Raw genomic sequence first — 72,089 nt, 5'->3', positions numbered from 1 at the left:
CAATGTAGTAGTCATACTCATACATACTGATACAATTATAGCAAAAGAAAGGCTTTGTGGTTGAACAGCTTCTTGGTCAAGATCTTCCATTTGATATTGATCACTGATTGCTCAACTTGGGAGCGATGGTACATTTCTCCATTCTGATTTATATAATGGACAATTTTTGTCGGCAAGTGATTTTTAAACCTCATTACCTCATACCTAAGCAATGCCAACGAGAATTTAAAAAACTAAAAGCCACATTGTTTTCATGTGATTATTACAATTTACGTTTTTATTTTTCTATTTTTGGGTAAACTTGAGTTACTTGTTATGTGGTACCTGAAAAAAAAAACAGTAGTAGCATTTTGAGTGACATTTTTGCCATTTCGCACTATAATGATGGTGGCCTTAGTTTTATTTTATTTTATTTTTTTTGGGTGACATTCATAGCACTAGGTCTTAAATGAAAAAAAAAAAAAAAGGTCTTAAATGAAAAAGGGTTGTTTTTATTTTTTCTTCTAAGATTTAGAAAAAATAGAAATGTTATATTAGTAACATTTTTTCAACACTTTTATAATAAATTATAAATGATAAGTTGTTACGGCCTTATAGGTTATTATTGGTAGGTAAAAAAAGTAATTTCAATGATAAGTTCAAAATAGAACCAATAACAATTTATCATTTATAATTTGTTATAAATGTGATTCTCAAGAAAAAAAAAAATTGTGGCGAACGTGTTTTGATAACATGGTGGATCTTGTCATATAGCATTTCAAAAAAAAAAAAAAAGTCTTAAATTAAAAGAAAAGGAGCCTTTATTTATTTTTTAATGAATACGTGTCATATTGATTTGATTGTGTTTCATTCACCAAAAAATAAAAAATAAAAAATACAGATTGTGTTTGAACTATTTTTTGGGATGAGCGATTGTGTTTGAAGTTTGAACTAGTGTTTTTATCCATTTATGAACCGTTATCTGTTTTTATTTAAAAGAAAGGATAAGCAGAATTCTCAGGGAACAAACTCTGTTATAAATAAGTATTCCCGCCAATTTACATGTATGGTGATAAAATTTTCTTCTAAAACAAACAGCTTTTTCAGAAATGGTAAAGAGTAGTTCTGGTGCCACAACTCTGTGCACAACTTTGTGCACAACTCGGCCACGTGGCGAGTTATGGTTGGAGGAGGAGTGATGATGGGTCACCCCTCCACCAACCACAACTCGCCACGTGGCCGAGTTGTGCATAGAGTTGTGGCACTAGAATTTTCCAATGGTAAAGGATCTCATCTGATCTCAAAGATCGGTGGGTGTTTAAATTTTAAAAATTCTTAAACATATCAAGTAATGGAGTATATCTAGGATGGACTATATTTTGAATAGAAACAATGAAATACTCTTAGCTGTCTTCATTGATTTTGGACCACTCTGCCTCACGCCCTCACTATCTGTTTTTCACTTTTTTATATCAAATATCTTTTTGATTCTATAGTATCATCATTCATCTACCGTAATTAATGTACCCCATTGCAGGTTTCTTTGTCCATGTTTTTTCTATACAGTAATACCATAGTTTTTCAATTATTATTACTTGATTAGGAGCAAATGGATCTATCAATTAGTCCTTTTTTCTTGGTATGAAATTATTGAGTAATACGCGTTTTAGCTGAAAGCAGTGAGCTAGAGAGAGAGAGAGAGAGAGAGAGAGAGACTCTACAGAGGCATTAATGGCTCGGCCAAGATACGTGATTGAAAAAGCACAAAAAGGGTTCCTTTGTTTTCAATCAGTGCACTGAATACAAAGTGACTGTGATTACACTCAACAATCACATTTCATGAAAATCATGAAGCATCACTACCAATCAAATTAGTCTACTAGATTTCATTAAACCAGAACTTAGAGAGAAATAAAGATTTGATCTTGAATGGAGACACCCGTGACTGCCACTGCCAACAGTTCTTCTTCTTCTTCTGGGAATAGTAGTAGTAGTAGTATTAGTGAGAGTAGTGGCAATGGACTTCGAAGATTCGGGTTTCGAGTGGCAGTTTTGAATTTCGCACAGAGCCCATTAACATCCTTGTTTGAAAATTCAGGTTTACTAGGAGGCAGAAGATCAGTCATCATGTCTGATTCTCAGGAAACAGCTGATCAAATCGAGGACGAGGATGAAGAGGAGGAAGAGCTCTCTATCAGAATTGTTGGTGCAACAGAGTCAGAGGCAGAGTATTTCATGGGTCATTCAGAACCTGAACAATCTGCATCAGATGCCGGAAATGGGTCCCCGGATGATCATACTAATTCTGTAAGAAGAAGCAGCAGTAGCAGTGGTAGCAATAGCAGATATGATATTCAGCAGTTGGCCAAATGCGTTGAGGAGATCCTCCCTTATTCTTTGCTTCTTTTGGTCGTCTTCATTCGTCAGCATCTCAAAGGTATTTATTAATGTCTCACTTCTCTTTCAAATGACCATTATGATCTAATGTTGTGCATCAACTTCAGGTTTTGCTGTCGTTATTTCGATTGCTGCTGTCATGTTCAAATCCAATGATATTCTTAAAAAGCAGATTGCTCTTAAGGTTCTCTGTTATATGCATTCAGTTTATTACTCAGTTGTTCCTTCTTCTTCTTCTTCTTTTTTTTTTTTTTTTTTCTTTTTCTTTTTCTTGGTTTAAAGTTTTTGATTTGATGGTTCCACTTTCACAGGAGGAGAGGAAAACCTCTGTGGTTGTCAGCATCGCTCTGGTATTTATGCTTCAAGTGGTTCTTATTTATTTGTGGCTTCGAGATACTGATCTCCTATACGCCTTGGTTTTACTTCCCCCAAAAGCAGTACCTCCCTTTATGCACGCTATATTCATCATCACCGTGAATGGTATGTATCGTATGTAATTAAACGGATCACTTTTTTTATTGCTCTTTGACTAACAAATCTTAAATTTGCCTTTTAATCACTTGGCTATCTATATCTATGAAGATTTCTATAAACTTATGACTTGGTTATTCGTTTCTTATAATTCCGTGCTCCCTTGTAATAAACCAGGAAATTAGATGAAAATATATACTAATGGTACATTTAACCTTTTCTGCTATCATGATTTTGAATTGAGATTAAAAAACGGTCCCATATCATGTTCTGTTTGTTTCTAGCTGCTTTTCTTTCTTGAATGGTGGACATAAATCCTATACCCATATAATGATAGACCTTGGTATGCTTGTTATGTTATGTGTATCAGTGTATGATCTAGCTGGGTTTGAATAGACCTTCTCTTGAAAATTAGCTTATGTAATATTAATTGATACTTTCTTCAAGAATGGCGAACAAATATACCTCTACTTGTAGACATTTTGCGCATTGATCCATTCAACTGAATGCCATATATTACTGAGGTCTCAATAATGGTTGTCTTTTCAGACATTATGGTGCGGCAGGCAGCAATGGCCCTCAAATGTATGCTTTTGATATATTACAAGAATTGCAGAGGCCGTGACTACCGTAAACAGGTTACTTATGTTACATTTAGTCAGTGCTCTCCATGAACTACTTCTCAATTTTCTTCTTTAGATGTGTTAAATTCTAATGACTGTTGAAGGCCTCTGTTTTATCCAGGGTCAAATGCTAACTCTGGTTGAGTATACCTTGCTGCTGTACCGTGCCTTGTTGCCTACACCTGTTTGGTATCGCTTCTTTTTAAATAAAGGATATGGAAGCATTGTTTCTTCCTTAACAACAGGGTTGTATTTAACCCTCAAGTTTAAATCAATTATAGAGAAGGTATGATTTTCTTCAAATACGTAATCCCATCTATATGAACTCTCTCATGCTTTCTTCTGCTCTTCTTATAAGAACTCCTCAAAAGGCCACTGAATTTTGATAGTATTATCTTATATTATTACTTAATGATATGGAATTCAAGGTCTACCCCTTCTTTGCTGCATTGAAGGCCTTAAGGCGTAAGGAGATGCATTACGGCTCATATGCCACGGCAGAACAGGTCAGTTGGTCTATCTGCATTTCTCAATAAATAACACAATTGAGAAGAGATAATTATTAATAAAAGGTAAACATACGGTAATCTTCCAAATATGTTATTTCCTTTATATTGGAGTAATAATTTTAAGGGATCATTGCAACTACAGAGTATTCATTTTAGTTCAATCCTTAGTTTTTAAAACGGCAAAGAGTGGGGGGTGGGGGGCCTGAGATGATCTCATTTAAATTGCAAACAGATAATATCCTTCTCGTTCTTGTTCTTAGACAGGGACTTTAGTGGATATAATTCTCTCTCTCATTCACTTTAACTTATAAGATGACCACCATGGACAGTGCCTGGTGCCATGATTTTCTTATACTTCTTTCATTTGCTTCATAAGAGGTATTGACACGTTCTAAGTTGCCATTAATTTAACTGTAGGTCAATGCAGCAGGGGATCTCTGTGCTATCTGCCAGGAAAAGATGCATGCTCCAATTTTGCTTCGCTGTAAACACATATTCTGCGAAGAATGTGTATCAGAATGGTCATATTTTTAACTCCAGTTTCTCTATACAAATTAGGAATATAGTTTTTTTAATCCATACTTCTTACCATATTGCTGTTCTATGCGTTTAGATGTAATCATAATTTATCCCTTGATTGAATGTAGTATCTTAGCCACAGCACTAGTCATGAATATATACAGGATAAAGGCACAGTCATATAATGTGAATGTTATTGTTTATTAATTCTTTTTTTTTTTTGATAAGTGTTATTGTTTATTAATTGTACTTGGGTGGATTGCTTTTGAAGAGGGGGGGAGTTACTTTTTTTTTTTCTCTGTATCTGCTTGAGTTTTTTCACTTTGTTGTACACAATATACATGATTAAATACTGGATCACTTTTTTGAACCAGAAATAACTGCTTTGTGGTTTTATAGAACCTTAAATAATGAGAAATTCAGTGTCTAAAACCTTTTACATTTGTCTAGTTCTCAATAGGCTATATGTTTAATGTCTTATATTTGGAGGATTTGAGTCCTGGTTTCTATGCAATGGTTTCTTTTATAGTTTAGTGAAAATTTGTCCAAATCCTTATATTTTACTATTTTAAGATCAAGGTTCCGAAACCTGCATATCATAATGGTCTCTGGCTATGCAAAATCTATTTTCTTTAACTATCATTAGAGTAATTTGATTTTGGATGACTTATCAACATCATTTTTGGGTTGAATGACATGTTCTTATTGCACATCAATCTTATGGTGATGTTTTAACTAGTTTGTTGTCAACATCTTAAAGTTACATGTAGCCTTCAATGCTGATAAGTTTAGCCTTGAATTCTCTTGTTAATTGCTGTTATTCTATTTGTGCGTGCATTGTAGACTCGGAGCCTTTCAGTCGTTTACTTGTATTCCATCTGCTATACTCCCTCGTATCTTAGCAGTGGTGTTCAACAAACTGCTTGATGATAATTGGTTTACTATTTAACCGAAAATGAATATCCAATAGTGAAGCTACAGTTCCAATCACATCACTTACTACTAGTTTTTTCCACCTTCAAATGGTGGCTGCTTCACTGTAAAGTACCATGGAAAAAAAATGCTGTCTACTTGAAAAGAATTTATGTATGCATGTTTGTTGCTTGCTTGTGCTGTTGGGTACCAAACTTCATACAGATTGATTATACATGTTTGTTTTTGCTTGGGTTCTTACAGGGAGTTTATTTTACCGTGTTTTCAGGTTTGAGCGAGAAAGGACATGCCCATTGTGCAGGGTCTTGGTTAAAGCAGCAGATATCAAATCTTACGGTGATGGATCAACTAGTTTGTCTGTCCAGTTGTTTTAAGATCTACTTGCTAAAGAAGATAAAAGAAGTAAAGAATTGCTTTGGAAATGAAAGATCATTGCCATATATTATATTCTTGATGCGCTGCAGTAACTTATAATTCCATTCTTTCCACCACTGCTGTTAGTTGAGGAGAGGTACTAAAGGTGGCAGCATTCGTTCATAAGTTGTATCTATGAGGCGTATGTAATCCCCAGGCCAATTAATATATGTTAACCACAGAGACATTCTTGTTCATATATTATTAACTTTAGATATGTGTATAAGTAAAACGTCTCTCTCTGTCTCCAGGCAAAACATTCATCATTTATTCTCTATACTTGAATATGCAGATTCTATTTATATCTGATCTTTAACTCTGGAAATTGTGCACAAACTCTCGCTGATTGGAACAGTCCCAAGAATCTACAACCCAATTTGAAAGAAAGCACAGGATAAGCTTTCAGAAAGAACCACTGAAGTGACTATCATAGTTCATAGGTGACAAGCCTAAAAGCTAATAATAAAAGGAATAAAATTTACTTCTTATCAGCCAGGCAATGGGCAAGACTAATAATAATAATCATAATAATATATAAAAACAAGAAAATCATATTGTTACATTTCAAACCTTTGTTGAAACATGGAATACAAGAAATTCCCAATTAAAGAAAAGCATTTATAATATCTTTTGCAATCCTAATGGAGTTGTACAAGCTTGTTTATGTGGCATTTGGGAAGATGACCCCCTCAGCTCAGCATGGTCTTCCGTCACTTGCAGATAGCCCCAGGAGGTGGTTGTGGAGTCGGTGCTGAGGAAATAGAGTTAAGATTCGACCCTGAGGTTCCCAAGATGGGGTAGACTTCAGTGACCTGTTCAGTGCCCTCATCCAAGTATACAACATCCTGCATAGTGAGCTGGTGGTATTCAACAACCTCCCTTAGGAAGCGATTCTCACGTGCATAGACTGAGTTTTCATGGGCCAATCTGGCCTTCTCTGCCAGAAGTGTTTCAAGTTGAAGCCGTATCTGGAATAGAAATATAGGCATCAGAATTCAGAATTATTTGATGCACCAATAACAAAATGCTTCAACAGAATGTTGCCTACTAATAGAAATAACAACTAAAAATGGATTGCAAATGCAAACATGAGTTGTTTGAGCAACTAGTTTAACAATTGAGTTAAAAGGGAGTTAAATTTAGTTGCTCATGCCACAACCCAAGTTTCTGTTGTAATATTTCTTCCTTGCCTCACTCTGTTGTTTTGGGTGCAGGGAGTATGGATTTGGCTTCCTTTTAGTTTAATGGAACCTTTGTCTTAGGAAAAGAAAAGGTTAACAATCAAGTTACAGGGTTTCAAAGTGATGTACCACATTTACCCCCCCAAAAAATGAAAGTAATGTACTGCAAAAAGATTTAACCAAATTTTCCCTATGTGGAGGCAATCAAGAAAGCTACATATGTAAATATGTTATCCAAAAGAAAGGGGGGGCTAATCCTAGAATCTTGCTTGCAAAATGGGAAAGAACCACTGGTTTATCTCTCAATGAAATCAAATTATCCTGAGTTATGCATTTATAAGCCATTGGTAACATTTAAATCAATTGCTTCCTTTCTTCTTTCTATTATTATTTTCCCCAACAAACAGGTTTCAATGACTCCATCAACAATTATGGTTCGAAACATGTTAATACATAAAGCACTGCATTAAACTATAAAGGGAACAGTACAGCTTTAAGTACATAAAATGGTAGTGATATTACGCTTTTATTAAAAAAAAGGAAAGAGGGTAGTAGCATGCATCCGCCTCATCTATCATTTTCTTTGGAAAACACTGCCTAGAGATTTGGAAATTAAAATTTATTGCCTGATTATAATATAAATTTCAAGGTATGCATAAGTTTTTTGGTTAATCTTATACCAAGAAGTCATTAAATGATGACATGCGATCTTATTTTGTTGAGAATTTTGGGTTTTGAGCACTAATAGAGAACTTGACTGATGATGATAATTGTTGGTAAGAGAACAGCAACTTGTAATATCTAAAGCATAAGTGGTTCTTTAAAAATATAATTTAAATGGGGGGTGGTTGTGTATAATTTATCAAAAGAATCAAAACATAAGAGAAGAAAATAGTTTCAGATCATCATCTTCAAGATTGCCTCAATAAATTAAAAAATGTAAAAGGAAAAGGAAAGAAAATCCTAGAATAAAGGGGAAAAAATGCATACCAAATCATCATCTTCTGGGTTGCTTCCCCTTTCACGATTCTCTCGAAGAATTTTATTTTCTTCCTCCAGCTGAGCACATCGCTCCTTTGCAAAAGCCAGATCTGCTTTGACAGTCTTCAACTCCCGAAGAAGAAGCTTTGCTTTTGCAGCCATTGCCATAGCAACCTGTAATGAAAACCAAAGAGCAAATTAAGAATCTCAGTATAAATATTATGTTATAACATCAAGACAATTAGCATGCCCTTGTTATCCTGGAAATAATTTCATAAGTTCCAAAACTCTCCTCTAATCTATTTTCCTTCTCTCCTTTGCCACTTTAAAGTTACATACAGCTGATATGAATAAACTCAGTAGGACTTGTTGCATATCAATTGCCACTTTGGGTTACTCACTGTGAGACAAATAGGACTTGTTGCATATCAATTGAACAAATCAAAATTAACATGTCCGTACAAAAAGCCAATCTCTGGAGCTGCTTCTAGGGCCAGGGGAAAAAAAATGCACAAAATTTATAGCAACCAACAAACTCAAGTATTTCTATTGTATGAACCAGTGATACAAGGTTGCCACCTTACGTCGCGAGATGCCTTCAGTTGAAGTCCTTGGTCAGTTTGCATCTGGGGTTGCATCTGTGGTTGTTGCCATGCATTACTACGGTTTGGCACCTGATTCTGTGCCTCAGAACCGCCAGGCTTTTTCTTCATATGTTTGCGAGTTTCTTGAATGATGTCTGCAGTCCGACTTTCCACGATAGTAAGACCCTCCTGAAAATTGAAACAGCAGTAATTCAAATGATAGAATTGGTACAAAATCTGATTACTGAGCAGTTTACAGATATAAAGATAGATGTATAAGTGGAACAAGTGGAGAAATTTGCATAATGGTGAATGCTTGCCTAGAAAGAAAGAGAGAGAGAGATATTCATTATCACCAAACAAACATAGATTATACTTCATGCTTCAGAAAATGGCATAAACAGCAGGAAAATTTGCAACTACTATGGCCCTAAGGAATGAAACTAACCTCTAAGGCATTACCAATGGTGCCACCAATATAATTAAGAGAAGATGCAATGGCACCCAACCCCTTCTGTAGTGCAGGACCATCTGTGTTTTGACGTCTCTCATCTGAGTGATTTGAATTTTCATACTGCAAATAGGACAAACAAATACAAATAGCATCACACATTACAAGTCCGCAGACATACAGGGATCCAACCACAAAGTTCTGGGAAACTGCAATTTTCAATACATAGTGATTGGTAAAGTATGATGAACTAACATGGAATATAAGCTTTCCTAAGTTGAGCAGCTAATTACAGTTAAGTATAATCCTAAAATATTTTCACCATTTTGGACCATTTTCCTTCTAGATTTTTTTTTTTTTTTTTTTTTGGGACATACAAATACAATACTGAAAAGCTCACCTTGCCCATTGTGGGTGTAGCTGCAGACATGGGAGACCTTTTCCTTTCAGGCGTTTCAAAATGTTGGGGTTCAGTATCCTCATCAAGAATGGCTTTAGCTTTTCTAGCCAAAACACCCCAAAACCCATGTTTGGATTCATTCATACTTTTCATTGATGTATACTCATAAGGCTTGGAATCCTACATTTACAAATAACACAACACAATTGGCACACAAAAAAAAAAAACCCAAATAGCAAAACACCCACACACACACACACACAAAAGGGCAATAATGCTTTTGTAGAGCTCTCTGTGAGTTCAGAGTGATATGACACACCAACAACAACACAAACTAAACAAACGCATTTATATCAGTAGTGTTGTAAACAAAAGACAAGAGAAAAAGCACCTGGAGGGAGACTGGAGGAGAAGATCTGGTGGGGTTGGGAGAGCGAGAAGAGGAAGAGGAAGAGGAAGGAGAGAGAGGAGAAGAGTGGCCATAACCATAAGCAGAGGAGAGGGAAGAGTCACGGTGGGCCGAAGATGCTCTTATAGCCTTTGCCGCTAGAGATGCCGGAGATTGAGCCTGAGGCTGAGGCTGAGGCTGAGGCTGAAGCTGAGGCTTGTGAATTCTTTGATGATGTTGTGGTTGTTTTTGTGGTTCAGCATCAACAGCATCAATGTCCTCCTCCTCGTCCTCCAAAAAAATGGAAGAATGTCTTGATAACGAAGACGATGATGATGTTATTCCCTGTTGCTGTTGTTGTTGCTTCCTTCTATACGCCATTATACCTCTCAAAATCAAATCTTTTAACGTTACATGATTTGATTTTGAGAGGATTCATTCAAAAGGAAATTTCCCTTTGTTTTTCTTCTTCTCCCAAATACTAATACAGACAAAGACAGATAGATCTGAACTGGGATTCTAGTTTTATTGTTGTTGCTGTTGTTGTTGTGTTTTATTTTTTTTTGGCTCAAATTTATTGTCCTTCGTCGTCAACGCACTCTTTCCTATGTATGTATCCTTTTATCTAGTTCCTAGTTCCTAGTTCCGAGTCCCGAATTCTGGATTCGTTTTTTAGTTTTAACCCATTTTTTATTTATGTAAATACTACATGGTCTGGTCTGGTCTGGTCTGGTCTGGGACTAGTCGGTGCTTGCCATATTTTTTTTTTTTTTTTTTTTTTTTTTTTTATGTTTGATCCTTATTCCTTAGCCCATACCTCTACTCTTAGCTCCCACTACTAGTTAGTAAATTTTTTTTCTATATGGGCTTTGATGGCCTGTTTTTCTTTTTGCTAGGCTGGGTTTTCTCTTACACAATTTTAGGAATAGCTGTGCTGCTTTGTTAAAGCCCAATAACTTTGTCACTGGTAATGGCCCAGGGTTCACTAATACAACTACTCTCACTTTGTTTTGGTAAACTTCTGAATCAGAAGTTCTGATATATGCTCTTTTTGCATCCAATTTTATACTTGCCTACTAAGATAAGATGTTCACCAAAAAAGCTACCCCCACTTACATTAAAATCCTAACAATCCATAGTAAAATAAGTGAATCAGATTTTGTTGTTGTTATCAACAATTTTTAAATTGTTGATAACAACAAAATCTGATTCACTATACTCGAATTGTACTACTAAGCCTCCGTTTGGGTACTACGTTTTGCATCCACGTCTGGACACAAAATGCATTTCACCTTTTTTTTTTTTCTTTATGCCGTGATTGTTGACTAGAAAGGTGTGAACAGTGCACACCTCAGCAACTTTTCCCGCATCTTTTAATCAACTTTTCAGCAACTTTTTAGTCATGGGACACACAAACCTCACTTTTTAACAATTTTTTTTATTAAAAATGGGTCCCACGTACTATTTACACATTTAAAATTTTTTATTTTGCTACCTTGTTTTTTAGTTTTCAATTTTCAATTTTCAGCTGTATCCAAATGAACCCTAAATGCATTTGTTTAGTCATTGATAACATCACAAAATCCAATTTAAATTTAAATATATATATACTCAAATAGTACTACTACTAAATATATTTGTTTAATTATTGATAACATCACAAAATCAATCTATCCATTCAATGATAAATAGGCAAGATTTTAAAAATTACATGGCCGAATTAACCTAAATAAATCTAGAGAATTCTAATCCACTTCAAACCAACAAAATATTCTTTATTGTTGTGTTGATATTCAATGCTTCAAAAACATGTAAGTCACCTCTGGTAGCTGGGTTTGAAGAAACTAAGGTGAGTGCTCTTATTAATCTGGTGTCCAATTAATGATTGGGATATTGATCTGCTCAATGGCTTATTTGCACCTCTTGAACTTGAGTTGATATCAAGCATTCCTCTATGCGAGTTTACTCAGTCAAGTCTGGATATAATTTCCTTGCTAAGGAAAATTCCATAAATAATCGGGTACAAGGCAATCAGATGCAACATCAGGGTGTGTGGAAGGACATTTGGGGACTCACAGTATCTAACAAAGTGAGGAATGTCAAATGGAATTTAATAATTTATGCAGATGCAGAGTTCTAACCGAAGACAAGTGTGATCATTGTAAACAATCTTCTAAGGATGTGATGCATGCATTGTGGAATTGCCTTACTCTATCGCCTATTTGGAATTCAACCCCAGATTGGTTGTTTCGGCAATCCAGAATTTTTCCTAAGTTTAGTGATCTATTCCACTACGTCAATAGTGAAAGAAAAAAAATCTAGAACTATTTGCTATGTTGTTGTGGACAGTTTGGCACTGTAGAAACCATATCAGAACAACCTCTAAGGACTATCCTATCTCACAAGTCCTCCCTTTGGCCACTTTTAGCAGATTTTATTTGACACATTCCTTCTTCCCCAGGGTTCGATGGTTACCTTCTACAGCTCCCTTGGTTAAAGTTAATTTTGATGGAGCAATGTTCAGAGAGTCTAGAGAGGCAGGTCTGGGAGTTATTGTTTGTGACAGTCAAGGGAGGGCTTTAGCTTCCCTTTCCAAGAAAGTTATTCTTCCTCCCTCTATAGATGATGTTGAAGCTCTGGCAGTGGTGAAGGCCATTCACTTCGCTCAAGAACTCGGCTTCTCTTCTATTATTCTTGAGGGAGATTTAGAGGCTGTAATCAAGGGCTTTAAAAGTGAAAGAAGAGTCATCTGCCTCCTTCGGTCACCTCCTACTTTCTGCTAAATCCTCTATTATTGCTTTCAATAATATCTAACTTTGTAACTCATAATCTATCTAAACATGCAAGTAGAGGTGGAACTGTGTGTATCAATTGGGGGTGATGGCCCCCCAAACCAAATTTTTTCAAAAATGTTATAGAGTAGGTAAAACTAATATCTCAATTTAGTCTTTTCATGAGTTGGCCATCCCAGCACAAGATTTGGCCTCCCCAACTTGTTTTTGCCCCATAGTTTTTTACATATTTTTATCTTTTGCCTATTAGTTTTTCTCTATCTCTCTCTCAGCATATCAACCACCCATATTTTTACTAGCTTTTTAGTTAAGTTTTTCCCAAAATACTTTATAGTTTTTACCTTACAGTCACCCAAAACTGTTAATCACTTAGTACTCTCACATTCTCTTCAATTTCACTTCATTAAAGTTCTTCCTTAACAAATCTATCCTAAGAAAAAAAAAAACTTCCTTAACAAATAATTTTATAATACGAAAGTAAGTGAATTTTGAGAGGTACACAATTCTTGTTTTGCCTTTTCATTTCTATTATAGTTCAATCTTTATTTACTAATCTTGTGATTATGGTTTGTGATTTTTTTATTAAGTTAAATTTTTATATATTTAAGAGGTACAAAAGTGATCTTGAATTTATTTTTTCACTGTAGTAATCTAATTTGGTTTAATTTAGATTCAATTTATTTTATGCTTGCTAACAGTTATTTTGTTATATTTAATTTCTATTAATATTACTTGTTCTTGCAATGTAGTCTAGCCTAATTATATTTTATTTCTATGAATGGTATGGACTTGTAACTGTTTAAAGGAATAGGAAAAACTCAAGGGAAAAAAATGTCCTTAAAATGATCAATTGGTTGTTTGGTTTTATTGGTATTTTGGGTACTAAAAAGAATTACATTGATTAAAAATTTTTAACAAAAAATTTGCACTATTATACATACTTCCAAGTTAATTGAAACACTTTTCTTTTTCTTTTTTTGAAAAATAATGCATGATATATATATATATATATATATATAAAGGAAAGTTTATAGATATAAAAAATTCCATAGGTTGATATGACTAATTGCTAGTTAAAGGTATTAAAAAAAAAGAAAAAAAAAAGAAAAAAAAAGAAAAGGTGATGTTAGTAGTAGGCATGGGCCTAAAAGAGATATGATAAAAGCTAATATGATAACTTTGCCTCCCCCCTCCTAAAGTAAAATTCCTAACTTTAATTTGCCCCTGCATGCAAGTTATGTTAGAGGTTTATAAATGTGGATGGAGCATATTCCTCCACACCTTTATGATGTTTTCATTGTTGATTATGTCTAAGTTTTTAATACAAGTTTGAGGTATTTCTTCTCAAAAAAAAAACTTTTTTATGCTTATTTTTTCTTTTTGCATTTGTTGTTTAAATAATAAATTGAGAAAGTGGCAATAAAAAAAAATAGAAAGGGCTAGCCTTAACTCCATTATACTCTATAATAATTAATAAATACTTGTGTTGCATAAGCAGTACCCTTATGACAGATGACATTACTAAGATAGCTCTAGTACAATTTATCAGTGATTGAAGAAATCACTAAGTACATCTGCTATATCCTAAATAGACTAATTATAATTATGCTTCCTTGTAATCACTTATATAGCCAAGATTGGTTTAGTACGTATTTGATTGGTGTAGGACTCATATTAATTAGTAGATTCCTCCACAACTTATTCACAATCCAAATCTATTTATATCCACATAATTTGGGGCGGCTATTACTAATTGTTTAAGGCAACTTGAGCTTGGAAGGAAAGTAAAATCAAATAGAGAACAAATTAGATTTGGAGTGACAGGAAGATCGAATGCCATATAGGTGTGTGGTGGGTTGCATGATTGAGTTCAGGAAGTGAGTGAGAGCACATTGTTCAAAAGCGCTTAGACACTAAAAAGAAATTAGTGGTAATAAGGAGTCTTGATTTGCATAATCAAGTAGACAAGCACACTCATAGCATGTATATCTGGAGGGATTGATGCATTAATTAACTAGGGAATGGGTGAGAGACATATAATATACTCAAAGTGGAGAGATCCATGTAAGCATGTATATCAAGGCCTTGCGATGCGTGTGTAACTGTGTATGCCAAAGGCGAAAGTTCCAAGCATACGCATATGCCTTTGAGAGTATATTTGATGCATTGACCATTGAGTCACTTTTTTGATTGCCCCTACCAGTGGTTGACTGTTTGTTGCAACCACCAACCTTATCATTAAAGCTTCCCTACCATACAGAGAGAATTGGTGTTAGTTTTTTATTTTTATTTTTTGGGTTAAAGGTTAGAGTAGTAGAGGATTCAACTCCGGTATAATACCACTGGTAAGGATCCAGATGCTAGCAAAAGCTAATGTTTTTTTTTTTAATGGGAAGACTGAAAATTTTATTCATAGTTTGAAATAGAGGTTACATCTAGGATAAGTGCTTGCTCTAAAAATAAAGACTCTTTTCAATTCAAGTAGAAAAATCATCAATACTTAAAACATGTTTTGCTAATAAATGAGTTAGTCTATTACTTTGGCTATGAACATGAGAGAATTCAACCCGTCAAAAATCCCTATAAGAAACAAGCATACTTGACAAGCCACAGAAGAGGGAAAGGGATTTTTCATTTAAAGCTCGGTACAACAATCACCTTCAAGGTTAAACTTTTGGATACCGACATCCTTTGCAGATGGTAGGGTAGCTTCATAATGTTGATTAAGAAGAAAGGTTTGATTTCTACATAAGTTAATGTTGTTGAGGTAAAAGTTATCTGTAGGGTTTGGTTTTTAACCTTTTTTTCTTTTTTTCTTTTTATGAGTTAACATAGTTTATTAGTTAATTTTGTAGCTTTTAATTATTTTTTTGAATGTATAATTGTACTTTTATCCGCTCTCACTAAACAAACAAAGTAACAAAACTCTGATCTAAACGCACGCAAAAAAAGCAAGGTTTGATTCCTCTACGAGTGTCTTTGGGGCTAAGCTCAATCACAACAGCATGTCATAATTGACTTCCATTACCTAAAAAAAAAAATGTCAAGATAGACTTCTCAATGCTATAGACGACTATTATAAAAAAAAGCAAACACTATCGTACAAGAGATTCAAAAGCATCTGAATATATGTGTGGTAGAGAATAATGATGTTTAACGTGAAAATTGATTAATGCGACATGCATGAGTAGTACTAGTAATGCATATATTGACTTAGAATAAAGTGGTTTAACAACATTGTGGATTTACACGACTTTTTTATGTGTAAAAAAATTTGTGAAAATGAAATTAGAAAAATGGTAGGTAGAGAGTGAATTGGTGGTGGTGGCCACCTGTTTGGCTGTTTCCTAGACAAAGAAACATGGGTAGCTCTGACGGCGGTGGCAACTTCATCATTTTGATGTAAACTATATACGAAAAAGGTCCTCAGTCAATAGTAGATTGAAACATTGTGTTGGTGGCCGTATACGCACAGAGACACATACACATGCCTTTACCCTTTAGACATCAGACAATTAGATTCTTAGGAAACCCTGGAGGTGGTCTGCCAATTGAATAAGTGGACACATGTTTGCTTCATTTTTATTTATTTACTTTTTGTTGATCACTCATGTTTGCCTTTTGGTTTTGGCTTTGATTTTAAGTGAATGAAAATGTTAAGACATTACACACACATGTTTGCTTCATTCATAGAAAGCATAGCAAAATAATACCTTGAGGTAAGACACAATCATTCTAAGTTGGCTCTCTCATTCCTTTTTATGCCACAAAGGAAAAGCTTAGGTCAAAAATCTCAAAAGTTAGCTAAAGATTACACTATTATATATTACCTCCTTAACCTAATTTTAATGTTTTGTTTTGAAATGACATAATATTAAAAATAAAGGGATAATATGCATTCTTTTTTCTTTCAAAATGGCCAAAGGTTGCAAGACTTTTCAACATTTCTTCATCATTTCTTTGAATTAGTGAGAAATAACAAGGAAAAACGAAAGTATAAATGTTTTTACTTTTTGAAAGTGAGCACTTAGGGACTTTCCAAGAACCTTCGCGCAAAAACAAAAACAAAAAAAATCCAATAAAGAAAGCAATAGACTCAAAATGAGCATAGGAAGTGTTTTAAAGTGATAGAAGTAAAAAAGAAAAAAAAAATACTATCACTAAAATGAAATAAGTCCCATAAAATTAGCTTGCTCTGTCAATAAAAATTTAGATTTTGGTATATATTCTTTATATAAAAGTTGCCCTTTTTTCTTTTTTTATTATTTATTTTCATACCCTGTAAACAAATTAAAAGTGGAGCAAAAAAATGAAACCATAAAATAAAATAATAAATTTTTAAAGAGTTATAGTAGAAAGGTGAAACAAATCTTAGTTAAGCTCATTTTTGGATTAGATTATAAGCTAGCTTTTTTGCTTTTACATATAACTTTTTAAAACCTCATTTTATATTTTTTTTAAGTACAATTTAGCATACTTTCAACAAAAAGTTAAATAAGTTATTCCCAAACAAGAGAAATGCTATATCTATAATATTTTTACAATAAATTCTAAATGATAGGTTGCTATTGGTCATTATGGGTGGACAAAAAAGTAATTTAAGTTATAGATTCAAATTTGAACCAATAACAATTTACTATCTATAATTTTTTGTAAAAATATTGTAAATGCAGCACTTTTCTCCCAAAAAAAAATATAAAAAATTAAATAAAGTTTCCCACATGAAATGAGAAAACTAAAGAAAGGAATCCAGTGATTACAAAAATTCCTATACGATAATGTCATAAATAAATGAATTACGCTTTTAAAATATGGATAATTACATAATATATTAAAAAAAATTTGACATTGATTTAAAATTTGATATTGAAGTTATAATTACATCAATGTCCATAATAACTTTGACGTTAATATAGTTTAAACTGTTTTGTCAAAAAAAATAAGAGTATAAACCCCTTAGTAAGGTTTAGGTTATGTTTGGTAACAGTTTTTATTTTTTATTTTCAAAAACTTGTTTTTGGGAATATAAAGAAAAAAAAAATTTATTGTATTTTTTTAAATAAAAAACATGTTTGGTTAGTTGAAATTAAAAAAATAGTTTTTTGAAGAAAAAAATAGAAAATACTAAAATATGTTATTACTAGAATTTGAACTCTAATGCTAACTCATTAAATGATACAAATTCATTAAATTAAATACATGTTTTTATTGAATTTTAAAAATTAGAAACTAAAAATAGCATTTTGGATGCTTTCAGTTTACTTCACAAATTAAGTTTTGAAAATAGTTTTTATTTTCTGTCTATTTTGTGTTGTAAAACAAGTTTTTTAGTCTAAAAAATAGAAAATTATTTTTGAAAACAAAAAATAAGGGGAAAAATAGTTATCAAACATACCCTTAATTAGCTTCTTCTCAAAAAAAATAGTAAGGTTTAGCACATCAAAAAATTATATAAACATATAATATTCTTTCTCAATAAATAATTTTATATATATATATAATCGGTTTTAACTTGTAAGATAAATTCTTTTATTCTTTGTTCAGAAAACTGGTTCAAATTAGGCTAAAGATATTTACATAAAAGACTAGTATAAAATATGATCTTTCAAAAGCACATTCCCCAAAATTGTGCTTTTAAATTATAGGGTTTTCACTTGAATATTCTCATGAAAAAAAAGTTTCAAATTAAATTTTCACATACATCTTTTCTCCAAAATTACGCTTCATTTGATAGTATTAGAAGAAGAAAAAATTGCTCAAAGGAAAACTATCTCTTAACTTCCTTTATTTATCTTGGAATGAGATATATTTGTTTTCTGCTAAAAAATTGTGAGAAAATAATTTTATCTCACACAAAACTAAATAAGAGAAGTTAATAAATAGTTTTCAACTTATTTTAATGTTACTATCAAACATAAACAAATTAAATGAGATAGTTTTCTAAAAAATATTTTTTGAAAATTTATTAATTTTTCAGAATATATTAATGCTGAAACAAGAGAAAATTTATGGTTTTTGAGTTTCAAACTAAGATAAACTAATAAAAGAATCAAGTTTGAATGATTTTTTTTTTCAGCTTATATTGTAACCGAACTAAATTTATGGTTTTGTCAAACATTCCCTAAAACTAGCTAATAAAAACTCATTTAAGTTACACTTGTGGCTTATTTAGGCACTAAAAAAATCCCTCAGTATGAATTGCAAAATGGTATTTTGACACAAAAACCCATGAAATGGTTTATTAATGAGAAAAAAAAAAAAAAAACAGATACAATTTAATTAAAATATAATTCTTTTGTGGGTTTTATATATTTTATTTTATTATTCAATAGTTGAGATTTGAATCTTGGGTGTTTTCATTAAAATCTTTAGGTCTAAGAAGTGTTGAGTTTTTTTTTTTTGGGGAGAAAAAAGCCATTGTTGATGCTTTTGTTGATGCTTTTGTTTATGCTGATTTACCAGCTTCTTAATACAATTCAAGTGTCAACTAGTTTTTTTTTTTTTTTTTTGAGAATCAAACCGAGCACTTTTATTAATTAGCAGGAAAATCTGAAATGACAAATTGGTAAATGTGTGTGTCAACTAGTTGAGTATTAAGACACTTGACTTTTGTGAGTTTTCTTGTACGTTTTAAAATATTCACTTTACTTTCATATAAAGAGCTTTTTAATGCTCATATGAATTAAATTCCATAGATGAAGTTCTATTCATTTTCATTAATATGGACATATTAAATATTCAGTTGCAATTGCAATAACTTCAATTCGAGCATAGATATTAATTAAATATTTTTTAGGGAAATATTAATTTAATTTAATTTTAAACTAAGAGCAAAATTAAACTCTGGTGTTTTATTTATCTAAGATTACCCTAAAAGACACTATATGATAGCACATATTGCATGGAAAGTTCATTAAAAAATATATGGTAGCCTGAGGATAGAGTCTTACTTTTACCATTGAATATTAGGCCAATTTTCTCAACCAAAAAAAAAAAAAAAAAAGGGAATATCAGGCCAATCGAATATCTAAAAAATAATTATAATTATTTCTCCTGTTATTTCTTGATGTGGGGGTTTTTTTACTTTATCGCATGCCCTTTCACAGAGTAACACCTAAAATTTTCAGTTTTATAACTTCCAATCCACTACCCACTACTTTATAGTTCTATTCCTTACAAGTTACAACTTTACATTTATCTCAGTTTTGTTAATTACGGCAGGTTAATACTCAAAATAACATGGTTTTGTATGAGGGTTATAAAATGGAGATAATTCAGCATGCTTTTAAACGTATTTTTATATCAACTTTTTAGTGCTTTGTTGGATGTAGGTAAAAATACTTTTGTACTTATGAGAAAAGTTCTTTAAAAAAAAAAAAAAAAACTCCACATAAATAAACAAGTCAAAAAATATATATACATATATATATATATATATATATATATATAAAATAAACTAAACCAAAACACACACTTATCATTTGTTCTTGTTGGATTGATATTCATTTGCCCCGGTTGATGAAGTTTTATCTTGATTTTTTTTCGATAATGTGGGTATCTAGAATTTTTCTAGTGCCTAACTATTTATTCAGGTGTTTATAGTCCTGACCCACACGTACCAAGTAAATATAAGACTATAAGAGTAATCTATTGAAGGTAGTCTCAAGATGCTATTTAAATGTTTTAAACCCAAAAACTCATAGATCTCATAAGACATTAGAAACTATTATACCAACATCTTCAGATTTGTATTTTCTATTCGATTCGTATAATAAGTGATAATGGCAATGTAAAGGTTGAAAATGATGTGATCAAAGTTTATTATTATTATTATTATTATTAGAGTCAAATTCAAAGAGAACTCCTGTAGTATATAGGTCATTGTCAAACACACCATCTGTAATATATATAAAATTAATTTAAAACCCTTGCAGTAATTATACTTCTTTGTTTTTATTGGACGAAAAAATGATCCTGGCATATGTTCTAGGTAAATCAATTATCAAGCACGTGTTTGATTTGTATGATTCCCACGTAGTGGTTATGAAAGCCTAACAAAACGGTCAATTGCATAAAATACCACAAAAGTTTAAAACATAAATTTTGTAGTACAGAGAGTACGTATGTTTGTGTTTGAGAGTACAAACTACTTCTAATGGGCTATTTGTACTAAGACACCATACGAGTGACAGTATTTCGTACCAAAAGGATATGGACTTTGCCACTACCAAACTCCCTAGAACTTTCAAAAGTGCAAATCAATCAATAACTGAAAAAAAAAAAAAAAAAAAAACCCTTAGCAAAGAAAAGAAAAGAAAAAAAAAACAACAAATATTAACAAATACCAAGGGGCTGTTTGGTATGGCATTTTAAGTAACAGTTTTCAGTTTTTAAACAACATTATATGTATTTTCACATACTTTTTATCCACACGTATTTCTAAAAAATATAAATAACATTACTAAAACAACATTAACAACATTACCAAACGGGTCCCAAATTACAAGATCAAATGTTTCTAAAAAAAAAAAAAAAAAAAGATCATACAAGTACAAAACCAAAATTAAATTATAATACTCTTAAGTTTAGTTACAATCCTAATCCTAGATAATTCATGCAAGGCTATACATACTTATGAACATGAAAATTATCATTTCGTTGATCGGGGGAATGAAATCTAGTTTGTCAAATTATGTGTGTTTGTAAAAGAAAACTGACTTCTATATATTTATACCCTAGTCTGTGATAGTTATTGTATTGTCACGTGTTTGGAATACATGGATCCTTTAATAATAACTGCTCGCATGTTCATGTGCTCTACACGTGTTCAGATAACTGCCCGTACACCCATGTACTACTCTTCACGAGAATGGATAACTGCTCGCACACTTTCTTGTCTTCCATGTGCTTAGATAAAATGCTCACACACTTTTGTGCCTTCCATGTGCTTACAAAACTGTTTGCAAGCTCATGTTCTTCAAACTGGTTCTCCGATGTCTCACACTACATAATTTATAAAGGATAAATTACTCAATACTATAGTGTCACTTTTATTCACCTGAGGACTTCATTTTATGGATAACTTCCCAATGGTTTATTCTCAAGGGAAATGCTAACGGATGCCCTTAGGATAATGGTTAACAATCCATTTAAATAAAGTTTTTAAGGAAAAAAAAATTAATGTTTTGATAGTTTTTTTCATTTCCCATAAAAGTAGTGTCAAAACTTTCCTAAAATAAATTATTAACCATTGTCTTAAAAGCACTTGTTAGCGTGACCCTATTCTCAAATACAAACATTATATTTTAAATAATATCATGTATACAAATACTTATAAATAAATTTTGGTTGCCACATGTGCCATTATTTTATTTATTTGCCTAATATTTTGATAGAGAAAATTCGGGGACACAACTTTTGTGTTACAATTTCTTCCATAATTCTATCGTGGTTGATTGTAAATAGTAAGTTGTGATCATAGAAAAAATAGTGTTTGATAACAAGTCAATGACACATATGACATTAATCTCTTTGCATTTAACTTTTATTATTGTGGTTTTTTCAATTAACTTAAATGGTCAAATTTTTTGTCATCAAATTAGGAATCTAGGTTTTGACTTCTGTCCGCACTGACAACCAATTAATATTTTGCTTTATGATAAAGAATTATTTAGGTATTATACCTTAGCCTTTCTCTCTTAAAATTCATCGATTTGGCTTTATGTTTGATTTGCATGATTCCCACCTAGTGGTTATGAAAGCCTAACAAAACGGTCAATTGCATAAAATACCACAAAAGTTTAAAACATAAATTTTGTAGTACAGAGAGTACGTATGTTTGTGTTTGAGAGTACAAACTACAAACTACTTCTAATGGGCTATTTTTACTAAGACACCATATGAGTGACAGGATTTCGTACCAAAAGGATATGGACTTTGCCACTACCTAACTCACTAGAACTTTCAAAAGTGCAAATCAATCAATAACTGAAAAGAAAAAAAAAAAAAACAACAACAACAACAACAGCAACAACTAGCTTAGCCAAAAAAAGAAAAAAAAATTCTCGTTAATACTGCAACGAATTACAAATATCAAGGGGCTGTTTGGTATGACATTTTAAGTAACAGTTTTCAGTTATTAAACAACATTATACGTATTTTCACACACTCTTCACTTACACGTATTTCTAAAAAATATAAATAAAATTACTATAACAACATTACCAAATGGGTCCCAAATTACAAGATCAAATGTTTCTCAAAAAAAAAAAAAAATACAAGATCGTACAAGTACAAAACTGAAATAAAATTATAATACTCTTAAGTTAAGTTACAATCCTACTCCTAGATAATTCATGCGAGGCTATACGTACTTATGAACATGAAATTATCATTTCGTTGATCGGGGGGAATGAAATCTAGTTTGTCAGATTATGTGTGTTTGTAAAAGAAAACTGACTTCTATATATTTATACCCAGCCTGTGATAGTTATTGTATTGTCATGTGTTTGGAATACATGGATCCTTTAATAATAACTGCTCGCATGTTTATGTGCTCTTCACGTGTTCAGATAACTGCTTGTACACCCCAGTACTCTTCACGATAATGGATAACTGCTCACACACTTTCTTGTCTTCCATGTGCTTAGATAAAATGCTCACACACTTTTGTGCCTTCCACGTGCTTACATAACTGTTCACACGCTCATGTTCTTCAAACTGGTTCTCCGATGTCTCACACTTCATAATTTATAAAGGATAAATTATACTCTTAGGATAATGGTTAACAATCCATTTAAATAAAGTTTTTTTGGAAAAAAAATTAATGTTTTTTTTTTTCATTTCCCATAAAAGTGGTGTCAAAACTTTCCTAAAATATATTATTAACCATTGCCTAAGAACACTCGTTAGCATGACCCTATTCGCAAATACAAACATTATATTTTAAATAATATCATGTATACAAATACTTATAAATATTTGGTTGCCACATGTGCCATTATTTTATTTATTTGCCTAATATTTTGATAGAGAAAATTCGGGGACACAACTTTTGTGTTACAATTTCTGCCATAATTCTATCGTGGTTGATTGTGAATGGTAAGTTGTGGTCATAGAAAAAATAGTGTTTGATAACGCGTCAATGACACATACGACATTAATCTCTATGCATTTAACTTTTATTATTGTAGTTTTTTCAATTAACTTAAATGGTCAAATTTCTTGTCATCAAATTAGGAATCTGGGTTTTGACTTCTGCTCGCACTGACAACTGATTAATATTTTGCTTTATGATAAAGAATTATTTAGGTGCTATGACTTAGGCTTCCTCTCTTAAAATTCAACAATTTGGCTATACTTAATTAAAAACACACTTCCATCCAATAAATAAAAAACCGCATGGCTAAATTTTAAAATGGAAACTTAAAGAACAGTACTTACTAAATTTTGTTCATTCATATATATAAAATGACATACATTAATAAACTATTTTAATAAAAATTTTATGAAAAAATGAAAAAAGTGACTAACTTTTTTTTTAATAATTTTTTCAATTTTTTATAATTTTTTTTTTCTAAAATAAATGGTTAATGTATGTCTTAAAAGAAATCCTATATAAAATTATTATTTTATAGTTTAGAAAAAAAAAATTATTTATAGAAAAATCTGTGGCTGTACGACAGTGCCAACGTCTATAATTGATAGATTTCAGAAAATTTAAAATTTCTTAAAAATATTGGAGATATATAAGCATATATATATATATTTTTTTTGATGGGAATATATAAGCATATTATATAAGCACAATGACCAAGAGTTTCACAGCCAGATTATGAGTGACCTCAAACCCTATATATCGTGTTGTACTTTCATTCTACTACTACTGGAAAGTAGAGGCCAGTAGTGCGGCACAGTAGACTACCTGCTACTGCTACCCCGTAGAAGAGAGAGAAAGAGAGGGCCAACTTAATGGTCAAAGAAAAACCCATCATAGCCACACCCTTTCTTCTCTCCACAGTACAGAGTTGTTGGATATATATGTGGCGTATATACGAGACTCTCTCTTACCCACTGTAAGAGAGAGAGAGAGAGTGAGAGAACCCTTTATTATCCTCATCTTCTAGTACAAAATTACATCATCTCCCGAAATATCTGTGAAAGAGAGAGAGAGAAGAAGAAGAAAAGAAAAAGAAAAATCCACTTTCTTTTTTCCTCTTCCTTATTTTTTTTATTACTTCTGTTTTAGTATTTATATGTTTGCCAGATTAGTAGATTAGCCATATTCAATCGCTTTCCCTTCTCTGACTCCCATGAAAGACAGTGACATTTCTCTCCTGAAACTTCTCTTCCGCAATTTTTGCAACTCTTTCTCTCTCTCAACTTTCAGTTTTTTTTCAATATTAAGTTCAATTTTTAACCCCTTTTATACACTTATATTTTTTTTCCTCATATTGTATTATGATTTGTGAGCTCTTTGCTTTCTTGCCATTTTTTTTTTCTGTGTGGGTGTTTTTCCTTTTTCACATGAAAGTGCAGCTGATCACTGTTCAAGCATCAGATTTAGGGTTGGTGAGGAAGCAAAGAAGCGTCAATGGAGCCATTGTGCCAGTGTAAGTTAACTCGTAATTATCCTTCTTGTTTCCTCTTTCATTCTTGCTTCATAAGCCCTCTGTTTTGTGTCAAGAAAGAGCTTCTTCTTTTAGTTTTTGGACGAGCAAAAACTTGAAGATTTAAGTCCTTACTGATGCTATTTTAAAATCTTAGTGTCAGTTTAAGGAATCAAAAAGATTTAAGTCCTGAATACACGGTTAATTAGGATTCAGAAAGCATGATCATATGTGACTTGGTTTATAGTTTTAGATCTGCATTGTCTGATCTGATTTTATGTTGAGTGGTGTTGGTTAATCTAGGCTGGAGTAGGTTAAATGGCATTGTATAGACTGGTCTTGGTTGGTTTAGTACACTTAGGGTTAGGGTTCATTCATGCAAACATTTTTCCTTTTAAGAAAGAAAACAAAGAACAGCAGCTTGATTCTATAGGTCTAGGGCTCTAGATGTTATGATCTTCCGGGAAATTGGTGTCACTTTCTGGTTTTTATCGAAGTTCTGGACTTTTCCTTGATGTCTTATTGCGTTGAACCTTTGCCTGATGCTTCGGAGGATAGTATTTTTTGTTGGAAGCATCAGGTTTAACAAAATGTGGATTTTTACCTGTAATTTTAACACTAATAATGGTTAAAGACCCTAGTTACTTGTGCATCGGCTTCTCCATGGGGCATACTTACAAACCAATTACTATGTTAATGGTTTGATTTGGCATGAAACACAAGCACTAGGTAAATCCGTGTGAATGGATCAAACAGAATAGCTGATTTCTTACCTTATTTTTTTTTCAATTGAAAAGTTGATTAATCTGGTAAGCCTAGAGCATTTAGGGTATCATAGATTAAGACATGTGTCTAGATTATCATAAATTATACTATAAATTGCATCATTTAAGTTGTCAAAGATTACAACATAGAGTGGTGTTTACAGCATTTCTGCACCTCTAACTTTGTTATTATATAGTATTTGATTTTTTGAGTCATGAACATATGATCTATTTGTCTGTTTTATTCCTTTTTTTTTTTTTTTCTTTCTGAATTAGCATAATATACCCAATTTCAATTTTCATTGATGTTAAGAATTATATAATACAATGTATTTGTTTTACATATGTTCATAAAGTGTGGTTTAAGAGAGCTTCCTTCAGTCCACTCATGGAAGATAAAGGGTTTGAATTAGCTGCCGACTCATTCATTCAAACACAATAGAAAGGGACTGATTTTTACTACTGTGGATGTGTGAATGATGCGGGAGATAAAATTCATCCTTTGCTTTTCTTTGCTTGGACTGAAGGGAGCTCCCTTCTACTACCATCTTCATTAAGTGAATATATTCATTAGCTTCTTCACTTGGTTTGTATGGTCATAGGCACATTTATTATCATGACAATTTGTAAATTCCTTTATAGGAAATTTGGTAGTTTTCTTTATGCTCTTTAGTTTCTTTTGTGTTAGACACTTAATTTTTGCCCCTCCCCCAAATAGCACAAACTTGAGGGTATTAAGGTCTGTTACTCAACTCTCGTTTAAATCCCTTGTGTTGGTGAATTGGAATAATGCTTCTGCTCCTGGCTGTGGTTTCAATTTTATCATTTTTATGTGTTAAATATTTTACCATATATTTGGATGTATGCTTATAAGGGAGATATTACTTACTAAAATTGTAATTGTATACAGGGGATATTGTTTTTAGAATAATTGTCCAAACACAACGGATCGCATATCTAATTTCACAACTTATTATTTTTAAAATTGTAATTGTATATAGGGGGTATTGTTTTTAGAATAACTGTCCAAACACACCAGATCGCATACTCAATTTCACAACTTATTACTTATTAAAAATTGTATGCAGGGGATATTGTTTTTTGGAATAATTTTTCAAACACACTTAGATCGCAAACCCAATTTCACGGCGCTAACTTTCTGGCCACTAAACAACACTTCTCATGGACTAGTCAAATGAGTTGTGAATGTAGGACTTTTGTTTTTTTATATCCTTTTCTTTGTTTTTTCCTCGTCTAATTTGTTCTTCTTTCGCACATTTTATTCTCTGCAAAATATCACCAGACTGTAATTGTCCTTTCTAACTATGCCATGATTGATGAAGTTGCCCTCCATCTGAGAGTTACCCTCCAACTGAGAGTTACAAGTCTAGGGTTTCATACATTTCATTTATTTGGGTAATGGTACTTTTTCGGATGAGAATGTTTGTGACGGTCAAATTTTGGTAAAAGAAGTAATAAAATGTTTGTCCAAAAGGCTCATCCAGTTCCACTTCCATTTGTTACACAGACAGAATTAAATTGTGGGGGGTTTGGGGCTTTAAAGCTCTAGGGAGAAACTGATACTGATATGTCAATATCAGTTACGTAAAGAGATTCAGTGGCAACCAATATAGCTCTGCAAAGCAATTCCTATGGTCAGGACTAGCCTGGACACTGGAAAAAACGTCACTTCTTGTCAAAATATGGAGAATTTAATTTTATATTCCACTGGGAAAAGCTGATGAAAGAGATCATCGATATATTATTATAAAAATTTGTTTGTTTTTATTGTTTGGGGAGAAGTATTGTTAGTGAGAACTGGGAGCGAGTTGTCTTTATACTTTTGGTCAGGTTTTTGTATGCTGCGCATGGCATTTAATATTTTGGGGTTGCGTTGGCATCATAAATGATAAATCCCGCCTCTTCTCCAAGTGGGGCTAAATGCAGTCTAAGCAATGGTTGGAACTTGGAGCTATGGTGGGCTTGTTGACATTCGTGAGGGTCTATTATATTGCTATATACATATATATATTTTTTATAGTATTTCATACAATGTTGTCATTCTTTGTGTATGTTCTTGAAAAAAAGAAACTAGCCGAAAAAATTTAGGACCACATACTAGAGTAGCCTCCACATTTGGCTACCCTAGCTAAGCTAACATCTTAATTTATCTAGTTTTCTCTTTTTATCTCCCAAACCCAAAAAATCTTAAATGCTAACCATTATTTTTTTTTGGAAAAGCAAAACTTAGGAATTAGGTTCTTAATTGAAATTAATCACATGGTTGTACTTGTATCCATGAATGCAACAAATCTATGAATACAACAAAAAGAATCTTCTCTTTATTAAGAAAAATTATATTTAATTAACTAATGAATCACATATTTTATTTTAATTGGATAACCAAAAAAATAAAGTACTATATATATACCTAAACGTGTTGTATATTCAAGTTTTATCCGGGATGTTTCTCAAGGAAAAAAAAACATTTTATACGGGATGAAATACCTTAAATCTTATTAGTTGTTAGATATAGACATTTTGAACAAATCTATTAAGGAATTTTTTGCCAAAAAAGAATATATATATTTTCTAAAGAACAAAGAGGAAAACTTAGAACAAGCGTATATTTATTTTTTTTGAAACTTGAATAAGCCTTTATTATATACACATTTTTTGGTTGAATAAGCCTATATATATATTATAGGTTATATATACAAAACCTTAATGCCTATTTGGTATATATGTTTAAAAATTTCAACTTATTATTTAAAAATATTTGTAAAAATACGCGTAGATAAAAAAATTATATAAAAATATGTAATATTATTAAAAAACTGAAAATTATTGTATGAAAAAACAAACCAATCACCTCTTAATGTGTCTCTTAACGTGTGACTATGTACGACGTGTTTTCTGCTCATTTACAACCAGCAGTGAGTCAGTTTCGAAAAGCTGATGGGTCACCATGAAAGGCAATGCTTCTTTTCTTGGGCTAAGGCTCATTTCATTTGTTTAATAACTGTGCGTGTGCATAAAGAAGTGACTAAACGTACTTTCAGCTAGAAAAAAAAAAGCCTACACTAAACGTACTTAAAAAAGTATAAAGCCAATGCCTAAGTGTGTAGATCGAGGAAGCAAGTACAGTTGAACTGGTTTTTATAATGTTATTACTCGAGTAATGGGTATGCGTTTTGCTTAACTTATTAAAGCATGACTTGTCCTTCTTTGAATCATTTCTTTAATTCTATTCCATCTTAAAGGTTAGAGAGATCAAAGGTCTGTGATATCAGGCTTTTGAACACCTTATTTTATTGGCCTGTTGATGTCATGTTAATTTGTTATTGCATGAACCTGCCGCCCCTTGTCGTTCTTTTTTGTTGTTGTTTTGGTGCATGGCATGTGTTGAAAGATATATGACTTTTCTGGAAAAGTATGGGATATAAATTCTTCATGACATCAAATATATTACATGTACTCAGGATTACTTAAATATATAGTCTGGATTTCTTTCAACTTATGAGGTTTGCTCATAATGATTCTATCTTATCATCAATTCAAAACATTAATTTTGGTATATCTAGAAATTAAACCCTAGATCTTTTTGAAGGCAAAATTTTTTACCTGGTTAGTTAATTGGAGTTCATGAGTTTTATATATATTTTTGGAAAGAAAACAGTCATTTTATTGAGTTATAGCATTCTCCTAGTGATTGTCTCTTATCGTTAATCCAAAACATAAATTTATTTTTGGTATAAGTAATTCAATTCTTAGATCTTTTTAATGACAAAACTTTACTGAATGAGCTAACTAACTAGAATCCATGAGCTTTATATATATTTTTGGAAAGAAAATAGTCATTTTATTGAGTTATATCATTTTATTTTACAACTTCAAAACTTACTTTATTTATTTTACCATCTTATTTTACAACTTACGCAACATCTTAATTTCTATTTTTATATACAACTCATTAAACTAATATAAATTACAACATTAAATAATATAAAAAATAATGTTTCTTTCTCTTCTCTTTCATTTCTTTTTCCTCTCTTTACCTTTCTCAATTAAAATGATAGGATTTTTTTTTTTTTTTTTTTTAAGAACCAACTGTTTGAAAAAGTGATATCATTTTTGAAGTTTAGGATGTAAAATAGCAATTAGGGGGTGTTTACACCCCCAATGTTAGTGCTCTTATGAGTTACATCATTTTATTGAATTATATCCTTTTATTTTATAACTTCAAAACTTACTTTATTTATTTTACTATCTCACTTTACAACTTATCCAACATCTTGGTTTTTATTTTTATATACAATCTGTTAAAATAATATAAATTACAATATCAAATAATATAAAAAATTATGTTTCTCTCTCGTTTCTTTTTCCTCTCTTTACCTTTCTCAATTAAATTAATAGTATTTTTTACATCCAAGTGAACAGTTGGTTCTATATATAAGAATCAACTGTTCACAGGTTCTAAAATTTTTTAAAAACCCATACCTAGATGGAGCAATATTTTTGAAGTTTTGAATGTAAAATAGTAACTAAGGGGTGTTTACAACTCCAATGTTAGTGCTCTTACAGCCATGGATTTTTTTTTTTCTTTGTGTTTCAGAATAAATACGCTTTATTAGCCTATTTTTTGGTTTATCAACTGTTTGAAAAAGTGATATCTTCCCTACTTGAAATCATATGCTAGTATTTTTCAGCCCTACAAAGTCAAAAATTTTACTTCGTTTTTTCTATTTACAAAATTTATTTTCAGATTAATTTGAAGGATTCCCTTTTTTCTGTATTTTGATGTATAAAAGCTCTCAGTTGCAGTGCTTGTACGCAGCTTAAGCTGCCAGTGTCATTAATAGGCTCAGGCTGTGCCAGTCTCTTCTGTGCTTTGACTACTTTCAGTTTGGATGAATGATATTTCTTTACATCTTAAAAAATAAAAAAATAAAAAAGAAAAAAGAAAAAAAGAAAGCCTTTTCTCCTCTCTCCACTGTAGAAAGATGAAAATAGGCACCTCATACAACTCAAAAGTGAGTCAAGTGGCTGTGGAACCACATTATATTATGTGGTCCTCTCAATTTTTTTGGTAGTATATAATCATTACCAGTTCATATATATAATTGTACTAGTTAATAATTTTTCATATTGAGTGAGAACATCATATTCTAAAAACGTCTTGTTTCAGTACAGTGGGTATTACATACCTTTCTTGTAACATTTTGACTTAAGGCATGCTCCAATTGAAATTTTGTAGTGTTCTCAAAAGTTTGAAGTCGGTACTTACTTTATGCAATTTGAAATTGTATTGCCAAAAACTCTCATAATTACATGTTGACAGTACTTATTTTATTCATAAATTAGTACCATTTTATTACCCTCCAATATATATATATATATATATATATAATGATAACCATTCATAGAAAAGATAAAATTTAGCTACAAAATTAGTTATAACTTAAAACTATATCTTTCTTTTAGAAAATTAACATTACTGCATGTTTTGAAAATGTAATTGTTGAATTGCATGTTTTTTATATTCTTAATACACATGTCAAATTTTATGCTAATTAGATATTATTTACTATATGATTTTTAAGTTTATATTTTATACATAATTTTAAATTACAAAAATTTGCAATTTAAACAATTTATTGATGCTATAAATACTGATTTTTAATTTTCAAGAAATTTTGCAAGCATGAAAGATATAATAAAAAATATAATTCAAAGATAGATTTGTTAAAATTCACTTCCAATCAAAATATATTGAGTAAGGTTGTAGGCTTAAGTTATATTTATTTTTGTAGTTAAACTTTGTTCTTTAGAAAATTTATACAATATATTATTTATTTTAACCTTCTAATTTTACAATTTTGTATGTATTAATTTTTGCATCCCATGGGTGTATTATTGGTAATACACTAAATATTTGGCGGTCTTACATGTATACAAGAAAGTTTTTAAAAAAAATTTAAAATTTTTTTTAGTATTTTGTTTCAGATTTTTTTTTTTAAATCTTAAAAATGAATAATCTAGTACTCTTTGGTTTTGAATACAATAGAAGTTTTCAGGAAATAGTTTTACATTGAATTTAGGAATTAATTTTTTTTATAAATAATAAATTTCCTAAAAACAGTATTATATTTTTCTATAGCAATTTTTGGTTATATTATATAAGTTTATATTACAGATATTTTTGGTGGCTTCTAGCAGTACATACCTCATTAGAAAGTGAACTAATAATGTAAGTTTTCTCTATGGAAAAAACATGAAAATGTCATTGAACCATAAAGTGCTTAGTTTATAGTTATATTCCTCTTTTTAAAGAGTTTATGGTTTGTTTTTAGGGATATTTTGGATACATCGAAAAAATCCAGGGATTTTGGTGATGTTGAAAATATTGGTGACTATATCTTTCGAGATAACTGATTTAGAATAAGCCCTAGGTCTTGGCAAAAGTCCAATCTAATTATCTGTACTAATTAGTAATTACGTGGTTAGCTAGCTGTTGTTCTTTCTTACTTTTATTAATTATAAATTAAAATAATTTTAAATAAAAAGAAATTTTACCTTGAATGAAACTTTGTTACAAATGGGTCTAGAAAATTTGAAATGTTAGTAGTATGAGAATTCTTACTTTTGTAATTTTTATTATTCATATTTTAATTGATCTATTTATTGAGGGTAGAACAAAATTTAGTTACAAAATTGGTGGTAGGCTACAACCTTACTCAATAAAATAAATATTGCTATATATTTTAAAAATCTAATCATTAAATTGCATGTTCTTTATGCTCTTAATACACATGTCAAATTTTTTGTCAATATGATATTATTTACTATATGATCTATAAACTTTTATTTTATGCATAATTTTTAAATTACAAAAACTTGCAATTTAAATAATTTATTAATGACATAGCTATTATTTTTAATTTTCTTGAAATTTTGTAGGCATGGAGGATATAATAAGAAGATGTAATCTAATGGTGGATTTATTAAAATTTTCACATCTAATAAAAAAAATATTGAGTAAGGTTATAGTTTTAGGTTATAACCAAATTTTTTTTTTTTTTTGAAACTAGTTATAGTCAATTTTGTAGCTTAACTTTGTGACGTGGGGTGAATGATATATCCAAAAGCATATTGTTCTAGCTACAAGATAATATGCTCAACAACGAATTTTTTCATTTGTATTCTTTTTTCCTGTTTTATTTTATTTTTTTAAACTAAAAACGAGAGCAACTTTAATTCATCAATCAAAGCTGCCTGGCATGTATGGATGGACAGGCTGGTATCGGGCCACCTTCCTGAATGCTGGATTTTTGGAATCGGAATAAATTTTTTTTTTTAGTAAATAGTAATACTTATTAGAACACACATGAAAATAATAATACTAGTGTTTTAAGCTGAGTTTATAATTATAGTTGTAGATAGAGGTTATAAACAGCGGACACTAAACACATATAACTAATGTAGGATAAAAGTTTATTTTTTTTAGTAAATAGTAATACTTATTAGAACACACACGAAAATAGTAATATTAGTGTTTTAAATCGGGTTTTTAATACATGACATAAGCTGAATAAATAGAAGATGTATTATGATTTATTATACTTGAATAAAATTGGTATATAGTCTTTGAAAAATATAAGAGTAAATTTAATTACTCTTCAGATTATTGAGGAAATGATTCTCAAAAAAAATAAAAAAAATAGGGGGATTATTGAGGAAATGACTCAAAAGACGTTCACTCATTGCGTTTTGTGATAAACTAACTGACATTAAGCAACTTTACCAATATATTCATCCTCCCCCTCCTCGAGTGAAACTACTGGGTAGAGCTGAAAATGTCAAACTTATCAACAAAACTTGGAGGGAGTAAAAATGGATCCTCAAGGCCCCCAATGCTATAAGGGTTGGGGCCCAAGCTCAACAAACTTGTAGACAAGCCTTTGGTCCAATATCTAGCCCTAAGTAAGGGTATAGACGATGCGATTTTGGGCATATTTATCACCGCACTGCATGGTGCGGTTTGTCCAAAGCCTCACCACACCTTAGCTTAATTGATCAGTCACCTCATCAGTGCGGTTTGATCGAGCCTTTTTTATAATTAAAAAAATTTGGGCTGGTTTGGCCCAGTTGAGGGTTTTTTTTTTTTTTTTTTTTTAGGCTAGTTTAGAGTTACCATTTGGGATTTTTAATTGCAAAAGGAAAAAGTTTAGGGACAATTGTTACAACTTTATTTAATATCTTGTTACTGGATGTGAATTTTAACAAATTTACCATTGTAGGGTCACAATTTGAGGCCCAAGCTCAAAATGTATGAAATCTTGGTCCAATACAATGAATTTGTAGAGAAATGGGTCAAAGAACTAAGTCCTAATGAATTGGACAACGGCTAGTATTGAATTGCATGTCGTTCAAACACGAACCAAAGATGTTGATATCAATAAACTTTCAGTCCGAGGAGGTTAAATTTGGATATAATGATCACTCCAAAATATCAGAATGGTTTATATTGCTTTTCTATCTTTTCTCTCTCTTCTGCGATCCCCTTCTCATTGAGGGTTTTTCACATTATATAGTTGCTCTTGGATCATCTTGATCCTACACTTGTTGATCATCTGAGTCCCTACTTAAATACCCGTCCCATCAAACACCCCTTTCAACCTTCTGTGAGTTGTAGTAGCCAAGGCAGCACTGTTTAAAGGTTTTCTCCACATAAATGCGTCCAGAAAAATAGCTGTAATGCATTTAATGCAGTGGTAGCAGTTTTTTCTTAGATATTTCGAGTTTCCTTCCTTCTCGTACGTTCACAGGGCACATTTAGTACATACTTGGACTACATTTGTCATATCCGAGGAGGTATTCCTCCTCGGATATCCTTCTATTCATATCCCACTTGTGAGATTTCAACTGGGAACTCCTTAGTATCTATTCATTCCTCCTTAGACTTGTCTATGTCCTCAGACAAGACCTAAGACCCAATACATTATTTTGGACCTTAGTCCCTACAACCATTAAATTACATTTTTTTTTTTTATATCATTTAAGCTTGCAAAATTTCTAGAAAATCAAAGAATAATAATTATGTCATCAATCAAATAATTAAATTTTAAGTTTTTGTAATCCAAAATAATGTATAGAAAATAAGTTTATGAATTAAATAGTAAATAACATTCGATTAGCACGAAGTTTGACATACGTGTTAAGAATATAAAAAACATGTAATCCAATGGTTAAATTTTAAAAATATGTAATTATGTTAATTTATTTTTTCAGAGTTGTAGCCATTTACGACCCTACAATTATGTTTGTAACCAAAACTTTGTCCTTGTTGAAGGGTTCGTTTTTATTTATTTATTTATTAAATCAACTACTTGATGGGTTGGTTTTGGGAAAGAATTCAGCATTCGGAGTAACAAACAATGAAATTTGGAAAAGCGTTCCTTTTCATGTGTAGACACTTTACTTATATATAGAAATACATGTCGGCAGTGGTAGACGCTTTAGCCCTAAAAATGTTTAGTCCAAAAAGTCATTTTTGTGTCAAACTTACCTTACCCTGTTGATCAACGTTCATGTCTCAAATAGAAACATTTAAATGAAAGTTGTGCACTCACATAAATCAACTCATCACAACTCAAAACTATTAGTCTATTACACATATTATGACCAAGACACCAATAGTTCAACCCCATAAAAATCTAAAACTACCACAACTAGCCACCCTCAATAATAGCTTATTTCCAAATTTATCACCTCAAAGCACAAAAATGAGAAAGATAGGTAATCATTGTAGGTAATATTTATGCAATGAGTTTGGTAGCTAAATTGGCATTTCTTAGTGTTTCAAATACAAAAGTTTAGAATTCAAATTCCTTTATCCTCTGAATCTATTAATTTTGTTATAATTATTTTAAAAAAAGCCTCACACATTTTCTCATTTAAAAGGTAGAGAAATTTCAAAATAGATAATATGATTATTATTAAAGTGTAATAATGGGAAACTTGAATGGGATGGAGGTTTAAAATGTATAAAATAAAGCAGAGCGAGTGGGATGGAGGTTTATGAGGACTCAAGATTTTTGTGGATGGGAAACTTGAATCCAAGGTTTCTTTCTTGGTATTTGTTGTCATTTTTTTTTTTTTTTTGCGGGCGCGGGGGGTGGTGGGGGTGGGGGACATCTTCATCTTCCATTATTATAGGCATATATGTGAATTTGGGGATAGATCGATGAAGTGGGGAGAGACAAAAAGAAGAGAGTTTGATATTGAAAAAAAATAGAGCAGCAAAAAATGGAAATATATATTAACTAGTCAACAATCCGTGCAATGTATGTGATAGTTTAATAAAAAATGATTTTATCTAAAAAAAATGATTATCTCTATTTTATTTTTTGTATATATTTATAGGTTTGGTTCAAGTTAAAACATCAACATCTGGCATGCTAAAACTCCAAATATACTAAAATTTAACATCAAACCTCCTAAATCTTGCATTATCTACATTTCTAGTTCTAAAAAAATTTACCATAGAGCTACAGTACCATCCTACTTTTATGATGGTATTGTAGCAAGATGTTATTTTTTAAAAATAATATTTTATTGGGTTTTGGGTTTTTATTTGGGTATTGGGTAATATTATTTATTGTGTAGATATATTATTTTTATGTGTTGTAAGGTAAAATAAAAGTTGGGATGTTGGTTGTATTGTAAAATAATATAATATAATAGATAAAGTAATTTTTGAGATGGTAAAATGAGATATTTTTTAGATACCAAATGCTAATGCTTTAAGTGTAACTTTAAGTAATATTATATTGCAAAATATTTTTTTATTTGACAAAAAATTTTACAATTATTTTATTTTATTTTTTATACTATCCATGGTTACAAAATTTCAAGATGATTGAGATAAATAACTATTTCATCTTTAAAATGTTTAAATTTCAAGTTTTTATATTTCAAAACTATGGATAAAATATGAGTTTATAGATTAAATAGTAAATAATATCTAATTAGCACAAAATTTGAGATGCATGTTAAGAAAATAGAAAGTTTGTAATACAATGGTCAGATTTTCAAAATATTAATTCAATAAAAATTTACTAGGTGAAGCACATTACTTAAAGTTACACTAGTGTAACTCGATCTAACCCTATATGAAATTTGATAATTATAATAGATATTAATAGACATTTATATTTGATTATGTTTGAATATCGAATAATTATGGTATTTTATTAATTGGTATTTAACTATTATTATGTTTGTGTTGAGTAATGCTATAGCAATAAACTATTTTACAATATTTTTACAAACAGTTGATGTAACCAATTTCTTATTGGTTTTCTTTTAGGCCTACTATTAATATTATTTTTTCATTTACCAATAACTACTCACCGGTAGTTTGTATAATTTTTTGTAAAAAGATTTGTATCTCTAGCATTACTCATTTGTGTTTTTATATAGAACTATTTAATATATAATTATGGTAATTACAAATATATATTTATTGTAATTGATTTTGTATAGAAAATATTAAATATGAAATTTAATACTAAAATTTTGATCATTATATATTATTTAAATAATTATGGTATTTTATTAATTGGTATTTTATAATGAGATATTACAAATAGAATTTAATAACTATGGTATTTTATTAATTGGCATTTAACTATTATTATGTTTGTGTTTTTATGTAGAATTATTTAATATATAATTATGATAATTACTAATATATATTTATTATGATTGATTTTGTATATAAAATATTAAATATGAAATTTAATACTAAAATTGTAATCATTATATATTATTTAAATAATTATGGTATTTTATAATGAGATATTACAGATGGAATTCAATAATTATAGTATTTTATTAATTGGTATTTAACTATTATTATATTTGTGTTTTTATATAGAACTATTTAATAAATAATTATAGTAATTACTAATATATATTTATTATGATTGATTTTGTATAGAAAATATTAAATATGAAATTTAATACTAAAATTCTGATAATTATATATTATTTAAATAATTATGGTACTTTATTAATTGGTATTTTATAATGAGATATTACAGATGGAATTTAATAATTATGGTATTTTATTAATTGGTGTTTAACTATTTAATACATAATTATGGTAATTACTAATATATTTTTAAATTGTGATCATTATATAGTATTTATTAATAGGAATAATTTATGTTTTTTTTTAATATGGAAATATTAGATATATAATAATTGATAATTATTAATAGATATTTATTATAATAGTAGTTGTATTTAATTATGTTCATGTATTTAAATGGAACTATTAAATATACAATAAGAATTTGATTGTTATGGTATTATCTAATGGGTATTAATTATGGTCGTGTATTTATATGGAACTATTAAATATATAATAAATGATGATTAAGTGGGAGATGTTTATTATGATTATGCTTGTATATGAAACATTAGGTATGAATTTGATTATTATGGTATTTATTATTAATGAGAAGTGCTATGTCCACAACATTTTCACAACAAATCATAGGTGGTTAGTTGTTATTGGTTCTAATTTTAACCTACTACTGAAATTGCTTTTCTACTCCACCAATAACAACCCGTAATAACCTGACATATAGGATTTGTTGTGAAAATGTTGCGGACATAATATTTCTCTTTATTAATTGGTATTAGTTATGGTTATGTTTTTATATAGGAATTACGTAATATAATATTATGGTAATTGTTAATGGATACTATATTTATTATGATTGCATTTGTATAAGATATATTAAATATGAAATTTAATATTTAACTTAAAAATATTATATACGAAATTTGATAATTAATATGGTAATTATTTATAGGTATTTTTTATGATTATGTTTTTAATTGTTTGCAATTATTAAATAATTATGATAATTATTAATAGATAATTATTGTGTTTTTTTTTAAAATGAAATATTAAACATGAATTTGATTACAATTTTATTTATTAATAGGTATTAATTATGGTTGTGGTTTTATACAGAACTATTAAATATATAATTATGATAATTGTTAATAAATATATAAAATGATTTTTTTATCATATTTAGCATAATATGGTTATTTATTTATTTTATTTAGGCATGAAATTTGATAATTATATTATTTATTAATATTCATTTATTATGATTTTGTTTATAAGTGGAACCATATATTTTTCTATTAGTTATTTATTTTAATTGCGTTGTATATGGAGCTGTATATCCTACCATTTAAATCAAATATAATGTGTCAAGATTTCAACAGTTGTTTTAAATAAATAATGGAATTTAACAAAAAAAATTAAAAAATACCCCTTATTTTGATATGTATATGATGACGACTAAAATAATAATGTGGCACAATTGTATGATTTCTACCAAAAATCAAACATCTTTAATTTTATAATATATTTATTAATAGACACTAAATTTGATTGTATTAGTATATAAAATATGAAATTTGATAATTATGATATTTATTAATAGGTATTTATTATGATTGTGTCTTTATATGGAATTATGAAATATATAATTATGGTAATTATTAATAGATATTTAATATATTTTTTTAATTCTATTATATCTATATATTCTATAGTTTGTAACTTGTGTAATATATGAGAAATTTTAATATAATACGATTTTTTGCTTCTTTTATTTTTTAAAATATGAAATTTGATAATTATAGTAGTTATTGATAAGAATTTATGTATAGAAACTATATCTTTTACCTTTTAAAGTATATATGATATTCTAATGGGTGGTTTAGATATAAAATGGAATTTATAATAATGATGTGTAAAATTATATAGATTAAAAAATTATGCAGCACAATATTATGAAATCAATTGAAAGTAAATTTTTTTTGGTTATATACAGATTATAGATAATTATAGATAGTTATAGGAAAGAAAATATAGAATAATATTAGGATTTGTGAAAAAAAAATAAGCTTTTTAAATCGAAAAAGTTGCCGTTTAACTAAAATTTAACCCAAAATTTGAACAGCCTAACGTGAATTCTCTAGTTTGCCTCTCTAATGTTCCATCGACCATCATGATACTCATTGATCAAAACCTCAGAAGAGAAAATTGGCAAAAGAAATTTTTTGAATATAAATTAGTCAAAGACCAACTTTTAGCGCACCTAAGTTTTTACAAACAAGGACAGAGCTATCTTTAGACTAAGAGGGGCCATGGCCTCCCTATAACCCAAAATGTTTTATATTTTTTATGTGTTCTCTTGTTAAAATTAAACTTTTGGCCTTAAAAAAAAATAATTGGCCCCACTCGAATTTTATATACACATCACTCAAATTCATTATTTTTATGGAAATAATGCATGACAATATTTTTAAGTGGTTCTAATATGTCTTTCTCAACAAAAAAAAAAAAAAAAAAAAAGTGGTTCTAATACATTAATAGTTAAGCCATGTGGCTAAAGAAAATTCATTATCAAATCCAAAATAAAATACATATTTGATATGAATAATAGAATATAATCTAAGGAATTCAGCAATATATAAAATCTAAGGAGTACTTTTTGGTATTGTCATCCCATTTTCAACAGTTGACTCAGGGATTATGTGTTTAATATGTTTTCAAAATTTTCTTCAATACTCAAAATTTCCCTTCAATTCATTGCTCTCTTCTTCTTTTTTTTTTCTTCTTTTTTTATGGTATTTAATTTGTTCATTTTTAACACACGAAAGAAGCGAAGTCACGTGAGATGTCAATAGTAAAAAAATTGGGGGTTTTTATTTTATTTTTTATTTTAAAGAAGTTAAATGAAATGATATTCCTAAAATGATTCTTGATTGGTGTATTGACTATTGTTTTGTTATTTGTGGGTCAAATAATTTTTATATATGTTAGGTAAATAGTGTATTCCACTGTTAGTATTGGAAGTTGTAAATGAAGGTTTTTTTTTTTTTTTTTGAAATATACATTCAAATGTTTAAGAGTTTAATAGTTTCAATAAATTCAAAATTATCTAATAATACGAGTAAGCTAAAAAATATCATACATATCATATAAATACTTAATTTAAATTAATTTTTTTATAAAACTTATTGATCTTCCATTTTTTAATTACATGACTTATTCAATTTTATAAGAAAAATAGTATTTAAAGAAAATATATGAGGTTAAAAATCTAAAATAAATGAATTAATTTAAGAATTTTCTATAATTTTAGTTTGGTTATCACTAACAAAATGTAAAAAATTTCGTCACCATTTAAAATAAAATAGCAAACACATATGAGAGAGTGTGTGTATATATATATATATTAATTTCAAGAAATTTTATTTTAGTCTTAGAAGTCGCGACTTCTATAATAGATTCTGGCTTTGTCCCTAACTACGAAAGCTCCAACTAATTATCTAGCTTGAGACAATTTCTTCGTCATTTTATTTATTTATTTTTCATTGTTATAGTTCAAAGATGAACAGCTTTGCTGGCACACATTACAACAAACTTGTTAATTTTCAACGATGGAAAAGAAGAACATATTTCCAAAATTAGTTTTTGAGACACTAAGGCTAGTTATAAATATTGGAGTGTCCTTGCACTCAGCAAACAAGCATGGGACATAGAAACATAAACAAAGGAAGCAGACATGTTCTTTTGTTCTAGGAAAAAGACTGAGACACCAACATATGTCTTATTTCTCTTGCAAAGTTTTTCAAAATAGGAGTCCATGATTGATTCACAGCTGAAGAGCTAAATCAAGCCTTTTGGCATCACTGGCCTCCACGGCTTGCCGGCCTTCAGGAGTTTCTTTTTCATAGAAACTCATTGCATGTAATAAAGCCATTTTCTGAGCTGCTACAAGCTTTGATGGTTGGTGTAGTATTGCACCACTATCAGAGTCTTTGCCCTTGTTAACCTGCATTTGCATATTTGGAAATTCACTCTGGTTTGAGTGTTGGCTCCACCCCACCAAGTGACTAGGCTGTGCCGCAGAGTAAACTCCACCCTCATTCTGTGTGCCTAAACAAGGCAAGGAAGTGATGGGTTGAGACAACAACTTTGCAGCTTGTGGATGCAAGAAAGATGTGTCTGAATATGGGCTTTTTGAAATCAAGTCCATCAGCTTTGACTGTAATTCCCTCAATTGACTTGGCTGCACCTGGTTACCTACTTGTGTAGATTCTGGCATCATCATCATCTTCACATTCGTGTAGTTGCTGCACATGTTTGTGACCCCATAATTCCCAGCATTACTACTCATATTTTCCTTTCCAGCAAATGGGAAATGTGAGCCTAACCCAAGCTGTTGGCTTTGATTTTGATGAGCAGTTTTCCCAGGAAGATGGTCCATGTTGTTATCATTAGTACTGACCATTTTCCCTTTGCCTTTAGAATTTGGAACCAAAAAGTCCCCATCTTTACGTCTGTTGGCAGCTATTTCTGCTGAGGAACCAATCTTAACACCTTTTATGCTATTGAAGTGAGCGTTTTCAATTGGTGGATTGCTTCCAATTCTCATTCTGTGAGATGGGGGCACCACGCCTCTTAGATAAGTTCTATTTAGGTCCATTCTGCTCATGTCTCTGCAAACCATCTTTCCTTTGTTGGCACCATCTTTGATATTAATCCTGTGACTGCTGGATTGGGTGCTTTGTTCTTTGGAGGGATCACTATGAATGTTCAATGGCATGTTGGCGCAGGCATTGACATTCAAGTCCCAAGGAAAGTCATGGAGGACACTCTGAGTCTCAGGCATTTTGCCTTTGTTAACACCACCCAGAGAAGCAGGAGGCTGCATGAGAGATGGTCCAGGAACTTGATAATTTGGAGTCATTGCCGGAGGGAGTATTGGAGTACTCTGGGATTGATTATGTGAAGCTTCAATCTGCAGATATTGCTCCAATTTCCTATTGGCAACCGTTTGAGCCATTGGTCCCAACTCTTTAGCAAACCGCATCAGACTTTTTTTGTAATCAAGGTCCGCATTAGTAATCTACAGTGTAGACATATATCAATCAGCATAGACATGGAGATGTATCCAACAAAAAAAAAGTATTAAATAATCAGTATGAAGATAGCACACAAAAGTTTAGCAAATTAATATATTTTGACTTGTACTTGCATTTTTAACCCCCAAGAAAAAAGCATGATTTACTCCCAAAGAGAATCTTTCAGATTTATTAAAATGAACACCTTCATAAAATTAAAATATCAAGTTCCATAAAAAAGAACACGCTTATATATGCACGCATGCATAATGCTAAGAGTGTGAGCCAATGACATAAATCTAGGGCTGAAAGGGCCTATTTACCATGGTTAGGACATGTACTTAACACCTGAAAGCCGGCAAGCTTAAGACATTCAAAGAGCATTTCTCTATATATTTGAAGCACCTTTGGTGGAAAATCTCTCCTGATTTTTCAACAAGTTTCAAATTGTTAAAGTTATTGAGCAAAAAACATGAAAAAGAGAGCAAACACAAACCAAAAGAGAGCAAACACAAAGGTTTGTGTGGTTCAGCCTGACGGCCTACATCCACGGTGAAAGCCCTTGATGGCTACATATTGTCTATAAAGCTCTTGTATTACAAATGAACTTAATGTAAAATTTATATACTAGAGAATACTAAACTAACCCTAGATTAACCATAGACTAACCTAAGGTTAATTCACTTATTTTACAAGTACATGGGCCTACAATTGGTTTGGACCCTAAATTAACACAAACAACTCTTGCTGTACTACTAAAAGATGCAACTAGGATTGTAAAGGATCTCAACCAAGCCAAATATTCAAAGTTCAAGATTTTTCATTTAATTTTATTTCAACCACAAATCTGACTCAAGTTGATCACCTAATTAGATTATATGTCCAAACATGATCCATTATTTTTGTCAAAACAATGCTTGAACTTGTTCATGAGATAATTAATATATAATTTTCCCATATATTAGTAAACATCACGACTAACAATTTTAACCCATTCAAAAATTTATGCTAATGATATATAATTAAATTATGATTGGAATTATATTATTTAAGTTACATAGATGAAAATATTTTAATTAATAAACTTATAAAAGTTAGATTCACCAACCTTATAACCTTATATTGTTATATATAATTTTTGCTACGAAAAAAATACTATTTATTGATATTATATGATCAATAAATAGTCTAGATTGTATTTTTATTCGAGAAATAAAAGTAGAAGTTGGTAGACCAAATGCACTGTTAGAGATGGAGCTTAACAACTCGATTTTGGTTTCCTTAAAAGGATTAGCAGATGGATTGTGCTAGGTTGGAAGAATGGAGAGGATTTGGAAATAATGACCCAAAACAAATCATTGATCAATTTATTGGTCTTCTCTAATCCTCCAAACAAATGTTGGGTGCTTACTGTTGTTTATGGGCCGCCATAGAAAGCAAGGAGAGTGAAGTTATAGGATATGCTCTCCAAGGTTGGGAAATCATTCACAGCCCCTAGCTTTACGTGAACAATTTTAGGACTACAATTAATTTTGCACTTATTTTCATAACTATCCAATGTAATTGGCTGTGAGTGGTGGGAAAAAAAAAGTGAGTCTATGTAAAAGTGATAGACAACCAGTCATAATCTGTCATATAATCTGTCATATAGGATAGTTGTGAAAATGAATATAGAATTGATTATGATTTTAGGAATAACTCAACTCTAATTAGGGAACTTCAACAACCTCTAATAGTTGAAGAAGATTGGGGGAAGATGGGTAGAGAGTTATCGACAAGTGGGTTCATAGGCTTTTTGAATATGTAAAATATTATTTCACACTAGTTTATATCACCTCTTTCACATAAATATCCATAATTGATGCAAAAATGTCTACATTTTAACACATGAAAGTGGAGGTAAAATAAACAAGAGTAAGAGTATAAAAGTCGAGAAATTAATTAATCTGGGTTTATGTGGTAACATCTTGACTTGGTCAAACAAATTAGTAGGCATACACAACATCAAAGATCAAAGAATGGCTGGACACAGCAGTTGCAAATATTGATTGGAGAGTAATGCTCTCAGATGAAAAGCTCAAATACCTTCCAGCCATAGCTTTATATCACTTTCCCATTGAATTCAGATAAATAGAGAATTCTCTACTGTGTATTATTTGGACTAGATTAGACATTAAGGTCTTACTATTTGGAGGGAGTGCTGTGAGTGCATGTGTACTACAATACTTACTTTCTTTTCCTTCCCTCCCCAACACCAATACGTGTGTTTATGTATGATATACTTACATGAACAATTGGTTTTGAGGCACTGTAGACTGATGAAACTAGTGCCTCATTTCCACTGGCAAAAGGGGTACAAGGCCGATATGTTTGACGCTTTTCTGTTTCAAAGCCATCTCTAGACCCTGTTCAAAACAAAGGAAGAATTTAGAAATCTTCCTTCTTACTCCATTAGAGGATAAATGCAGAGAATAAGAGAACTTCCACAATGGCATAAAATATTTTGTAAACAAAAAGAAGAAAGAGAGGTTCAATTAACACATATAGTTACGGATTTTTCTTTAATTTAATCGCACATAAGAAACTACTGCAAAATGAAAAAAGAAAAAAGAAAAAGAAAAAAAGAAGAAGCTATTGATAAAAAAGGGTTTAATTTTATCAACCCCTGTATGTGTTCAGTGTTTAAGGAACATATATCAAAGATATGGTTTCCATCAGGGTTTGAATTTTGAACTAAATGGTCGGTCTATTTTGGTGTTTCTTTTTAGAGATGGACCATAAAAGCAACATGGTCTACTTTTTGGTGAAACACCAAAATTCACATTGCCACATCTAGCAAGCTTTGAACAGGGACCTCTGGATTCACCTTGGGGTTTCCTACCTGGCCGTCTTCTTGCTTGAGAGACCTCCAACCCAAAATTCTGTGGATTAGTTTTCAGAGTATGAAAAACCTTCTGTGCCAGTTCATGCATACCACGTGCCTGGATATCAGGAAATATGGATTAATATTGAAGAAAATTGAGTTCTCCTGGTAACATACACATTCTTTCTAAAGTTTGATACACCACAAGAACCATTTCAAGTGTACCTCTCTATAAAATATGGTAGTGGGTGCATTAAAATGCATTGCATTGCTGCAAACTAGAAACACATCACGCTGTAGAAAATTCAAAGAATTGATAATCAGTTAATAGCTCAAATGAGAACTAGTGCATATAATAATTCTCAAAGGTAGATCAGCTTTAATGAAATTTCTCTCCCTGAAGATACAGAGGTCTGCACATATGGACCAACCTGCTTACATACTTGGACATAAATACTTAGTGATATCAATTTGGTCGTCATTCAAACTAGACACTGAAAATTAGAGCAAAAGGCATAGAAGTATACCTCAAATTGTGCTAAGCTTGTATACATTCCATGCTGAAGTTTAGCCCTCATTGTGCCAAAATCCATTGGCTGTTTTATGATTTTGTGATAGCCCTCCACCTTCCAAAAGCAAGAAATCCATTAGTATTTAGATTTGAATTTAATATACTAAACATTTTGAACAAAACATGTACAGACACCAAAAAAACCAACCACTAACCTCTTGAGGATTAACTGGCTGAGCAAATATTGCATGTGTGTCTCTCCTGAATATGGAAGAATAATTAAGATTAGAAAACCTTGTAAGCAAGGAATTCACATGATATTAAGTTATTCAGGTAGTGGAATTGACTCCTTTTCAAAACCATATCAGAAAAATTATCACAGTAAAGAGTTTACCTTTGCAGTATATCAAGGACAAGCTCGAGCGCTCGTCTTTCTGGCATTTGTTGAAGAAATGAAGAAGTTGCTCGTGGATCTAATACAAACACAAGAAAACCACTAATTAAACATCTTAGTGATTAAGATCTTAGAACAGGAGAACATAAGCTATATACGTTTATATACTAATTAATACTAGGCTCACCATTTCTGATTGCAATACCTCCATACTTTCGGTTTTCTCCAATCTGCATGCAATAAAAACGAGAAAGCACATTAAAAACATAAATATATTTGCAGGCCATGAGGAGTGCAACCCTCATGTCAACTCATTTAGTATGGCAGTGAACATCTAAATCCACGAAGCACAGAATTTTCCGCCAATCCAAACCCAATGCATGATGGTTCGTAAGATAATTTATGTGTACCTTTTGTTATGTAACATATTTAATAGTTATGTGACTAGTTTAAATAGTAGTTTAATAACTTATGTAATTAAAAACACTGAGTGGTTTTATTATGATCTGCAGTATAATAAGTTAGAGAAGATTCTTGCAGCACAGTTTGGAAGAAAACTTTGTCCAGAAGAAGCAGAAGAGAGAGACCTGATGAGATGGGTAAGCAAAAGAAGTGGCAGTTACATCTTGGAGTCTTTTGCGCTTGCAGACCCTCCTGCGGCCGTACTGCTTGACAGTAGTAGAAGGTGCAGTTGTACGTGAGACTAGACCATGTTGGTGCTTCTGATCATGCACTTGTTGCTGAGAATGCAGCAGGACCCCAGCTTTGTGTTCCACCACTTCCTCAGCCTCCATCTTCTTCATCATCTTCATCTTCATCTTTCTCTTCTTTTCCTCTTCCAATGCCAATATTCGGGCACTCCTCCTCCTCCCTATTTCTGATATATCTCCTCCCTCCTCAGCCATTTTACTACGTAAAACAAATAAACATTTACACAATTCATATGTACTTTGCTACTATCTCAGAGTTTCAACCAATATGTCTTCTAGATTTTAGGCTAATTAACAAAAGAGAAATGTCAAAGAAAACATAAATCTAATAACTTCATATGTGGTTCATCACATTTGATTCTTGCTTTTGATTTTGCTCTCTCTCTATATTGACGATGAAACTAATTTAATAATTAATAGATAGGATTTTAAAAACAATACGATCAAAAAAAAAAAAAAAAAAACCTTTAAAAGAAATATAGATAATATGTATATATGTATGTATATTAAATTGTCCTAAAAAAATTCTAAGGTTGCCTTTTGGATTTAAAGATTTAATATTAAGAACTTTTTTTTGTTTTTTTTTTTTTTTTGAGAAACAAATAATATCAAGAACTTTGAAAATTTATTGTTAATGTAAATTGTTTGATTATATATTATAGTACATGATAATTTGAGTTTTGGAAAATTTATTCAAAAAAAATTACTTATGATATTATAGATTTGAAATAATATCTTACACTTAATTATATCAAATCCACATATTAAAAAAGGCTCAATTTTTTCCTTAAATTTTATCATTAGAAAAAATAGTCATTTTGCACTTTATTTAAATCATTTAAACTAAAAATTGAAATCTAAATAATTCTCGATAAATACCTCTATTCAGACTAATTATAAAATTTTATATATATATATATATATATATATATAATATGTAGATGTTTAAACTATGAGTAAAATATAAGGACTAAACGACACGTGTTAGTAGTAGTATTCATAGTTTTAAAAATTGGATCAGACTAGTTGGTTCAACAAGATTTGAACACTAAACTGATCTGGTAAAAATTGCCAAACTAGCTGTTCAATTGGTAAAAATCGAAAATTAAACCATTTTTCGGTTTTTTTACTGTTTCGATTTTTTAAACTATGGTCATACTTCATTATCTTTTTCTTAGAGAGAGGATAACGATGAAAATAATAGAGAAGAAAAGGAAAAATAATAAATAAATAAAATTAAGACAAATAAAATTCAGTTGTTAAAACCATTAAACCATAGTCGACATAATATGACTCTTATTACAGTCTACACCAGGATTGGTAAATATAATTTCATCGTTGGTCCTTCTATCTCACATATCCCTTTGTCAATCGAAATATATATAGACACACACATACACGTATAAAATTAATCATACGCTTCCATTTCATAAATCACGCCGTTATTTAAAGAAATACAACAATATATTGATATCATCAAATCGAGTCGGGGAGGGACTACAGAGGTTGATGTCAACCCCCTCCCCCCTTTCCATTTCATAATTCATGACGTTATCTAAAGAAATATGACAATATATTGATATCATCAAATTGATCGAGCTAGGGAGGGACTACAGACTACTGAGGTTTATGTAAAACCCCCCCCCCCCCCTCCATTTCATAATTCACGCCATTATCTAAAGAAATATGACAATATATTGATATCTTCAAATCAATCGAGTTGGGGAGGGACTACAGACTGCAAAGGTTGATGTCAAACACCCCCCCCCCCCCAACAGACTCATCCAAATATGAAAGGCTCTATATATATGTAATTTTTTTTATAGAATTTTTTAAATTAATTTTTAAGATTTTATGATTGCTATTGTTGTGTGTGTATATTTTTTTTATTTTTTATGTCCTGACAAGAGAATCTATCAACCAAAAAAACAACAGAATGACTGAAAGATTGTGAATACAAAAAAGAAATCTCAAGATAGCACAAAAATAAGTATAAAATAGATAAAAATCCCAATTTTGATTTGAATACTAGGCTCAAAACAGGGGGTTTTGAAATAAAGACTCCCCAATTTGAAACCTTTGGGTGTTCTCTATCAAATGAAATGGCATGTACTTTGAGATCTATACAGATCTTGACTGAAATAGAAAACCAAGCCAGGAAGGCCTAATCTTTACCACCCCAAAAACGAAAAAAAGGAAAATACAATAAAATAGGTAAATGTGGTAGAACACCGGATCTACAATAAACACAGAAAGATCGATTTGAGCAAAGAACAGTAGGAACAAACCTAATAGGAAGAGATCAGCTTGTTAAACAAATGAAGCACCACTTAATGCCACAAACAAAGGCAAAGGAGGAAAGACAAAATTACCAAATCAACTCTCTCTAATCAACAAGAAGAGAAACCTTCCCCCTCTTTTCCCAAGTCAGAATCTCTCTGAAACTAAGCAAATCTTTCAGTGGTTCTTGATTTAAAGGAGCCCCATTAAGCCAAACATGGTCACACACAAAGGATACCTAAATTAACTCTGGTTCCTTAAGCGCGGTTTTAAATTGTAACGCTTCGTGGTATTTTCAGTGATAAGGTTAGGCGTTACACGAAGTGATCCATTCGACAAATGTACAATGATTTGATTCCCTCTTTAAAAAAGACCAACTTCCAATTTGGTTTGATGCGAAATTATTACGCCACATTAGGTAAAAAGCCATGCATTTGGTGGCGTCGTTATCGATATGACAAAACTATTATGGTAAGCTGCATTAAAGCTCAAAACGCATTCCGCAACCCCAATGTTGAATCACAACTCAGTAGGTCAGGCATGATATCTGTGTGCACAAGTTTACTATAAGTTGAAGAACATAACACACATGCAGTGGCAAAATTATGCATCAGGAAATATTTCAGTAAAGCCTACAAATAGTCCTGCTGCTGGCATATGCACATCAGAAACAAGTTTTGCAATTTTATCATAATCAGATGAAAATGACCAAGAAGTTGTCAGTTCCGATAACAATTGACATAAAATCTTAGTTCCTTTCCCCTTTGATACAGAAAATGTATGAATGGATTTAATTAAACTTTAATCCTGAGCAGTCTTCATCACTAGTCCACCCAGTCCAATCCCTGCCCAACTTACAAAATTTGAGTACAAAAATGTCACCTCAAATTGCACTGGTGAGACATAGATGCAATCACCCATCAATTGCCCAAAGCACCTAAATGCACTTCATAGTCATTTTTTTGAATATATGTCAACTTGAAAATTGTTTATGCAAAGTATAGTCAAAGGGTAAAATAGACAAAAAAAGAAACTATATAAGTTCCATTTTCTTATACAATGTTTCTTTCATTTTTCTGTTTCAAGGTCATGACTTCAAGGTGATGGCTGTATCAAATGCATCCACAGTGTTGTTTTGCTGTCCCCACAACTGTGCATATCTTCCTGCCTTCGATAAGAGAATTTCATGGGGTCCATTTTCAACGACCTTCCCATTCTCCAAAACTACAATCTGATTATTACATTTTAAAAGATGGATGAGTAACATATAGGAACATTTACTATGCGTAGGGTAAACAATATGGCACACAGGAAATGCATAGAAAACTTGGTAATCTATTATTAAGTGCCATTCTTTTAAGGTATGGCTGACCTGTAGTGCAGGTGTGCACTAGAATCAGTGGTATAAATAAAAAAAGCAAGGCATATTGGAGGGAATAGGTGAATTTAAATGGAATATCTGGCTAAATATTTGGGGGAACTAGAGAATTTAAATGGGATGGGATCCCATCCCCATAAGATTTGCGCATAATTAATGCCAAGAATGCCTACCTCATCACATTGCATTGCAGTGGTAAGCCTATGAGCAATGAATATTGAAGTTCGATTATTTGCTAGGGACTTCAATGCACTTAAAATCTCCGCTTCTGTTGTGCTGTCCAGTGCACTTGTAGCTTCATCACACAATCTGGAGATAACAGATCAGATCCACGGAATTAGCTCAAAAAAAAAAAAAAAAAATCAACTCATCTTTTTCCTCTATATATGGAGAAGTCCATTAATAAACATTCTGACCAAAATTGTGTCATATCACATATGCCTATAAATGAAATCAGTGACCCTCATTAGGCTTAAAACTGCAAATGTAGCTTAAATTAGACCAAAGTTAATTGCTGATGGCTACAATGTACCAAAAAGCAATCGTTTGTGAGGGAAATATGTGAGGAGTTTGCTCATAAGATTAAATCTGAAAGCAAATAATGTGGCCTAGAGAATTATTGTGAGCTCCAGAAAACGTACCAAAAACTACCAACATAAAGAGAATTTTTAAACCATACAAATTTGGACAACATAATCATCCTTTGTTCCTCAAGAATGTGTGTGTGTGTGTGTGTGACGTATTGTTACTCTTTAAGTTCAATATATTAGGAACAATATATAATCATTTTTTAAAATTTATGGTAAGTTACTCATGCACCTAGTGGGTCCTAAACCCAATATGGCAATAACACACCCTCTATTCCATTCTTATGCGGAGGTGCTATTTAGCTACAACTCATTAACAAGAAGGAAAAATAACTTTGACAGAAGGGAAAAAAAAGTTAATGATCGTTAAAATATTCTTTTCATCTTTAAAATATAGCCCAGGTTCTATTTTCATTCTTAAAATTTAAAAAAGTTCTATTTTTGTCCCTAAGAATTTAAAATGTACTACATTTCGTCCTTTTGGCCAATCATGTTATGTTTCAGGGACAAAAATAAAACCTGGATGATATTTCAAGGACAAAAATAAAACTATTTCTTTTTTGTCCCTAAAATATAGTTTAGGTTCTATCTTCGTCTCTAAAATATAGTTTTATGCGGAATACACTAGCAACAAATTAATGAAAGTTGACAAACGGATGAAATTGGTGACATTTTAAATTTTTAGGGATGAGAATAGAACTGTTTAAATTTTAGGGATGAAATAGAACAAGTACCTATATTTCAAGGATGAAGAGAATATTTTTGTCAAAAAATGATCTATCAATTATAACTAATTTATTTCTCAATTAGCAACTTTTATTGGCAGAGGCAGTATGAGACTTAATTGAATCATATACCTAAAACAGACAAGAACAACACATCTCAATTATACCATTGCAATTTGATTTGAACATTCTCTAAATAATGAGAAAGGAAGACAGTAAATTCCAACATGTTCAACAGAGAAAGAGATCATCAAAGATGAGTTCGCCAGGGAGCAGAAAGAACAAATGGTTCTCAAACTCTCATGGCTACTGCCCACATGCCAGTTTATCCTTATGCATTTATGGTACTAAATGTATATTCACCTACCTAAGTATATAAATGCACACAAATGTGAATAAAAATAAAGGTTCAATCAAGAAGAAAAGTATAAAGTAAAAATGCTCACAGAATTGCAGGTGCTTTCAAAAATGCACGAGCTAGAGCGACACGCTGCTTCTCACCACCACTTAGCTGTATAGAAAAGCCACCCATTTAATGAAAATTCAAGAGTTGACTGACAAGATCTCAAAAAAAAAAAAATTTAATAATTGCAGTTTATTTGCTAATCAGTTTCCATTAACCTTAAAGGTCTGGCTGAGCATTGTCTTTGCCAGAAGCATAACTAAAACTCCAAACGCTCAACAAATATTTACTTATGTGGTGTCTCACCTAGAACTTTATATAAATATGTTTTTAAAATCTATGTAATGGTTTAATCCAGGGATCTTTCCGCCAATTACAAACACACTGCTATATAGCCTGGAGTATTCATTAAAATAAAAATGTGGAATCCTATTATCAATGTACACAGACATGCATATCTTATTGAGAACTGGCAATTGTATCCAGCCCCACACTCCATCCAGCAGCTCAGCCTGGAAAGAGGGGTGTCTTTCCATTTACCACTATAACTAGGTAAATGTATCACTGCTGTGGTCCTCTTACCTTCAGCCCGCGTTCCCCCACAACAGTAGAATATTTCTCCGGGAAGTTCATGATAGTGTCATGAATTGCTGCACGTCGAGCGGCATCATACACCTTAACACATACACACACAAAAAGAAAATTAGGCTAGAAAAATAACTTAGAATTTTCAACTGTGCATTATTTGCAGAACCCAAATAAACAAAGGAAGAAGTAACACAGGTGCATCACATACCTCTTCTTCTGTTGCTGAAAGACAGCCGTAATGAATGTTATGGAATATTGTGTCATTGAAAAGTACCTGTCCATCAAGCACAAGTTGCTTGTCTTATAAGTCTTACAACTTGCAAGATCTAACAAGGAATACCTATATATTCATATATAGAAGACTAGAACAAGAAAAACAAATATGAAATCACTTAATTGAACTAACCGTATCTTGTGGCACAACACCAATAGATTTCCGTAGACTCTCTAGAGTTACCTCACGAATATCTTGACCATCTATCCTTATCTGTGAAGGACAAATTCCGTGTTCATGAAGGGAAGAAAGTCAATTGTCAAAATGCCATCATACAAAGAAGAAGAAGAAGAAGAAAACTTCCATTTCCATTCTTCATCATATCATATTGAAGATGTCTTTGTCCATCAAGAATATTCCAGGAATGATAAAATATAAGTAAAAAACAAATAACAATGCTAGAAATATAGCTAGATGAGAAAGTACCCTAAAATATATGTGCCTAAGAAGTTCTAGGGTGAAAAAGAGTCGGTGACCAATAGCTTCATAATTAGCAACTGGCGAAAGGTGTCATTTGGAGCTTTGAGAATACATACAATTTTAAGAAGGTGATCATCTTTTCATACATAAAATGTGAAGCTCTGTTCTCATTTCATGCCCTGTGCTACCAACACTACATTTTAAAATAAATAACGAAAAACATTTAATCATAATTATTATCTTCTTTTTACCTTATTAGTTTTCTATGGAAAGGGGTAGTCTAAATGTTTAGTTTCTGTTTGTCTAGCATGTCAAAATTTGCAAGAAGTGGAATATATCCACCACTGATGCATGTAGTAAATGCATGTACACATCATTAAAGAATTGAGTACATTAGGATGTAAGATACCAATATTATACCAATAGAAAACAAAAAAAGAGAATCACAGCATCAATTCTTACACTTCCACAATTGATGTCAAAGAACCTGAAGAGCAATCTAAGAATGGTCGACTTGCCTGCAAGCAGATACCAGTTTCAATAAATTAATGATGCTGCAGGGAGATAAGTAGAAAAGGCATTCGATGATGCAATAACAAGGTTCAAGGTTTAACACAAATGGAAGTATCCACCAGCCACTGACTGAAAATAAATTGGAATGATTATGAAACTGCATTTGTATATAAATCACTCACTTGTTCAAGTATTTCATGAAAATCAGAGAAAATGATCATACACTAAGATGATTGTAAAGATATTGGTACTATCCTATACATGTGGAATGAAGAGAGCAACAAGTACAAAGTAATTTAAAGAAAGATGATAGTGAAGACATTAGTAAGACCCTATAGGTGTGAACTGAAGAGAGCAACTATAAAGTAAATGAAACAGTTAATACATGCAAACTTCAAGTTTGGATCTTGATGCAATCATCAAATTTTCAAGCAAGCATGACAAACCCATAGTTATAAAAGCATTGCAAAACTGAGATAAACAGACAACTTGGAAGGCAAGTACAAAAATATAGGAGACACAAATTGTCCCAAGTCAAAAGGTTATTTCCTTAAGATAAGGTAAATTATAGTGGCACCTCGAATGCAATGGATAGAAAACAGACTGGCGCTTATTGTTTCAAAATTAAAAATAAAATCAGCATTCTTATCACAGTACACCTTTTGAACCTTGAGATGGTCCCATTTATATAAAAAAAGGGAAATCAATTATGTGGCATGTGACATCTTATATGAAACTTTATACTTTTTTTCTCTAAGCACATACCATAGCATTTCAAAGAAAAAAGGAGGAAAATGAAGTAGAAATTTGTGTCAAATCACAAGCCAAAAAGAAAATATATGGAGAAATTTAACCCTGGAGGTGCTGATAGACCATCACAGTGGTTGGTTTTTTTGCTACTTCATGCTTTTAATGAAGTAGTCTTTTCGCAATAAAATTTTTTCTTACCTATCAAAAAAATAATAAATGGAGAAATTTGGTGTTGTGCATAATTTCTTAGATATGTTATGCTATAATCTTCCTGCTAGATTAGAGGAAGATTGAATAGTGTGGAAACCTGTAAAGGCTGGAAAGTTTGAAGTTAGCTCTTATTATGAAGTTTGAAGTTCGCTATTATTATGAAGCTTCAGGGGACACTGTAGGGGCTAGCTTTACTTGGAGAAGTATTTAGGATGCTACAGTGCCTAGAAAGGTTGCTTTCTTTGCATGGACATTACTCAGAATTTTAACAATGGTTAATCGTTAGAAGCAAAATATGTTGATTGGTGTTTTTAAATACAAGAACACCAAGGAATCAGTTGAACACCTTTAACCGTATCGTATGGTGACTAGAGATATTAGGTCTTTATGTGTGGGCATTATTTGGAGTTTAATGGGTCTCACCATGGGCTGTGGCTCAAATGCTAAGCTCTTGTTAAGTATGCTTTCAGAGCCATATTCTGAAGCTTGAAATGCAGTGCCTTTGTGTGTCTTGCAGACAATTTAGAATGAGTGAAATAACAGAACTTTTGATAGAAATGAATGGCCAATCCACAAGATCAAACAACTATAGGTAACAGTTCTCCACTTGTCTTCCTTGATTGGCTCCATTCTCTCCTCCAAGTCCAACCACTCTGTCTAAGAAACCATTAATGGTGTATCATCACAGACAAACGCCTTCCACTGAGACTCTTCCCTAATCTGGAAATCCACGTCTTTATTTTGATTCTCTTCCCATTGCTCTACACAAGGTAAGCAAACCTATACTTTTCATTCCATTTCCAAGTTTGTATCTTATGCCCATTTGTATCCATCTCTTCATGTCTTTACCTCCTCCTTGTCTTCTATGGTTGTCCCTACATCTATTCAGAAAGCTATATCTTTTTTTTTTTTTTTTAATAAGATAATGCATTCTTAAAGGATTTGAGAATCAACAAGAGCAACAAAAATGAAATAAAATAATTATAATAATAACCTAGAAATTAGGGGTGTCAATGTTCGACTCAACCCGTGAACACGACATGAACCCGACACGTGTTTTTTGGGGTTAGGGTTGGGCCTTAATGGGTTTGGGTCATAAATGGGTCAACTCGAAAGTAACACGATAAGAAACGTGTTATAAGTGGGTCAACCCACGTAACCCGCAATAAACATGTTTGACACACCAATTTATTTATGTCAACCCGAAATGATCCACTTGACACAACCCGTTTAACTCATATAACAAATAAATATGTATTTTATTTTAGATTTATCAAATATCTTTTATATCCAACATATATTTTAAATTTAAAAAGAAAAGTGAGTAATTACAAAAATTTACAAAGGATATAATTGGAAATTGAAACTTTATAGACCCTAGAACTACTAATACCTTTTTTTTTTTTTTTTTTTTTGGGCATAGAACTTGCACAAATGAAATTGGATGAACTTGTGGAAGATGTTATGAATTTGGACATCAATAAAGAATCTATGGATGATAATCGTGGTCATAGTTAGGATTTGTCTACTGTTTGCTCAAATTCTTTCAATATTGATACTTAGTATTTGGCAAGTTCCAAGGATATTATATTTTTGTTGAACTATGTTATTTTATTTTTGTTAAACTTCGTTCTTTTGAATTTGGGTTGAAGTGTATGCACTTCTTTTGGAATGTAAAGAACTTATTTCTAGATGAATGTTATATTTTTCTTGAATTATATTATTTTGAATGTGGGTTGAAGAGTTGAAGTGCATGCACTACTTTTTGAGATGTAAAAAAAATTATTCCTAGATGGATGTTATATTTAATATTATGCAGGTTGAAATGGATTGTGTTACATTCATGTCAATCCAACACGACTCGTTTATTAAGCGTGCCAAATGGGTTGGGTCAGGTCAACCTGCCTTATTAACAGGTCGGGTTAGGGTTGAAGGATTATGACACGATTATTAAATGGGTCGGATTAGAGTTAAGCCATTTAATCGAATACCCCTATCTCCACACGACACGAACCTGACACGCTAACCCGAATTGACACCCCTACTAGAAATCAGCAACTTGATTTGCTGGGAATCAATACCAAGCATGAGAAAAAAGGACCTATGAATTGATACCTGGGGTTGCCGAGAATTAATACCAAACTATTGAAAACTCCAACAATAAATTTTATTACTTGAGCAAATTGTCTCCATTGAAGTACAACAGCATGCTTTTATAGACTATTAGGTCTAAACCCTAATCCTAATTGACTTTGGTCAAAGCCTAATTATTTAATTAAGAACCCCAATCCTGATTGGCTTAGGTCAAAGCCTAATTATTGAATTAAGAAACTAACCTTGACTCCAAGAAATTAAAAAAAATAAAATACTAATAACCTAATTTGCTGATAAAATCCAATGAACCAACAGAAAAAATTACAAATGACTTCTAAAGTTAAATAAAACTAAATAAAATTGTCTTTGCATTCCCCTAGTTAGAGAAAACTCGAGCTCGGGTGTTGAAGTGTTTAAGGAAGGGAATTATTGCATGTCGTACTTGCACCAACTCTTGAAGAGCCTTTGGCTGCACTAAGAACGAAGATGCTTTTCGTTCTTCCATATCATTCATCTCCAATGATTACATTGATAGGTGGATAAAATATAACCTTATCTTGATCCGCATAAAGCACTGTCATATCAAATCTTTCCTCTTCATGCACCATGGAAGGTTAATCAATAGCAGATGCATCAAACTCATTTTTTACAACATATGCACCCTCAAATTCTTGGTTATCTTCTTGAACTTTCTTTTCATCAAGTAGTGGAAAATCTTACTTCCCAGTGAGTGTATACCTAACTCTCCAACAGGTTATATTAAATCTACTACACAGTGTTCAAGTATTCCAACTCACTATTTATGCTCTGCAATATTTTTTTCTTGCTGGTCTAGCACTATAGAAACATCTTTCGACACTTGTACTGCTCTTTCAAAAATAGGCTTTAGTAGTTCTTTATGTTCCTTCCTTACCATGATCTCATTACCAAGGTTATTGTCTCCTATGTGTGAAGCTGTGATCTCATTGTTACCAGTCATCTTGTGAAAAGATATCTCCAATGAATCAAAACGGGCATTAGTTTTAGCACCCTCCTATCCAAACCTTGTGGATTGGTCTATGAAGGCTTTCATTAGGTTTTCTAGGGTTTGTTTCATGGCAAATTGGAACTTAGAACTAGAAACTACACAAACACCCTGATAGGATTGGGACAGATATTTCCCTTGATATGACTGGTGTAGACTTTAAAGTTTCTTTCATTTTTTCCCAATCATTTATAGCAGGCTTATTAGCTTCTCAGTAGTGTACAAGTATTCTTTGGCTCTACTTATGAGTTTCATCCTGGCAAATCTAACCTTTTTATCATCTAGTAAATGTATTTGTTCAAAGAATTGGCTCATCTTATGTAACCAATTGGTAAAGACCCATGCATCTCAATGACCATCCAATGTAGGTCTTCCAATATCACCATGAAGCACTAGTTGGGAGTCTTGTCCACCTGGAGTTAGTAAATAAAGCTCACTAAAGAAGCTACTGCCATGGCTTCAAATAAATAAAGAGAGGAAGCACACATGCCATGCACTATTGGAACACTAATGGATAGTCCAATGTGTTAAATTCTTGAGCCATACCACGTGTTGATTGGGCCAAACTAACAGTCAAGAATTCCAACTATATTGCTTCAAATTTGTTTTTAACTGACAAATAAAGCAAGGTTACAAATCAATAGGATGGATCAGCATTGTCTGAACAGATCTATGCTAGGGTCTAAAACCCAAGAAGCAGTCTAGGGACTTTTTTTTTTTTTTTTGAGAACAAAGCAGTCAAGGGATTTAGATACCAAGGTTGGTGAGGAAACAACAAGAGGGACAAGGAGCAAATTCGGTAGTGCGATAACAAGGCGGAGAAAAAGATCTTATGAGACATCGCTCCAAGAGCCAATAACCTGACAACTTGTCCTTCAACAAGTGGAGCAATCAACCTTGAACCATATTCATCTGAATTGGCGGCATTTGGGCTAGCAAACGGTGAGGGGCTGCTTCAGTGTGAGATGGGTCATGGCCTGTGGAAATTGAATGCAATGGGACAACTTGTCAGTGGTCTGTAGTGATGGAGATGAGATAAATGTCCTAGGTATGTGTTTCACAGCAGCGGCTTAGGTAGGTTTTGGTGGTTCTTAGTGACGTGGGACAAATTGGTTAATTTTTCTATGCATGTTTGTGATGGTTAAGAATTATTGAAGAAATGATTATGGGGCTGTGTTAAGATTTAAAGGTGGTTTGATGTGTTATTTGATGGCCATTTGGTAGAAGAAATAATGGGGTTTAGGGTTTTGATAGTTAAAAGAAATGGCTTGATTTGGAGTTTTAATTTTTAAGGGAGAAGGAAAAGAGAGAATTTGATGGTGTTTAGGAGTTTTATGAAAAGTACTTGAGAATAGCACAACAAGAGAGAAAATAAGAAAAGGGAGAAAAGAACACACCCAACACTCCTCAATGCTGAAAACAGTTAGGGTATGTTTGGTAACTGCTTTTTCCCCCTATTTTCTGTTTCCAAAAACAATTTTCTATTTTTGAGACTAAAAAACTTGTTTGACAACCCAAAATGGGCAAAAAACAAAAACTGTTCTCAAAACTCAACTTGTGAAGAAAATTGAAAACATGCAAAAGATTGTTTTCAATGTCAAATTTTTAAAAGTCAATGAGAAAATGCATTTAATTTAATGAATCTATCTCATTTAATGAGTTAGCCTCGGCGGTCTTCCCCGGGCGTCAAATAGTCGACTCAGAATTCAAATCCTAATAACAACATATTTTAGTATTTTCTATTTTTTTCTTCCAAAAACTATCTTTTTAATTTCACCTAACCAAACATGTTTTTTATTTAAAATATTTGTTTTTTCTTTATATTCCCAAAAACAAGTTTTTGAAAATAGAAAACAAAAACTGTTACCAAACATAACCTTAATATATTTATCAATCAACTTCTCTATATATCAAGTAAATTTATCGCATATATATAAACTCTTTCTTATACTAGTAATATTAGGACTCTTAGTTTGACAAGTAAACTAAAAACCTAAAGACTTAGAGAAAATAAAACCTAAGATACTTAGGGTCTCCTATAAAATTCTAAACTCAACTAAACTACCAAAGTACCCTTAATTAGTAGGGATTGCAATAATTACAATTTTGCCTCAAATTCAAAATTGACAATAAATTATTAGATAAAAACTCAAATGAAAATTTGTTTTAACCCAAGGACATGCATAACTAGACCTTTAACACTAACATGACTTTTACTTCAATGGGACTTCACACACATGTGGCCCCCATAAAATAAGTCTTAACTAGAGGAATTTGTGAAGTGATGAATTAATCTTCCATTGCTGCATCATTCTCCCCTTGCTGGAAAAAACTCAGTCTTGAGTTTTATAGCATTAAAGTATAAGAACCTTTGAACTAACTTAACTTAAACCAATTCTTGCTTATCAAAAAAACTTAAACCAATTCTTCAATAACCTTTGGAGCATTAAGGATAACAAATTTTTCTTTCCCACCACATCATTTAATTTGTTTGAAATGATAAAATCAATGACAAGAGTACTTTTTCAGCTAAAAATCCTTCTTGAATGGATCCATAGCAGTAATATCAACATCTTCCTAGGTCTTGACTTTTACATGATCAATGTTATGCTTCACCTTGCTCCTTTGTGGTTTCCATTGTCGGGCTGTTCTTGAAATCGAACAAGTGGGGTTGTTGGATGTGGTGGGAGTCTCAGTCAAGGGTGGTTTGGTGTTTGATGAGTGGGGTTGTTGGATGTGGTGGGAGTCTCAGTCAAGGGTGGTTTGGTGTTTGATGATGGTTTCTTAGACCGGCAGTAGGGGTTGATCGCATTTTGCTTTGATACCAAAATTGATGCAGCACCAATTCTCAAAGGGATTGAGAATCAACAGAAGAAAGAAAATAAAATAAATATAATCAACACCTATACCTACTTAGAATCAACACCAAGCAAAAGCAACACCTAGGCTTGCTTAGAATCAACACCAAGCAAAAGAAAACAAAACCTAGAAATCAAACACTGGGTTCCGTGAAATCAACACCAAGCTATTTAAGGAACAAACTCCAACAATAAATATTATTACTAAAACAAATTGTCTCCATGGAGTACACTAGCTAGTAAAATCCAAAAGACTAATAGAAAAAAAAAATACAATTAAATTCTAAAATTATATAAAACTAAATAAAATTGTAACTGGTGAAAGAAAAAATAGTCAAGCAAGAATTTTCTTTGATATCATTAGTGAGGAGGGTTATGAATATGTACTAGTATAGTGAGGGGTAAAATTGTAATATCATTAGAAGTACCCACATATAAATAAAAAATTGAATCTCATATATATATAAATAAATATCAGTTTAATGTTTATATATATATATATATATATTTTTTTTTTTTTGTGTGTCAAGGTAAATTAAATAACCCAAAACCTACTTCCTGCTAATTGATACTTACCACTGCCACTGGTTCCGACAATTGCCACACTTTTCCCAGCTGGTACAACAAAAGAAACCCCATCAAGAATCTTTCTTTCTGTCAGGTAGCTGAATTTTAAGTAAAAAAAAGTAACATGCATCAGAAATTTAATCTTTTTAAAAATATATATATACTTTAAAAAAAAACAACAGTGTAGTATGCTTATGAATAAGATTATTGCAATAATTAAAATCTCCCATCCAATTCCATGGTAATCAAGACTCGCAGTTGTAGTCCATATCAACCTTAAACCTGAGCACAATACAACGAAATTGACAATCTCAGAGAGATCTAAACACTCTCAGTTACCGTGTGTAAAATCTCATTCTTTTGATGTAGGACAGTTGTAACAACAAATTTCTTATACTTCCAAGGAATATATAGAATTTAGTAGGTTGATGCAAATAAGTATCTATAAATTTTTTAGCTCAATTATGAATCCAAAAGTTGAAGGGAACTTAGAACCCTAAGTACTTACAAATTTTAAATGATGAAAACAACATATCAAAATGCAATAACTTATACAAAACCGTAACAATGCATGGTGTGATGCCCCAATTTGATTGATTTGTGTGCTATGTGTGGGTATGTGATGAGTCCTACATCGTGCATATACTGGGTTGAACTGGACTTCATTAACAACTACAAGAAGTCTCAATTGTGACTAGTCCTTTTGAAGTATAGCGCAAATATGGCTAGTGCTTTTCCTTGGGTTGTTACATATGGTATCAGAGCCTACTCGGTAATCCTGTGTGGGCTGAGAGACACTACCCCACAAAATGGATCCTAACAAGGACGTTAAAGATTTAAGTAAGAGAGATTGTGATACCCCAATTTGATTGATTTGTGTGATATGTGTGGGTATGTGATGAGTCCTACATCGGGCATATACTAGGTTGAACTAGGTTTTATTAACAACTACAAGGAGCCTCAATTGTGACTAGTCCTTTTGAGGTATAATGCAAATATAGCTAGCGTTTTTCCTTGGGTTGTCACACATGGCAAACATAATTTACATTAAAAAAAAAAAAGCATGCAATGAAAATATACTAGTAAAGTAACATAGGACATATTGGGGAATCTATCTACATGTACTTGTAGTGAGCTTAAGGGTCAGAGAATTTAAAGCTCTATGTTAAGAACTCTAGAAAGAAGGGTTAAAGCTTTTGGTAGAGAGAGAAAGACTTGATTTAGGGTTGCAAAGAGGTGAATGAAAAACTGATATCAAATCTGTCCACATGGTGCGAACAATAGTATGAACAGTGTGTACTAACACATGAATGAACAGTATCACAAACGGTGACAGTACATAGAATAAAAATAAGATTAAAATAAAAGAAGAAGAGAAAACAACACACTAAGGCCAACGTGCCTCAATATCAAAACACTCATTAAAATCTTTAAGTACAGTGAGCATAAATATGTAAGGACTCTTTCTTGTACTTGTAAAATAATGAATCCTAATACTAATAAGCCAGTAAGGTGAGAAAAGGCCGACTTTGACTTTAAAAGAAAATAAACCCAATACCCTTAGAATCTCCTAGAAAGTTCTAGACTTGACAATTATCAAAATACCCTGAATTTGCAAAAGTTGCAGAAATTACAATTCTACACTGATTACAAAACTAATCATACCTAATAAAATAAAAACCAAAATTATATATATATATATATATATATATAGATAATTAGCAAAATGATATATTCTTTTAAACCTAGAGTAATTATAATCAGACCTTTAAAACCATACAACTCTTGCCTCCCTTATGTATGGGTTGGTGTATATTTGTAAAGCAAAAATTATAATTCTACCCAGGTTACAAAATTAACCATAACTTATAAAATAAAAACCAAAATTATCAATTGTTTTAACCTAGAGTAATTGGTACACAATTGTTGAACTAGCTCACTAAGACGAGTAACAACTGCATCACAAGAACCACAATCAGGAGTTGCATGCTTAGATGATGTAGAAGTAGGTTGTGGTTGTGCAGCATCTCAATGACTTGATGCACACAATATGGCTTGCCATATTTAACTCAACTATAAGCTTCAATATGATTAGTACCACCACAATGATCATACTTCCTATCACCATCACCAATATGACCACAAGAACCACCACTAAAACCACTGCCACAAAAACCACCACCAAAACTACCATAGCCCCTGCTTGAAACTTAGGCAAAAGACTCAAAGGAAGAGACAGTGGAGCCAGTCACAATGGAGCCTTATCCTATTGACAGGTGCAATAGTCCAGAATATGCATTAGCAGCTAATGCTAAGGTCTCACTAGTAAGGATTTGATCTTTGAACCAAGGTAAGTCAGAGTCTAAACCAGTTTGCAAAGAAGCAATAATAAATTCCTCCTCATGACACTTTTGTTGGTCCAAATCAGTAGTAAAAGGCCTATATTGCAATAATTGAGCTCACATACTGTTAAGAGTACTATAGTATTCAAATAAAGTTTTTCAAACCACTTAGTAATGAAAATTCTCTCATAATTCTGAGAAAAAAAAATACTCTGATGAAAAAATATTCCACAATAAAGTCTCAAATCTTTAGCTATAAAAAAAAATAGTCTCAAATCTTCTTAAAAGAGTCACAAAATTCAAATGTATTAGCAATGTAGGGTTCCATATATTCCACAACCATCCCATCATAACAAAATCAGTGCCATCCACCCCAAGAATTTCCATATTTAATTTCCATCACTCTCCTCCAAATGGAATCCATCTACACCACAAATTACCATAGCCATTGGCCAAATTGAGTTTGGTTAAAAACCAAGAACTTCCTAACCCCAAGCCTCCAAGTTGGATAAGTGTGCAAATAGAATTCCAGTTAAATTAAGACTCCTATTTAGACTAGTAACCTAAAAGGCTAATAAGACAATAAAAGGCTAACTTGGTCAAAGAAAATAAACCCAAGAAACTTAGAAACTGTTTGGTTGCCTACTTTAAACAGCTTTCATGATTTAAAAATGCTTGGTCCCACATTTTGACATCTTGTTTGGCTGCTTGTTTTTAAAAACACATAAAAAACTTGTTCTCAAATCACTGTGCAAATCACAACATTTTTCTCTTCTCATTTACAGTTCTCAAATTACTATTCACGCTGATAAATAAAAATAATAATTTGTTATCATTTTTTTTTCCCATTCGGTCATTTATCTCTCTCTCTCTCTCTCTCTAAGCCATCCTTCACCAAGGACCCTGGGTGATGTAGTGGTGGAGGAGATGTGTTTTTGGGGTTGGGTCGGTGCAAAATGGGTTGAGTTGAGGCAACAGAGGACTGGTGGTGGTGTAAAATCGTTTTTGGGGGTTGGGATTTTGCGGGGTGGTGGCAATTGGTAGTGGATTTTTTTGTGGATTTACTTGTGGAGGTGGATCTTTTCTGGCAAGGGTGGAATTCAATGCAGGGGGGCTTTGTGGATTTTTTTCTTCAGGCAATGGATTTGCTGTTGCATCAGTGGTGGTGGTGCACTGCTGGGGTAGTGTTAGACTGCTGGGTTGGATTTTGTTAATTTTTTATAGTTAATTTTGGCCAGTTTTTATAGTTTAGGAGAAAGGGATGGCGGGGAGTGGGGAATAGATGACTGGAAAACATGATTCATCTTTCCTTTTCTTTTTCTTTTTTGGTGTGAAAACACTAGAAAACCAATTTTGAAAAACACAAAGCCCAAAACGACAAACCTTTAGCACCTCCTAAGAAAATTCTAGACTCAACTCAATTATCACAATACACTTAATTTGTAGGATTGCAAAATTACAATTTTGTCCCTGATTTCAAAATCATAGCTTGCAAAATAAAAACACAAACTAAAATTTTTGTTAAACCTAAAATACATATTAAATCTTTAACCATAGGACTACCTAAAATACTTATTAAAGCTTTAAAGCCACAGACTCTGGATTCAATTGAACTTCAAACATTGACACCATGAAATAAATCTTGAATAAACGAGATTGCGAGGTAGAAAATTTTGATCTTCCATGGCTACATCATAAAGTCAACAAAGTATACACCATTTTTTCCATAAGTACACTCTTTAAGGAGAGTACTAATCTATGCCATCCAATCTAAAGAAATTGCAGATATCAAATAGGTAAATGTAGAGCTTATTAGGGTAGCTTTATGACATCTGATTTCTAACAAATAAAGAGGTGAGTGCTAAAGACTGAATACAACATGACAGAAGAAAATCATCAAGCTTCCTTGTATCTCATTCGTGTGCTTGCAAATATAAGATCCAAACCAAAAATCTGATGATGTTAGTGTGTGCTTGATGTCCGTTCTTAACACACTTCCCAACACCTAAAACTTTTGGGCTGATGGTTGACAAACATAATATCATACTTTGGTGGACTATGAGATCCTTGGTTCAAGAGTAGATAACCGCGACTTCTCATTATATCTTCTAATTATCATATCTGAGGTCCATATTTCTAGACTATTATTAGGTGTGTATGCTTGTCTTGTTATGCCTCATTGGCCTTCTTCCTAACTAGCTCAGACTTTTAAAGTTGATGGTATGAAGAGATGGATTTAAAGCATCCCAATTTAAAAATATTTTCAAGGCTTGGATAATGTGGTAATTTTTCAAATAAGATAATCCCAACTGATGACCACTTTCTGTTGCTTGCTACACCATCAAATTTTGCCACTAAATCATATGCTAAGAAACCAATATATTAGAGCAATAGCTAGGTAAGACCATTCCTTTATAGAAGGATTTGAAAAAAAGAAAAAGAAAAGAGAGCTTACCCAAAGTGTACATTATTGAACTGAATGCTCCCTCCATCCAACTTAAGAGGCTTTGCATCATCTTTGTCACTAATCTCAGCCCTCTCCTGCATTGATCATAGAAAAAATTAATAATGCTCAGGAAATAGGCACTGAGAAAGAAAATTTAGATTACTAGGAAGACGAACAACAAAATAACTCAAATAACCAAGAAAAATTATTTTTATCTTTAATATATATATATATATATTTGTTGATAAATAATAGACTTCATTGGAAATTGATATAATAAAAAATAGATAAAACAAGGCACACAGGCAATGTGCTAAGAAGCAACAAAGAAAAAGAAACTAAACAGCAATGAAAGTATAAAAATCAAGCATATCAGGCAGAGAAATGAAAGTAACAACACCCAAAACATTATAGAGCATGTGTTTCCTTTTCAAGCCTTCATTAGAAGGGCTCATTAAATATGAAGTAGCTTTCCTGTTATAATAGAATAGCAAAGCCTTTGTGAAAGTGAACTAAATAAAGAAAAGCATATGTCACCAACATAAGCTGTGATCTTTTTCCTGCATTCATCACCATCCAAATATAATTTAGAAATGAATCTTGATCTCCTATGAAGAAATTACGAATCATTTTCTCAAGGAAAAAACACATACTGAGACGAAAGAAAATCCAAACTAACAGACATATTATGCAACAATAAACAAACCATAAAATCCAGGATAATTAAACTGCAAGAGAATTGTAGGAAGTTCCTTGAGAAATACCTCCAGCAACTGAAACATGGACTTCATATCAACAATACTCTGTATGGTCTCACGATAAACACTACCAAGAAAATTCAGTGGAAGAGATAATTGGAAGAGAAGTCCATTCACCATGACCTGCACCATGACATTAATCCATAATTTGTGTAACCATCAGCCAATCCTTTCTGAAAATACAAATTTCATTACAAGCATATAAGAACATATTTTACCAAATCACCAACTGTCATCTCGCCATTCATAATTCCATTTGAACATAACACCATAGCTATTGAAAGAGCCGTGCTAAATATTACATTTTGGCCGAAGTTCAAATATGCAAGGCTACGTTGTGTTTTTAAAGCAGCATCTTCATACCCTGAGCAATTGAATCACCAACAGCAACAGAACAGCATTAAGATTCAATTAGAGTAAATTTGTAATGAAAATACTTTAAATGAAAGGATATAACTTGCACTTTTGCCATACTATCAGGAAGAACGGGGGGGGGGGGACTGAGAAGGCAAGAGATTAAAAAGAACATAAATAATAAAGAAAATCCAACACCACCTGAACCATATTAAAATTGATTTGGTGGTTGGCCACATAAAATCATCATTTCAAACTATTAGAAGCATGAAGGAGGAGCGATCACCAAGTCCCAATTAGGGTAGGAGTGGCAACAGAGCAGGATTGAGATGGGAAACCCCTTCTTAAACCTGAACCCACAGGAGCAAACTTTGTTCTAAACCATCAAAAACACAGGTTCCCAATTTGGAAACCCAAACCCAGCCCACCCAGTTAGCTGGCATTGTGCACACAAAAGACAACCTACAAGTTGGGTAATTGCCCATCAGATTGAAGGTTGCCCAAATTATTTACTGCATTATACAGTCAATGAAGAAGGAATAAAGGTTTTCTCCATAAGGCAGCAGAGCAACTACGCCTCTTGATTCCTAACTATCCTCGAACCAAGTGGGCTATAACCCTTTAAAACCAATACACCTGAATTGATAATTACGCATCAATGTAATAACTACCATACCACTAAGATAACTTACTCTTTAAGTACTCATCATATTGATCAGCTTCAAAAGCTTCATTGTTGAAGTACTTGACAGTCTAGGAAAATATGGACAGAATTGGAGAAAATAAGGCATCAAATAATCCATATGGAGAAAATAAGGCATCAAACGATCCATAAGGAGAAAATCAAACATTAAAAGTACATCACAGCCTCACCTCATAATTAATAAGTGAATCAATTGCCCTTGTACTTGCATCATTATCAGCTTTATTCATAGCCTTTCTGAATTTTGTCCTCCACTGAAAAAACAAAGAAAACCCTTTGCTGAGAATGATAAGCCCAAAAAATTAAACATTGTGATTTGGGTTAGGAAAATTTTGCAAAGCATACAATCTGTCGGAATGCTGTGTGCATAAAGACAGTTATGACATAAACATGGAAAAAGAAAGCAAATGAAGTTTATTTTTCCATTTCTCTAAACCAAATGCATACGTTACTTATAAAGACCTGGAATGGGAAATGATACCTGTGTCACTGATAATGTAAAAACGATATATGCAGCAACCGAGAGCGAAGTAATCCATGCAAAAGGTGCTCCAAATTTGTATGCCAGAATTCCTGATACCATAGATATCTGGAAGGATACATGTTAAATCTGTAGAAGTGTTTCAGGAAAAAAAAAGAAAAGAAAAGGCAAGGATGATCATGTAATAAGATGTACCAAGAAAGACACCAAAGTATGGGATGATATATGTGTCACTCAATTTAAACAGCACCATTCAAAGTACAAAATCCAGTGGCATCATAAATGTTAGGTAGCTTAATAATCAATTGAATATCCATCCCAATACCTCTAAGATGGTGGGTACAACATTGAACACCATAGCTGAGAGAATGAAGTTTATAGCACGGCTTCCACGATCGATAATTCTATTTAATCCACCCGTTTCTCGACTGGAAATACAGAAGCCAAGTGAGAAATAGGAAAATATGTAACTTTACTGCTCAAAATTGTTTCCATTGCAAAATATATATTATCACAAGTTTTTCCATTGCAAAGGGGAAGTCATCCTGAATTTAAGCATTAATATCCATTGGAGAATGGAGATATAACTTTGAAAAAATTAGAGTGCAAAGTGCTACATTATATTGGCACAACATACTCAACAAATGCAAATGGATAAGGATGTGTCTTTTTACACATAAGTGAAATTTCAAAAACAGATTATTTTAATTGACAAAACTTAATTACGCATGTAACATGCCTAGCGCATAGTAACAACAAAAGAATTAAAGAAAGGAACAAAAAGTGACAAAAGTGTTTCTCAGTTATTAGCAATACCTAAGATGATATCGAAGGTCAAGGTCATGCAAATGAGCAAACACCTGCAGAAAGTAAGATACAATTACACAAGTCATGTTGAAGGGAATTTGCTGACTATATATAAGAATCTCAAATAAGAAGATTGTGTGGGATATTGGAAAAGTAATGTGTATCTGTGTATTCTAATATAATAAAGGAACAATATTTTTGGCAGCGACATACCTTCCTAGATATTGTTCGAATTGTTCGCAAGGCCACCTTAGAAAACACGGCAGTCCTCAGTTCTGCCACAAGTGAACAAAATCAATGGACACTAATAGTAGCATGTGATTCTGATATCGGGTTTATAATAAACACATATAATCAAAGATTGAAGCTTTAAAACAGAAACAAAACGAAATGTGGACAAGAATTAGCAATTACTTCAGTGTAGTAGTACCGTTGAAAGCAGAAGAACACGCCCGCGCAATCCCGTATCCAATCAAAACGGAAGCTGGGGTGGCGAAAAGAGCCAGAGCAGTTGGATTGGCGGTTGTGAAGGAAGCGAGAGCAGCAGCATTGCTGGAATAGGTCGTTAGCCAATCAACAGCAAGCTTGAAGAGGAAAGGCACCTGAATATTCACAACCTGCAATGAAAAGAACCAAAATTTTAGAACCTCAACCAATTGAATTGAAGTAGTAGTGATGATCACGGAGTACTAATTAGTGTTACCTTGGCACCAACGAGAAAGGCCAAGGCAGTGATGATCCGGAGACGGAATTCGAAGTTGTCTTTAACCCAAATGTAAGTGGCAAGAGTGCGCAGGATGTTAATATCAGCAACTCTGTCCTGTGAAGCCGACTTCACGAGTTTCGCTTCATTCTTATTATTATCATTATTATTCTCATCCGTAGTAGTAGTAGTAGTACTAGTTTTCGGAGTCGAAGTCGAGAACGAAATGCGCCCATTCACCATAAAACTCTGTCAAATTGATCAATTAAGAATCATCCAAATCACCAAATGTCAAATGAAACAATAAAAAAGTTACAACAGACTAACTGGATGTAGAGGATAAGCTCTGTTGCCTGCTCGGCCGGAAGACGAAGAAGAAGGTGAATCGGAAAGAAAAGCCTTGACATGATAGGTAAGAGGATAGGGATTTGTTGTTCTTGTTGTTGTTGTTGTTCTGAGATTGAAATTACGAAGAGGAGAATGGTATGAATGCAAGAAAGTAGTGGTAGTATTTGGATACAGAAACTTGCGCTGTACGAGCAATGGAGCCCTAAGGCTCTTCGATGCTGCAGCAGCAACTGCAGCCGCTGCTAGCATTTTTTTTTTTTTTTTTCTTTTTCAAAGCTAGCTTCAAATTTTTTTTCAATAGAAATAGAAGAAAACCCTAATAGTCTGTGTTTTTAATGTAGCTGATGAATTTCTGTAGTGAAATTCAATAATTGAATGGTAGTAGTAATTTTACAAAGAAGGAGAAGAAAAAAATGGACACGGCAAGAGAGTGAGAGAGAGACAGGTTGTAGAGATATTTATAGTTTATATTAGTTTATAGGGACACTTCCCGCGATGTTTGCAGGCGGCAGAGTCAGCCAGCAGCTGGAAGCTAAAGTGGATGGTGAAGGGGTATTTTTGACTTTTTCTCTTCACTTTCTACCCCACAAATCAAAAGCCCTCAGCTCTGCTTCTCGGTCTATGCTTGTGCCGCTCTTCTCTCCTTTTTTTTTTTTTTCTTTTTGTTTTTACTGAACTTATTTATTTATTTTAAATAATAAGAAATAGTATAAAAATGGCTAACCTAAAATATAAAACTTCTGTTTATTGCAGTCTTTTAATGTTTAAGTTTATTCAATTAAGGTCTTTTTATCAAATTTTTAATTTTTTTTATATTTTTTATATTAAAAAAATTTAATTAATGATTGAAAAATATTTTCTAGATTAAAAATTTAACGGAAGTTGATAAAAAGACTTTAATTAAATAAAGTTGAAAGTTAGAAGATCAATGTAAATGAAAGTAAAATTAGAAAATTAAAATGAATTATAGTGAAATTCAGCAGGCAAATTT

The 72,089-nt window shown here is 31.9% G+C and overlaps 3 protein-coding genes across 5 annotated transcripts; 1 reads left to right on the top strand and 2 right to left on the bottom strand.

The window, feature by feature from the left end:
- Positions 1 to 1,414: 1,414 nt before the first annotated feature.
- LOC126726562 (uncharacterized) lies at positions 1,415 to 6,161 on the top strand. Of its 3 annotated transcripts, none has more exons than XM_050431850.1 (8): positions 1,415 to 2,416; positions 2,484 to 2,560; positions 2,688 to 2,865; positions 3,397 to 3,485; positions 3,592 to 3,756; positions 3,926 to 3,976; positions 4,397 to 4,500; positions 5,700 to 6,161. In XM_050431850.1, the coding sequence occupies exons 1-8, from the start codon at positions 1,909 to 1,911 to the stop codon at positions 5,803 to 5,805; spliced, it is 1,278 nt and encodes a 425-aa protein (XP_050287807.1). In that variant the 5' UTR covers positions 1,415 to 1,908; the 3' UTR covers positions 5,806 to 6,161. The 3 variants fall into 3 exon arrangements, with proteins under 3 accessions (XP_050287807.1, XP_050287791.1, XP_050287798.1); XM_050431834.1 differs by having other exon boundaries at positions 1,423 to 2,416; positions 3,899 to 3,976; XM_050431841.1 differs by having other exon boundaries at positions 1,433 to 2,416; positions 2,688 to 2,856; positions 3,899 to 3,976.
- Positions 6,162 to 6,355: 194 nt separating this feature from the next.
- Positions 6,356 to 10,485, bottom strand: LOC126726579 (uncharacterized). The gene is made up of 6 exons (XM_050431861.1): positions 9,834 to 10,485; positions 9,443 to 9,622; positions 9,040 to 9,165; positions 8,592 to 8,780; positions 8,017 to 8,181; positions 6,356 to 6,813 (listed from the first exon to the last, which is right to left on the bottom strand). The coding sequence occupies exons 1-6, from the start codon at positions 10,209 to 10,211 to the stop codon at positions 6,556 to 6,558; spliced, it is 1,296 nt and encodes a 431-aa protein (XP_050287818.1). The 5' UTR covers positions 10,212 to 10,485; the 3' UTR covers positions 6,356 to 6,555.
- A 39,985-nt stretch (positions 10,486 to 50,470) lies between these two features.
- Positions 50,471 to 71,584, bottom strand: LOC126726555 (ABC transporter B family member 25, mitochondrial). The gene is made up of 20 exons (XM_050431822.1): positions 71,078 to 71,584; positions 70,751 to 70,999; positions 70,478 to 70,664; positions 70,261 to 70,322; positions 70,057 to 70,100; positions 69,566 to 69,668; positions 69,241 to 69,348; positions 68,930 to 69,013; positions 68,749 to 68,809; positions 67,921 to 68,066; positions 67,709 to 67,825; positions 66,954 to 67,039; positions 62,166 to 62,254; positions 54,603 to 54,658; positions 53,853 to 53,933; positions 53,655 to 53,720; positions 53,441 to 53,533; positions 52,902 to 52,966; positions 51,317 to 51,452; positions 50,471 to 50,996 (listed from the first exon to the last, which is right to left on the bottom strand). The coding sequence occupies exons 1-20, from the start codon at positions 71,345 to 71,347 to the stop codon at positions 50,853 to 50,855; spliced, it is 2,247 nt and encodes a 748-aa protein (XP_050287779.1). The 5' UTR covers positions 71,348 to 71,584; the 3' UTR covers positions 50,471 to 50,852.
- Positions 71,585 to 72,089: the final 505 nt, after the last annotated feature.

Source organism: Quercus robur, chromosome 1 (assembly GCF_932294415.1).
Source record: "Quercus robur chromosome 1, dhQueRobu3.1, whole genome shotgun sequence".
NCBI classification, from domain to species: Eukaryota; Viridiplantae; Streptophyta; class Magnoliopsida; order Fagales; family Fagaceae; genus Quercus; species Quercus robur.
This window is presented reverse-complemented; position numbering and strand designations above follow the sequence as displayed.

Excerpts from the sequence above, each read along its gene's own strand:
- LOC126726562 (XM_050431834.1), top strand. The coding sequence starts at position 1,909 with ATGGAGACACCCGTGACTGCCACTGCCAACAGTTCTTCTTCTTCTTCT. Across the intron at positions 2,866-3,396 it reads CACCGTGAATGGTATGTATC|ACATTATGGTGCGGCAGGCA; the intron begins GTATGTAATTAA and ends TTGTCTTTTCAG. Across the intron at positions 4,501-5,699 it reads GAAGAATGTGTATCAGAATG|GTTTGAGCGAGAAAGGACAT; the intron begins GTCATATTTTTA and ends CCGTGTTTTCAG.
- LOC126726579 (XM_050431861.1), bottom strand. The coding sequence starts at position 10,211 with ATGGCGTATAGAAGGAAGCAACAACAACAGCAACAGGGAATAACATCA. Across the intron at positions 9,623-9,833 it reads CTCCTCCAGTCTCCCTCCAG|GATTCCAAGCCTTATGAGTA; the intron begins GTGCTTTTTCTC and ends TTGTAAATGTAG. Across the intron at positions 6,814-8,016 it reads ACCCAGAAGATGATGATTTG|ATACGGCTTCAACTTGAAAC; the intron begins GTATGCATTTTT and ends TTTCTATTCCAG.
- LOC126726555 (XM_050431822.1), bottom strand. The coding sequence starts at position 71,347 with ATGCTAGCAGCGGCTGCAGTTGCTGCTGCAGCATCGAAGAGCCTTAGG. Across the intron at positions 69,014-69,240 it reads TTACATTATCAGTGACACAG|TGGAGGACAAAATTCAGAAA; the intron begins GTATCATTTCCC and ends TTGTTTTTTCAG. Across the intron at positions 53,934-54,602 it reads TTGACATCAATTGTGGAAGT|ATAAGGATAGATGGTCAAGA; the intron begins GTAAGAATTGAT and ends TGTCCTTCACAG.